This window comes from Marmota monax, unplaced genomic scaffold, assembly GCF_021218885.2.
Source record: "Marmota monax isolate L192 unplaced genomic scaffold, Marmota_monax_Labrador192_F-V1.1 WCK01_AAM20220418_F8-fsc00217, whole genome shotgun sequence".
In the NCBI taxonomy this organism is placed as follows: Eukaryota; Metazoa; Chordata; class Mammalia; order Rodentia; family Sciuridae; genus Marmota; species Marmota monax.
This window is the reverse complement of record NW_026692031.1, coordinates 1,238,805-1,310,893: the sequence shown is the minus strand read 5'-3', so window position 1 is coordinate 1,310,893 and position 72,089 is coordinate 1,238,805. Positions and strand designations below refer to the sequence as shown.

The 72,089-nt window shown below is 42.4% G+C and overlaps 1 protein-coding gene across 1 annotated transcript; it reads right to left on the bottom strand.

Moving 5' to 3' along the window:
* Window positions 1-20,024: 20,024 nt before the first annotated feature.
* Window positions 20,025-50,756, bottom strand: Diras2 (DIRAS family GTPase 2). The gene is made up of 2 exons (XM_046453979.2): window positions 50,578-50,756; window positions 20,025-23,996 (listed from the first exon to the last, which is right to left on the bottom strand). The coding sequence occupies exon 2, from the start codon at window positions 23,958-23,960 to the stop codon at window positions 23,361-23,363; it is 600 nt and encodes a 199-aa protein (XP_046309935.1). The 5' UTR covers window positions 23,961-23,996; window positions 50,578-50,756; the 3' UTR covers window positions 20,025-23,360.
* Between the last annotated feature and the right edge of the window lie 21,333 nt (window positions 50,757-72,089).

Genomic DNA, 72,089 nt, shown 5'->3' with positions numbered 1-72,089 from the left:
TAGAAGATAAGAGAGAGAGATGATGGATAGATGATAGATACATAGCTGAGAAAGAAAGAGAGATAAGGAAGGAAGGAAGGAAGGAAGGAAGGAAGGAAGGAAGGAAGGAAGGAAGGAAGGAAGGAAGGAAGAGTCATCCTGTTTTTTTTGTAATTTAAAAAATTTAAATTGATGGATAAGTGTGTATATATATATATATATTTTTTTTTTTCAGCATCTATTTGTGCTTAATAGAAATCTTAGGCCAGTCATGGTGGCACATGCCTGTAACCCCAGTGGCTCAGGAGGCTGAGGCAGAAGGATCACAAGTTCAAAGCCAGCCTCAGCAACTTAGCAAGGCCCTAAGCAACTTAGTGAGACCCTACCTCAAAATAAAATTATAAAAAGGGCTGGGATGTGGTTTAATGGTTCAAAACCTCTGGGTTCGATCCCCTGTAAAAAAAAAAAAAAGAGAGAGAGAAAGACAGAAAGAAATTTATGGAATCCTAGTGATTCTCTTTTATATTTTTTTACTGCTTTTCAAGATACCTTTTAGATTATCTTTTTATATGTTGAGTTAAAATTGTATTAGAAATGTTCAGGTGAGGGTCTTTTCTGTTTTTATTAACTTGTCTTTCTCAATAACATGTGAAACATTTTGCTTTATTGTATTTAACATTGCTATCTCTCACCGTTAGTCTCTGATGCTGTCCTTTTTCTTGTTTACTTGTTCTTCTTGTTGTTATTTCTCCTTCTAGAACCTTCTATCAGAGGCCCGCCAGTCACACTGCATTCCTGAAGGAAGGCAACTATGTCTCTAAACTCTTCTTCTTCATTGTTTTGTTCTTTCTTTTTCCTTTAACAACTCTGGGGAGCTTTGCAACATTTTCCAGATCCTTGATTCTATCTCTGGCTGTTTTCTTTTAATAGCTCAGCACTTTTACTAACATTATCTGTTGGACAACATTTTAATTTCTAAAAGTACTTCATTACTCTACAGTTTTGTTTTTTTTTTTGTAGTAGTCTCTTTTCATTTTAGTGATACAACCAGACCTTTCACATCTCTCTGAAGATGCTAACTCAAATTAGGTTAACGTCTCTCCCTTTTTCCAGCTAAATGTCTCTTTCTTTCTTTTAGCAAAACTTTTTTTGTATGTTTTTTTATGTATGTGTGTTTTTAAATTAAATTAAATCATAGTCAGATTTCTCTTTCCTTTAATGCTTGGTGACTCTTGGTTTATGCTGGTAAATAAGAAGCTACTTTGATTGCTATGTTGTTGTGTTGTTTTTTTTTTTTTTTGATATTAAGAGTTTGATACTTTTTTCTAAGAGTTTTTTCTAATGTGAACATTTTCATAATATTTTCTATTAGAAACTTAAAAAATGAAACAATGTTTACTGAATGTCATTTCTCTTTATCATCAGTTTTCTATATTCTAATTCCACTACTGTTGATTTCTCTACTGACATTATTTGTTGACCAGTAGAACACTAAACAGAATAAATTATTGACTGATACAGTTAATGGAACTTACATGATTTACATGTCTCCTTATACTCATTTTTTTTCTCTTATTTGTAAGCTCGGTTCCATATTTTGAACAGTATTTTCATGCCATAAATTTCAAGACAAACCTCATTTCTGTTTCTTTATAGAAAAGAAACAGAATAAAAATATACGTAAACATTTTTCTTCTTCGTGTATATTTTTACTCATGAAAAAATCCATTAGAGATATTATAAGTGTTCATTCACAGTTTATTGATTTTGCCTAGAATTTAGTCAACTTTCAGATCTATAGTTTCAACTCTTTCTGTGTAATTTATTTAGAGCTGGTTTTACTACAAACTGTCTATTCTCCTAGTCAGAGATTCCTATCCCAATATAGACGACACCATGGGGCACATTTCACATTCTCTCCTCCTCCTCGGTTTTATGCATGGCCCCTGTGCACCATCATCTGGAATAACCAGAAGGAGGGAGGAAGTACACCCTGAGGACATTTCTTGCTCTGTTTTTAGATGTGTTCCTGCTCTCCTGGGTTAACTGCATTGTTTATGCTCACTTTAGAGTTGATCAATCTCTGGCTATGAGTTGAGTCTGTGCAACCTGCAAACTACTCTTTCCCCAAGTTCAGCCCTTAGATAATAGTTGAAGTGAAAAAATCACAGGAGAAACCGGAATGGGGTCTGTTTAGGGACGCAGCCACCGAGGTTGAGTGAAATAGCAGAAATCCCTGGAAATGCTCCATCCTCACCCACGCACCCGGGTGCCCTGCCGTGGTCACCTGCATTTCCATACTTCTCTAAAAACAGAACTGCCCCTGAGGGATACTTGTGCATTTCCTAGGCAATTTTTCTCTTTCAGACAGTTGTGTACCATTTTTTCACACTAATGTCTGAGCAGTTGGGAGTGATTTTCATTTCAATTAAAAATGAATTATAAAGGGAAGGTAGATCACCCAGATGGACATAAACAGAACGAGGCATAGACATCAGTGCACCCTCAGGCCCTGACTGCATGCTCAAAGGATAGCACCCCCTTGACTTCTTGACACCAATAATCCTGTGCGTTTGGACCTCAATCTACCTGTTGATCAGATACCAAGCACCAAGCTAAAAATGAAGTGAAGCGTCGAAACACCACTCAATTAAAAAAATACCTCAGTGAGTATTAGGTCTGGTTATCAAAAGGAGAGTGGGAAAGACATAGGAAAGCAGAAGGAGCCAAAGAGAGCTTAGACACCGGGAGTCAAAGGGTGACATTACTGGTATTACACTCTGGCTCTTAATGGCTGTGTTACCCTAAGATGGTTGCAAACCACCAACCAAAATGTGCTTGACCTGAAAAGCATACATTTCAGTGAAACATTGAAGCGTTGACACAACAAACTTGACCATATTTCAATGATTCTGTATGTTTTAGATCTTATCTTTTTTAACTCAAAATGGAAAGGTTTGGCAAACGTCTTATATTTCCATCAAAAGGCCACACATCCTATGAGACAAGGGGTGGGAGTGCAAAGGTAGCCTTGGGGTGGCGAGGCTGTAGAAGCAATATGGCGGCTGCCCTTCCTCACTAGATGGATGATTATTCTTCAATCAGAACGTACATTTTGTACTCCCTGAGGGAAGGTACACGCTGTAGGAACCAACTGGATGGTGGGTAATAAGCTATGATTTTGAGTGACAGTTGGTGGTAGCCCACTGCATGCCTTGGACACGATGCTTAGATTGCTTACAGTCTTCACTGTAGAGCCCTCGAGAGGTGCAGAGGATATGTGCCACATACAAGGCAAGGTTACTAAAGCTTTTTAGAACATTCTCAAATGATGTGGCCTTTTGTTTGTAATGGGGCTTTTGCTATCGGTAGCAAATGGATGTTCAAGCAAAGAGGCTCATAGAGCAGTTGGCCATGGATTGGTAAGTTCAAAACCCCAACACAGAGTCTGGTCACTGCACCCAGACACACAGCTGCGTTGAGTCCCCTGAACAGTGGCCAAGCCTGAGGCAGTCTGGAAGAGAAATCAGCGTTCTTTAGAGTCCATTTTCTTCCCTTAACTCTTCTTTCCCTCTTTTCTGTTTCTTTTCTAGAATCTTAGTGTATCCATGGACTCTTCTTGTACCAAATGAGACTCACCAACTCTCCACTATAGATCGTGTGTAGATTGAAATCGTTTAAATGACCTATTCTGGGAATATTTGTCTTAGGTCCCATTTTTAAATCCAGTGGACAGAGGGTCTTTTCTGCCACCCTTCAGGACATTCCATGTGGAATCTAACTCCATCAACCAGAACCAACATAATAAGCAAGACAAAATGTTCTCTGAATTATAGACGTAAGTCACAGACCTGTCTTTCCAAGGCTAATAATTTTATACTCTTCAATAAGGCTGTGAAACACAAAGAGATATTTTTGCAGTTGTATTATTTTCCACGCTGTGAAAATACCATCGTACCCAAGTAAGACTTCCCTTTTCAGACAGGGAAAAAGGACTATTGTTTGGAGAAAATGCACATAAGCTAAAAACGAATTTATTGATGGTAGAATCTGCAATCAGTTAACAATTAGCCAGTATTTGGTTATCCATTGCTGCAGAACCAAGAACTACAAAATCAAGAAGATCAAAACAACATGTATCATCTCACAGTTTCTGTGGATCAGGAACTCAGCCATGATTCAGCTTTGGGTCAAGGTTGTTCACAAAGCTCTGATTGAGGTTGCCTCAAGTTCGGCTTCTGTGCTGACCGTCAGGGTTGTGGGTTGGATTATTTCTCACAGGCTGTTGGACTGAGGGCCTACATTGCTCACCTACTCTTGGGGTGAGGCGGCCCTCAGTTCCTTACATTTGTGTCTCCATAGAGCAGTCACACGTGGCAGCCTGGGTGCATCAGGATGAGCAAGAGCCGTAGAGAGAGTATGAGCAAGATGGAATTGGAATCTTCTGTAACTATTCTCAGAGGTGACACCCATCACTTTTCCCATACTGTGTGCAAGTCACTGGGTCCAAGTCTCACTCACAGGGAAAGGAATACATAAGGTGCAAATACCAGGAGGTTGAGATCATCGGGAGCCATTTTAGAAGCTGCCAGCTTTTGCTTAGCAGAAAGGAAAAAATGCACATTAAGAGGAAATGAAATTCTCAAATTGAATGTCTTAGTCTGTTTGTGCTGCTATAACATAATGCCTGAGACTGGGTAACTTATAATGAATAGAAATGTATTGGCTCACAGTTCTGGAGACTGGGAGGTCCACCTGAGTTTAGCATCTGGTAAGGGCTATCTGGTCATATAATCACATGAGGAAAGACAGAAAGGCAAGAGAGAGCTAAATCTGAGCTTTTAAAATAGCACAGACCTTGCCTATGAGGGTGGATCCTCCATGGTTGAATCACCTCTTCAGTGTCTATACTTCTTATTTTTATGCTGGCAATAAAATTTCAACATGAGTTTGGACAGGGAAAAAATGTTCAAATCATAGCCTTATGAGTAAACACTCCTGTGAGCTCTTTCCGTCAATATCTTCCTTCCATACCATCATTATCTTCAGACTTGAGAGCAATCATGGCAAAGTCAACATTTCTTGCTTTTTGTATTGCTACTGGGTGCTAACATTAAAGTGTTTTTTTTTTTAAAAAAAAAGTCATTCAATAACCAAAAGCAGTCGTAGAGCCAAATAAAGCATCTTAGTAATATAGCACAAATTAATAACATATGATTGATAAAAATACTAGCTGGCCAAAGATCTCTTCTTTGGTCCTGAGCTTGGTGTACTTCGCGCAATGAGCACTGTTCAGCACTTACCTAAAATGGGTCTCGACAGGATGTGAGCGTCAAATGTAAGAAGTCTTATTGGCCACACATTTGGTCATCAGTGACGAGCAGAGTTCACCGGTGGCCATCAGACAGCCCTAGGAGCAGGGTGCTGAGCAGCACTGTATCTCTCCAGAACAGGCATATCCTGTCTCCTCTGAGGGCGAATGTCATGCTCCAAAACGGTCATGCAACTGTAGTCGATGTCATCGGTGATTCATGCAAAATATTGTCTCAATTCTTCTCACACTTTCTATTTCTGATGCCCACAAATTTTTTCTTTTTTATTCTAAGCAGGAAGTCCCCACTGTGATGTGCTTTCACTCAAAGTTTTTTACAAAGCCACAAAAAACAGCCTCATAAAAACAGCCAAGTAAAAGCACAGATGGGCAAGGGTTGAGAGGACTCTGAAGCTCAGTCGCCCTGCTTGACGCAGCACCGGTTCCTGACAGATGCGCGTGTGTAATCCCAGCAGGGCAGCAGAACACCACAGTGCCCTGTCCCTCTCGGACCTTGGCTGCCTACAGAGGCCCAGGCCTGCCCCCTACTAATGAAGGATGCAAGGAGTTGCTTGCTACTCATAAAAGCAACCGCTTACCTGTTCTGGTCCTCAGACACTTTCAGGTCAAAGCTATTTTCTTGTCCTTATGCTAAACACATATAGCACAAAGACATTTACCACTTTTGAGCTAAACAATACTGAAACCAGGCAAAAGCCATTAGTAAAATAGCTTCTCAAGACCAACACCTTAGACCGTCAGTGCTTTCTTTAGGACCCTGACCTCACTATACACACCCACCTAGGTCATTGGCAGAGCCTGCCCTCAGCCCCCACCAGTTCTGCTTTTGAAATGCTACCTTTAATCCACCCATCCTGGTTCCTAAGACCCTGTAGGTCCCTTCTTTCTGACCCTGTCACCATTTTGGTGGCTTACCCCTGTGCTACAATGCAGTTCACAAAGTCAGCCTTGCTTGGTCAACAGGAATGGTATTAGTGATCTCTTTTGGGGAAACTGACAGATGACGCTTGGGATCTGTGAACCTACAGCAAAGCCCTACCATTAACATGACATTACAAAAACGTGGTGAGGCACTTTGGTTTAATTAATTAGTATGCTAAAATGATCTTGAAATTGGTCAGCCATATGACCTTAGAAATATATTCCCTAGGTCTTTCAAGGCCTTTCTGAGATTGACTTTTATTACGTAGCACCATTTCTTTAAGGTGCATCCCATTTACTGTGTGGAATGATCACCTGTCCCTTTTTACTGCTGAGTCATATTCCATGAGACGAGGGCACGATGGTTCGAATAACCAGTAGCCCACTGAAGAACATTCGGATGAGTTTTAGTTTGGAGCTGTAACGGTTATTTTGTATGTTTATGGACAAGTTTCTTCATGAAAATAACTTCATTTGTCTAGGATAAGTGCCAAAAAGTGCAATTTCTAGGTCTAGGTCTTTCGAATCTAAAACATGTTCCTTATTTAATTGCTGACGTCAAGTCTTCATGGAGTAATTTCTTTGTGAAGCCATTGAAAGTCCGATAGATGTCAATGAAAGGATGTATTTGGTTGGCGCCCATGCAGGAAGCATGGGGTCTCCAACTCTGTCCACCATCTCTCCTGAAGGGTCTTTCCCTCCTTTTTAACGGGGTCTCTGCCGTATCAGGGAGGTAGGAAAGATTACAAAGAGAAAAAAGACTTTTCTCCTTCCACAACAGGGATGGTTCAGAAATGAGGCTGAGAGGCCACCAGTCCCAGACCAACTTGGCACAAATAAGACCCCATGTTGCTGAGGCCATCCATGTTTCCCTCTGTAGGTGGCCACCCACCTGGGGAAGGCCCCATTACTTCACGGATCCTGGGTCCAAGGACAAGTCCAACCTGGCGGGGGTTCTTCTTGGGAAGTGAAGGAGAATTGCCATTGGCTCCTGTTTTTTAGATGGTTGAACACAAAACCTTAATTTAAGACACCTGTCATTTTGATATGGGGTTGTTTGGGAATTCTTGTTCCTGGATGTGTGTTTGGGAATTCTTGTTCCTGGTTGTTCCCCGGGGCCACAGTCCCTCACGAAGACTCTCTCCACCCTCTGATCATAGGATCACAGACTCCCTCTTCTGGTGTTTCCGTCATAACACACACATCATCTGCTGTGAACCTCGAGGGTCCTCCACCAAACCCAGTGTCCAATGGCATAGAGGTCCATGGGTTCCCCATCTCTTACCTAGAGCCAGATCATTTGGTCCACATTCCTTATTATTTACTATTAACTGTGAAATATAAAGCATGAGCCAGTTACAGTGCCGCACATCATACACACCTGTAATCCCAGCCTCTCTGAATGATAGAGGCAGGAGGACTGCAGGTTCAAAGCCAGCCTCAGCAACTTGGTGAGGACCTAGTTGACTTAGTGACACCCTGTCTCAAAATAAAAAAAATAAAAAAACAGAAGGAAAAAAGCTCACTCCTCTTCCTCCTCCTCCTCTTCCTCCTCCTCCTCCTCCTCCTCCTCCTCCTCCTCCTCCTCCTCCTTCTCCTCCTCCTCCCCCCCTTCTTCCTTCTTCCTGAGTGCGGTATGTTTCTCTTGAACATCAGAATCGAGATTCTTCAGCTCTTTGGACTCTGGTTTTATACCCATAGACCCACGGAGAGACTAAATAGTTCAATCAGGACATACTGAAGGTTGTATTTTTGGTCACCCTGATCCCAAGGTGACTCTTTTCAACCTCTGTGACAGGGATTGGACCCAGCAGCACTAAACCATTGACCCATATCCTGAGGTTTCTTTTTAATATTTTATTTTGAGGCTGGCTTTGAACTCGTGATCCTCCTGCCTCAGCCTCCCTAACTGCTGGGATTACAGGTGTGCATCACTGCACCCAGCTTGAGTCAATTTCTTAATCAATCTCTTTCTCTCTCTCCCTGTCTGTCTGTCTGTCTGTCTATCTATCTGTCTCAGAATCCAGTGGTTCTGTTCTCGGGAGAAAGCGGACTCACTGACTTCACAGTGCTGTGTAGTTTTTGCAGCCTGCTGGTCCCTTGCTCCAGCTAGAATGCTGGATTTATGAACTATTTTTAGCACATTCCTTCCTCACTATCTGTCTCCCTCTGGGAATATGTGAGACCTATATTTCTTGACTCCTTTGAGCTTGAGGGAACACCGATGACTAATTCTAGCCAACGTGTTGTAGGCAGAAATAATGTGTCCCTTTCGTTCCAGAGGGAAATAGCTATATTAATGTCCTTACTCCTGCTGGACAGAGAACCCTAACTTGGGCACAGAGGACTAGTAGCAGGATGGGAAATAAAATTTTGCTGTTTTAGGTTACTTAGATCCGGGTGCTATTTGTTATCACCACATAATATAGCCGATCCTCACTAATACAAGTGAGAAGTGTGCTTTCTGCCTTATTTCCAGGATTATTTCTGATGCTAAGCCAAGAGCTGACTTGGTTCAATGAACAGAGGAGTAGCCAGAAGAGGAAATTCATCCAAGAGGTATCTACGGACAAGAGCAACTCTACACCACAGGTAAACGAGATGAATGTGGACAATCCATGTCTTATGGCCAGGGGTACTCAGGGATGCAGTAAGTGTCCCTTAGCCAGGGGCCTGTTTCTTTCTGGTGGGTGAGAGAAGGTCCTATCAGAATCAGTGCAGTAAACATGCAATTTTTCCAAAACACAAGCAAATACAAGTGATTTCAAAATACCCCCGTAACATTTCTTTGTCTTTCCTCTCTTACTTTTTAGCAGAAACCCTCAGCACATACAGGATGCCGGGATGATGTGTGGCAATAAGTTTCTCAGGAAATTTGAGTTGAGAGATTCTGGGGTCAGATTATATGGCAAAATAATAAGAATGTACTAAGAGACCTTTCAATTCATTGCTACCTGATGTAACAAGGTCAGGTACTCAGGTGAGCTATGCTCTCCTAAACTGTCCTGAGACTTGGCTCTAGAGAAGAGAGAATCAGATTTTTCCTTTCTCCTTTCCTTTATTTGAATGCTCTGCAAATACTTTCTACTCAGTAAAGGTGATCAACCAATGCTCAAGGCCAAACACAGGGTCACAGCCCGATTGAGCTGTTCTGTTACCTTAATAGCATGAGAGACATTTTTATGCTACCGAAAGGACTCACCTCCCACTCTCACCTGCCCTTTGCTGATTATAGGGTGTCCCTGAGATTCTTAAACCAACGCAGGCAAAAGTTGTGTTTCTAAGTTTCCAGGAACTTTGGAAGTTTCTTATTTCAGGTGGCACCTAAAAGTAAAATTTGGTGGGAAGGTAGAGGGGAAACAGAGGAGTTAAGCATTATGGGGAACAACGGGAAGGTCACCTGACATGGATGACATCTTGCCTTGAAGCTGCCCTTGTATCTATGTTACCACTGGTACCAAAATCAACTTTATTTCTCATTAAGGGAGAAAGAAATAGAGGCCAAGTGGCATCCTCTGTACTGTGAAGTAATGAGAGAGATGGAATGACAGATTGAGCCGGCGCATAGCATCGTCTTCCACAGACACCACACAATTGCAGACTCTGAGCCATCAGGGTTACATTCAACTGAGAGCAGCTATAGAGGAAAAAAAAATACCTGCTTCCCATTAAACTTATTATGCTAATTTGATATTAATGGATAGTGCAATGGCTTTTTTAAAATTACTGTGGAATTTGGCTTTTAAGTTGCAGAAAAGTCATGAGCTTACGAAGTCAAGCAAGCTCTGTACGAGTATACAGTAGGCAACATTAAATTGTAAACAGGACCAAACTCCAATCAGTGTTCCCAGTCTCTTTCTTTTCAAAGTTATGCATTCATTCATTACTTGTGGTAGAGAAGTACTGTTTGGAGGGAGTTGTGGAGTTTTGGGTAACTGCTATGGGTAAGAGAAGAAGGGGGTAGAGTTCAGAAGTAAAGCCCCTTTTGTGCGTAGGGGTGGGGCTTCTTGAAGAATTGATGGGACCATTTAAACAGCTAGCAACGGGGCAGTGTAAGAGGTGAGACATCTTCTATGATGCCATCTTCTTTAGTTGCCCCAGCTCTTCAGTTTTATTTGGTAAGTAATTAAAAGACAGTTATCCTTTGGTATCTGTGGGCTCCAGGACCCCGGCAGGCACCAAGCTCCATGGATATTCCAGTCTCTTCTATGAAATGGTACGGTATTTGCTTGTAACCTACACCTGCCCCTATACTTTAAATCATCTCTGGATAATTTATACCTAATACAACACACATGCTAGGTAAATGGTTCTTATACTGTATTCTTAAGGGAATCATGATGAAAAATAGTCTGTTCATGTTGGGTACAGATGTAATTTTTTTTTAACAAGTTTGATCCCGAAATGCAGAGCCTGTGGGTATGGAGAATGCACATTTTGCATCAGGACAATGTGGGTAACAAAGAGACCACGCCCACGTCCCCTTTTTCCTGTCCTTCCAGAATACTGGTGCATTGAGGACAGCAGTGTTTCCAGTTCTACAAGAGCTGTTGCCACTTCTGTGCATTTGCCGTAGAGGGGATGTCCTGTCTCGTGCAGCCAGGGAGTGAAACATAAATGAAGTTCTTAGGCAGGGCATCTAGAAGGCTTCTGTAAAGGACTAATGGAGCTCGGGTGCTCTCTCTCCCCCTGCTGCGGCTCAGCTGCCAGTGCTACAGCAGCCATCTTTGCAAGTGACCAAGGTGGAAAGGTCCAGAGAAATCCCCCAAATCCCTGGCATGTTTCCCAGAGACTTCCTAATAACCCCTGTGGGAGACCAACCTCGCACGTGACTGAGTCACACTCCCCGGCTCGGTGCTGAGGCGCTCAGTCGCAGACATGTGGCAGAGCTCTCCCCACCCTTCTTGGGTGCGAGGGTCCGTGTCTCAGGCACGGTGTCTTGCTACAGCCCCATGGGTGGAGCTACGCTCACCTGTCCCTTTGTATAGGATAGAATCTTCCATGGAAGTGCCCTGTGTGTGTCCCCTTCTCTTACTGTGTTCTTGGGTGTGGCCTGCCCAGGTGTCAGTCAACCTGCTGACAGTGGACATCATGAAGATAGACTCAGCCCCTGAAACCTGACCCCGTGCCTCTCTTGCGCGCTCTCTCTTCCTGCGGACCCTTAAGGTCAGAGGAGCCGTCACAGCGACCCCAAAGAAAAAGGTCTTTGTGTCTCTTGTGGGGTTATTTTGCGCAGCCCAGTCATCCCAGTTCAACTGGAGTGACCCCTGAGCCTTTTAGTTGCGAGAACAGAAACCCGGCACCCCCATAGAAAACCTTGCTGAAGCCCTTGGCATGCGGGTTTCTGTCATAGGCCGATGAGCACAGGTTTCAGGAGGTGGGTGCCCAATGCCCATCACTGTCATGATGCTTCTTGGAGGGGGTCCTACCTTTCATGGAGACCCTGGCCCCCAGCAAGATGGCCAATAGCCCCAGCCAGCCTGGCAGTCCTCCTGATTTCATAAGGAATCACGAGATCTGCCTCAGGAAGAGGGAGCAGGAGCCCACTGCAAACCCCCTCTCAAAGAACTCAGAATGTAAAAAAAAAATCTTTAAAAGGAAGGGTAAAAATGGCTATTTTGAACTGCCTATATTTAGCAGTTCCTGAAAGCAGCTATTCTGAGTTGTGCGTGAATGAAAGCGACAGTGGACTTTGAAAGAGTGTGGAAGGAAACAGTGAAAAATGTAACCGAAAAAAGAATGTTTATAGCACAGCAATCCTAAACTCCATATTTTACTTCAATCCTCCTTAATTAGTAGAAAGCGTGGCCTTACAATTAGAAAAGAAAGAAAGAGTGGGGGTTTGCAGGAGGTAGGGTACTAAAGGCGCTCTCCCATATCCTGCCTGGGCCCCCGCTCTCCTTGAATGGATATAATCACTGCTGCAGAACAGTGTTTACTACAAGCCAACACCGTGCCAGATCTGTTACCTATTTGCAGTCTCATTTAATCTTAGTGACATGATCATCACTCCCAGTTAAGCAGGGAAACTGGCATTGCAATCTGCTGTCAATCATAGCTCTTGATGGCTTTGACATCATTCTCTCTACCTACAGCAGAGGCCAACAGCCCTATTCTAAAGACACTACAAAGCTTTCTGTTTTAAATGTGACTGGAAAAAAAATCTCAATTAAGAGGAGTCTTCAATTAATTGAGTGTTCCAGGTAATTTAATTTCCTGACTTCATTTGAGCTCTACCCAGAGAAACTTTTCCATTAAAATGCATCCTCTATAGAACACACTTTCTTGACTTTGTGAACCCAATTTAAGTTTTCTTTGATAATTAAGTCACTGACAGAGCCTCGGGATGGCTCTTGCAAAAATCACTTATGGTTCAGTGGCACACAGTGCTCTGTGCTGTGTCAGACTTTTAAATTTTTACCAATCTTCTACTAATTAAGGCTGCAAAGGGTACCTCTAGGCATGAGATTGTTTCTCTTGTATTCCACGTTTGTTTTCTATGTTGAAAGGGCAATATTGGGCCATCTGGGTTAAACAATATTTTATGTGTCTTTTAAATACTTCTAAGAATATTTCCAAAATGCCCATGAATATTCATCATGTGGTTACTGGCTCTCAAAATTACAGTCCTGTGTCCTTTAAAAAAAAAAAAAGGGGGATAACTTCTGGGAAGGGCTTTGCTAAATGATCTCGTCATCCTTCTTTGCACATCACCGCGCATGCTTAAACAAGCCCAAAGCCTGTAGTCCTCATATAAAGTATGCACCGTCTGTAATCACGTGCTGTACTTAATATAACTGGCTTCTCAGTAAGACTGGTTACACCAGAATCACCACAAGCAATGAGAAATGTGTTGTGCTATGATGTTATGACAGCTACCCTGTCACTGTGAAATAGGAAGTTTTCAGTTCTGTTTTACCATCTAGGGGTGCCGGGTTTATTGCATCTGTTCAGCAAAAAGTTAAAGAATAGGACACAGAGTGTTAGGGTTTGGGTGTGAGGTGCCCCCAAAAGCTCACATGTGAGACTATGCAAGAAGGTTCAGAAGAGAAATGACTGGGTTGTGAGAGCCTGGACCCAATCAGTGGATTAATCCCCGATAGGGATTAACTGAGTGGTAACTGAAGTGGTGGGTGTGGCTGCAGGGGGTGGGAATTGGGGCGTGGCTTGTAGGTATATATTTTTGTATCTGGAGAGTGGAGTCTCTCTGCTTTCTGATCATCTGTGAGCTGCTTCCCTCTGCCATACTCTCTGGCCTTGAAGTTCAGCCTCACCTGGAACCCTGAGCAATGGAGCCTGCCTTCTATGAACTAAGACCTCTGAAACTGTGAGTCCCCAGATAAACTTTTCCTCCTCTACAGTTGTGCTGGGCAGGTCTTGTAATCACAGCAGCAAAAATAAAAGGCTGACTGAAACACAGAGTTAGCAAGCAAGCAGCGGGGTTTCTGCAAAAGCAACAGAGACAGACTTCTCCAAAGAGATGGGGCCCTAGAGCTGGGAATCCAGTGGGGGAGTTTGCCTGCTCTTTTTATGGTTTCTGGAATTTCCTCCTTTCCTTGTGTCCTCCATTCTTGATCAGTGTCCCCTCTGTCCGTGAGCCTGTTTTAGTTTTTCTTCTGAATTCCCCACTTACGAGCACCAGCGTGTCTGTCTGATTGGATCCCCTGCTTGTGTCCATGAGCAATTTCACCAATCAGGAAGTTGACCTCATCAGAAGACTCTCTCCATGCTCCTTTGTTCTGGTCCCACCCCAGTATCCCCACTGGCCATTTTTCCCTGACTGCCCCAGCCCTTCTATATCTCCCTATCATAATCATGAGATAATGATCATACATGTGGTCTGCTACTGACTAGGATGTCATTATATGGCTTGCAAATGCATAATTTCCTAATGATGAGTTTAACACCACGGTGGTGACAGATGCCTGGGGAGACCAGGGAAGAAGATTCTGGGTGACAGGAGAATGAAGGTGGATCACGATGAACCAGAAAAGGAAGGATGCAGAGAAGGACACAGAGAGAAGGAGAAATAACACTCTGCACCCACTGCGAGCAGTAGTGTGTGATGCATGTTTACAAAATACAGCTCCCAGAATGAGAGAGAAGACCCAGGTGTAGAGTCTTTTTCAAGATGGAAATATTCTGGCCAAGGCCCATTTCAAGTTACTGATTGAGAACTTGGGAAACAAATCAGTTCTTATGACCCAGTGGGAACTGGCCCCTGACCGCAAGGGACCAAGGGAGTGAGTAGAAGTGAGGATGAGCATCTCTGGGTTTGGGAATGCCTCCACCCTCCTTCACACTGGACAGCCAATAGTCTGCACGCTTAAAGACCCCCTGCACGGAGGACTGGGACCCCTGGATGCACTGTGATCAAGAAAAGCATGGTCCAACTGTCCTGTGTGTGGAGGACACAGTGTATTCTAGGAACCATGGAGTCTCCTGATCAGTCTCGAGGGTACTGGATTTCATTGCATGGTCAGGGTCTCTTACTGGTCCTCCATTTCTACCAATCAGAAAACTCTAACTCAGAGGAATAAGCGCCAACTGTGAACAACTGTCAGAGGTTGATTATTCTGGCGCAGTTCAGGACACTAAGATGGTGGATGGGGCTTCTCAGTGGACTCTGTTTTCATGTTTCCGGTGATGCTGGCCAAAGAGCCTGAGACTCAAAAGGGACTCAAGACATAGTCATTTATTTCATTCAAATTTATGTATTTATTTTGATGCCAGGAATTAAACCCAGGGGTTCTTAACCCTGAGCCACATCCCCAGCATTTTTTTTTTATATTTTATTTAGAAACAGGGTCTCGCTGAGTTGCTTAGGGCCTCACTAAGTTGCTGAGGCTGGTTTTGAACTCCCGATCCTCCTGCCTCAGCCTTCCAAGCAGCTGGGATTACAGACATGTGCCACTGTGTGCAGCTTCGTTCAACTTTAGAAGGTGTTTCCCAGCCCCTGTGTTTATCAGCGTTTGCCTGCAATTTTGCATTATTTATGCTATGACCTTCCTTTATTTCTCCAACAAGTTTGGGAAATTGTAACATGTTGGGGAAATGATGATTGAGCCACTCCACCCTCTCATGACACATTGCCATCCTGGGCATGGGAGAGATCCACAGTCTATAAATTATGCCTTTCTATTTCCTGCATTTCAGGAGTCTTGACACCTGGGATTTTGCTAATTTGGAGGGATGCCCCTCTCAGGATTAGCCAGTTACTAGGAACAGTTAAGGACATCCCTAAAAGCACACCTTTCATATGCAAACTGAGCAGTCCAAAACCTACCCATCTCCCGTCTAGCCCACCCACCTCCTCCACCAGATTCTCCCTGCCCCCATCATCTGAGGGCCAGCTGACAGACAACAGTAGGGACAGCCCTCAAATCTCAGAGCCCACTGGAATTACCCCAAACTGTCTGCCCCGCCCTGCCTTGTTCCATCACAATAAAAGAAAAAGAGAATGTTGCTCCGTGGTAGGACATTTGCCTATCATGTGCAAGGCTGTGGATCCCTAGCACTGCGAATAAAGAAATAAAGTTGAATTAAAATGGAAAATATTTTTTAAAAATATGCCTGTCAAACAGGAGTAAAAAAAAAACACTACAAGTGTTTGATAAGTTCATCCTTTACAATACTTCATTTATTTATATCGTAAAGATTTTCTTTATTCATTTCTTATTCGAATTTTAAAAGGTGAAAGTTGACAAGAAGAGAAATACCAGTCTTTGAGAATATGAACCAGAGGTGTGGAGGCCCATCTCCCAGCCCGCTCTGAGTTCCTGATGTGTATCCTAACATTGTAATGGGAGTGAAGAGGGTATTCTGTAGTACCCGACTTTGGGGCTGTTTTCTTGTTGTGCTGGAGCATGTGTGCACAGCGAGAACACACTAAGTCATGAAGAGCACTTTGAAAGGAACTTCTTAAATGCCAATGTGTATTTGTTATTAACAAGACTGCAGGGGCTGGGGATATAGCTCGATTGGAAGTGTCCTTGCCTTGCATGCACAGGGCTGTCTAGAACTTTTGCTAGAATTAAGAAGAGATTTCACTTCTACTTTATTTCTCTTTTATCTTAAAATCATTAAGAATGGTGCTGCTGGGCACAGTGGCCCATGCCTATAATCCTAGCAGGTTGGGAGGCTGAGACAGGAGGATCGCAGGAGTTCAAAGCTAGCCTCAGCTATGGCGAAGCACTAAGCAACTCAAAAAAGAGACCTTGCCTCCAAATACAATGCAAAAAAGGGCTGGGGAAGTGGCTCGGTGGTTGAGTGCCCCTGAGTTCAATCCCCAGGACCAAAAAAAAAAAAAAAAAAAAAAGAATGGTGCCTACAGATGTTCAGTGGGGAAAATGTTGGTTTCCTTTCTTCTTATTGCATTGTTTAATCATACATGACAAGAGAATCCATTTGGACGTAATCACACCAGCATGGAGTACACATTATTCTTTTTCTGACATCAGTACCTGTCCATCTCCTTCCCTTTTCTCATCCTCTGCTTCCTTCCCTCTATTGATCTTTCTGCCATTTACCCAGAGGTATTTTTTAAGTTCATTTCTTGTGGATGCCCATGAGGGTGAGATTCACTCTGGGGTCTTCATACATGAACATAGGAAAGTCACGACAGATTCATTCCACTGTCTTTCCTTTTCTTGTTCCTCCTCCCTTCCCTTCATTCCCCTTTATCTAAGGCACTGAACTTCTATTCTCCACACAAACACCCTTTGTGGGTTAGCTTCTGTCTAACAGAAAACAGTCCACCTTTGGTTTTGTGGGATTGGTTTATTTCACTTAGTGTGATAGTCTCCAGATCCATCCATTTATGGCTGAGTAATAGTACACTGTGACCTAAACTAACCCCTTCCATGTTGCTTGCGGCAAAGAGACTAAGGAGTTATAAAGGGAAACCAATAATGAACGCAGTCTTATGATAACTAGGGTACTCTGGCAATGGAAGTGGTATTAAAATGTCAGACAGATGCCTGCCTCTTTGGGTCCATGAAGACTTGGGATAGATCAGGATGGATAAAAACCTCTTTTACTTAAGAAAAAGTCAATGAAGATGGAAAGTAAGTGAGAATAATCCAGAAATGGGAAAATATAAAGGCATGAGCGTTCATGGCCCAGTGTGAGGAAGCACATTGGCTGGGCAGAGCTAGTACCTTGAGTCAAAGGAACCGTGCAAACATAGTCCCCAGCTGCAAGGTAGCACTGCAGCTGGGTCTTCTGTATTCCCAGGAGCCAAAGGAACTTGAGTCCCTGCCAAGAATGGGGCACGCGCCATACTGAGACTAGGTCAGGGTGAGGGTTGGACACTCTAGACAGCTGTGACAGCTCCGATCCAAGACAAATAACATCACCTCACACCTGGCACTGATGTAGTTCCTCCCAGGTAGCACAGGTGGGTGCCAACTCTATGCCTGAGTTACAATTTTCTCTCAGTGACATTGGGAGATACTGTAATAGAAGAGACCAACAGCCTCATACAGATACCACCAATGTGCTACCTGGAAAATATTCACTGAGAGGGAACTTGGTTTGCAAGCAACCCCTCCCTCACACTACCCCGGGAGGTTTAGGGAGTTGGCCAGCATTTGCAATTAACTTTGGCTAATAGCAGCTGTTCTTAAACTTGATTCCATAATTACCTGGGGCCTTGTAAATACCCTGAGAGGATGCCACATTTCTGAGCTGCTAAATCATAATTTCTGGAGAGAGATTTGAGAATCAGGAGTCAGCCAAACTTCTCCAGGTGATTTCAAAGTGCAGCAAAATTGGAAAACAAGTAGATTATAGCCTTGCTCCTAGAGAGAGGTCTATGCCCAGCAAAAATAAACTCAGTATTTATACTAAAGAGTTTAAAGGCATCACACTAAAGCAACCCAAGCATACCCCTGTTTAGAGTAACACAATTCCCAATAGCTGAACTATAGGACCAGCCTAGGGGTCCATCAACAGATGTATGGTTGAAGAAAAGGTGGTAAGATACTCCATGGAGTTTTATTCAGCCATAAAGAAAAATAAAATTATATCATTTGCAGGGAAATAGATGAACTTGAGAAGATAAAGTGAAATAAGCCAAACCTGAAGGTCAAGGGGTTTACATTGTCTCTCTCATGTGGAAGCTAGGGAGGAATCCTTGGAAATCTGGGAATGGAACCACCATTTGACCCAGCTATCCCTCTCTGTGGTCTATACCCAGAGGACTTAAAAACAGCACACTACAGGGACACAGCCACATCAATGGTTATAGCAGCACAATTCACAATAGCTAAACTGTGGAGCCAACCTAGATGCCCTTCAGTGGATGAATGGATTAAAAAAAAAATGTGGCATATATACACAACCAGATTTTACTCAGCAATAAAAGAGAATAAAATCATGTTATTTACAGGTAAATGGATGGCACTGGAGAAGATAATGCTAAGTGAAGTCAGCCAATCCCCCCAAAAAACAAATGCTGAATGTTTTCTCTGATATAAGGAGGCTGACTCATAGGAGGGTAGGGAAGGGAAACATGGGAGGAACAGATGAATTCTAGATGGGGTAAAGGGGTGGGAGGGGAAGGGAAGGGGCAGGGGGTTAGCAAGGATGGTGGAATGTGATGGACATCATCATCCAAAGTACATGTATGGAGACACGGATTGGTATCAACATACTTTATATACAAGCAGAGATATGAAAAATTGTGCTGTACACATGTAATAAGAATTGTAATGCATTCCGCTGTGGTTTATTTTTTTTAAATCAATGAAAAAAAAAAAAAGAAAGATGCGTGCATGTGTGGCAGGGGGCGATCTCCCTAAAAATTCAAAGATCAGCAGAGGAAAGAAAGGGAGAAGGGAAGGGAAGAGAAAGAGAAATGATATTGGCCAAATTCTTTTGTTGTATGGAGTGTGTGTGCGAATATGTAACAACAAATTTCACCATCATGTTCAACATGATGATAATACACCAATAAGAACAGGGAAAACAGTTTCTCATTTGGGAAAAGGAAAAGGAGCAGTCTGTGGGCCTCTAGTAGAGCCTGCCAGAAATGCAGAATCCCAGGTCCCACCCCACCTTCTCAGAGGTTTCTGAATCCCAGCCCTGAGTGCTTCATTTGCACATTAAAGTTTAATAAGTACCAGAATGTCCTTTAATGGGGCCTAATGGGACCTGCTAATTGTAATTATCTGCATAAACGGGAAACTCTGAATAATGTAGCGACACTGATGGGGGATAAGAATTGAAAGGAGACAGAGACTGGAGTAGGGAGTGGCTGGCAGAAAACAGGACAGAGAGGCTTCAAGAAATGGGAAGTTGCTGGTGGTTTCTTTACTTGCATAGATTGATTTTCACACTGCAGTGAACTTTCCAGGTAGAGTCCTGTGGGCTGCTGGTTTCATTTGTCACCACTGAAAGCTCACTATGTGACACGACACCTTCAAACGCTTTATGATCATTAAGCTCCTCTTGATTGAGTCTCACCCACCTTGCAGAAGGTACGTAGGTTTTCTATCACAAACTCATTTCATAGCCTGGAGTGGGGAAGGGTGCAGAGTTGAAAGAACAGTTTTTTTCTCCCCTCCTATTTTGAGCCAAGTGGGCCCCTCTACCCTTTCCCTTTCATTTGTCCCTGTGTGAAACATCAACTTCATTTCCACCCAGTGACAGGGATCAGCAGGACTTCCCCATTCCCAAGGTCTCCCAAGACATCCCATCATAAGCTGGCCAGCATACACATCTGCAGCCAGTGAAGACCATCACACATCCACCACACACTTACGGACAAGAGACATCAGCACCTCCCAGCCAGGGTGTCATTATCTGAAACTTTATTGTAATATGTTCCTTGATTTTCAGAACATCACTGCAACTAGAAACTTGTATGCAAGGGTGATTTTTAGACCTGCAGAGTAAATAAAATATAAGAGAATGGAATTGTAACAATAGATACACCTTAATATAAATATACATATTGATATCCCACACATATAAAAGTCATGCTCTGCAAATACTTTGTCTACAGACGATCTGTGGGCTACTGAATTCCAAGATATCTTCAGGGATTTACACGTGTCCCATTCGTTATGGATATTTCCAGAGAGCTTATGTAGGTGCAACACATTACAAATTTGGGGGAGAAAAAAAGTATCACAGAGCAATTTTTTAAAATATTGAGTACATCTTTTGTTCTACAAAGAATGAGCCTTTCTTAAATATTACAAACAGTGAAACAAATATACTAGCTTACAGATATGTACAGTTTACTACTTTAATATTTCAAAAACACAGGAAGATAAACTATATAATATATATAATTTTAGATAGAGTGAACAATTCAATATTGCTCTTGCGTTGGTCTTGCTGCATTGTATGCATGCCAATGGCTTGTCACTGGATGGAGAGGGGACCAGTGGGGACAGAAGGGAACTCATGGAGCCCCATGCGTAATCCCACAGTGCCATCTTCAAAGCAATATTTTGAGTTTTATAACTTTCTAGGACTGGGTTAAAAAACATCTGTACCCATGTGCAGTATAGGACATATTCTCAGGAATCACCACTCCATATTTGAGGATGGGAACAAGCACATGTTGAAATCCACCTGCTTAGTGCTACTAACCCCTCAAGTCCTAAGTCAGTTGGGGAGCTCCTGAAAGACGAGGATGATATAACCATCCTCAGCTGGGTTCACAAAAAATGATGGCAGAATGGAGCCCCAGGATGAAGGCTTCCTTTCTTCCTACTCTATAAACCCTCAGGCAAAGAACAAAGGAATGGAGTGTATCCTGAGTGAGCTCAGATTGTCAAGAATTATAAGCTCCTCAAATTGATGAAGCCCCAAGCACTCAAACATGGAGAAATTGGCTTCCAAGGAAAGAAATCCTGACTCATTTTGGGTGGGAATTGGAAATGGGACACTTGGCAGGAAGCATTCACAATAAACGCCTTATTAACATGACAGCTGGTGGCAAAGATCATAGTTTACTGTTAGAAAGAACACACCCAACTCTGGACAATCCCCGTTCGCCATAAAGTTCTGTAACTTCTTCCATTTCCTTCACATTCGAGTGACAAACTAATAATCTCTGAGAATAGGAAAAACTATGTAGGGACATGTTGAAAAACATGTTCCAGAATATCCAACAACGAGATCTCATTGGGAATGTTATGGAATACCATGGAATGGCCTTTGGAAGGCACCTGTATGAAGAATTTAAAGAGGGCCTAGAAATGCCCCAATTATCTGAGCTCCCTGCTGGCTCCCTTTCTCGGCATGATCATTTCCCCAGGTAAAGACAAGGGAATTTTTTTCTAGAATCCCAAAGAGATGGTAAGACCTTGAAGCCAAGAGATTCTCGAAGGCACCTCCTACACACTAAATACATCACCAGGGAGAGTCACTGGTAGAGCCCCGGGATAAGACCAGATAAGGGAATTGAATAAGAAAGGACTAAAGGAAACTAGGAAATACTGAGAGCACAAGTATGCTTTGGAGGATGAAGGTGTCTATGTGGCTGTGACAGGAAACCCTGCATAGGAAGGGTCATCAAAATAGCAGGTGCAGAAGGCAGTTTGTGTAACATCTCCAGCTGGGAAGCCCTGCCTGGGGTTGGCACTGATGCCCAACATCCAGAAGACCCTGTCTGCAAGAAGCGTGGTACTGCTGCCTGCCCAGATGGCCAAGAGGATGATCCACCAGTTGGGGCAGGCATGCATTCTGCCGACTAAAACAGGAAAACTCAGGCTTTGTGGGAATTTCTCAAGAAGCAGAGCCCAACCACCATGGCAGAATGGTTAAGCTGAGTAGGCTCTGCCCAGGACAGAACAGCCAGCCTGTCTACAGACACCATCACCTCCCATGCCTCCTGCAGGAACCAGTGGCTGGAATTTGGTTTGAAGTATTAAGGATGCACACACAATCATTAAGAGAAGAGGACCATGGTTTCTAGGGTGGACACTGCATTGAACAGCTCTTTAAGGATGTGTGTAATAGAACATGCAAGAGTTTGCTATTGATTAAATGCATTGTCCAGGAATACAGTCCTGATTTGGATAGGTCATCAAAAACACAGTGAACAACTTCTGTTGCAAAATATTTCATGAAGGTGCAAAGTGTAGCATATACATGTTCACGTCAGTTAGAAAAATGATGTGCTTCTGGTCACTGGATGGCCTTTGTTGGCTATTACCCAGCTGGGTACAGATCAAGTTATTAAAGAGGAAAACAAAAATCTTGGAGGGGAGGGGGAATTTTTTTATTCTAAAAATAGCTACTTTATTTGCTTGAATTTAAAATCTGAGGGGTAGAAGTTATAGCCCTCACGGGCGAAAGGAAAGAAACTTCACATTCTAAAACCCTCAAAGTATAACACAGGAACATTATTGCGATGTTTGAATAACAATGTCACAATACCTTTACTCAAAAATCGAAGAACTTCTGACACAGCAGTGTGCTATTAGTGAACTCATCCTTGTATGTGAAAATAAATAATAAGTAGTAAGTTAACATGACACTTGCTCACTAGGTCTGTAGGAGGTGAATACATCCCTTTAGGGTAGGGTCAGGTGGGAATTAACTGAGAATGCACATCCTTTGAGGAAGGCTGTCTTACTTTATCTTTAATACAGTTAAAAATCTATGGAAGGGAGCCACCGTGGTTCACTTTGGACCAACTGGTTTTCCCACGAACTCTGCCTGATCGTTCCCTCCTCCCCCCAAAGATGTAACTGACTTCTGAGCAGAGAGAAATGGCTGGTTTGGAGTTGGTGCCAGTAGCTCTGGCTCTCTTTCGTGCCGGTAGATGACATTCAGCCCTCCCAGCTCCTCCTGCTTGGAAGGGTATGGGTCTTCCTACCTCCTCATGGCAGAAGCCGCCCTCATAGATGACTGTCACCTCCCTCAGTTCCCTGGGATGCTGAGCGTGCTGGCTTTCCTGGTCACCGCCTGGCAGCTCCACGGAAGGGTGGCTTGTCATCATTATTGGTGGGGGTGTGGGATGCCTTCTTCAGGACGCTAGGGCGGGCCTCGGTCAGGTGCAATGTTCAACACGTGGGCATCGGACATGCTGCCCGGACGACGGTTCACGTGGGGTGGGGAAGGGGCGAGGCCGGGGGGACAGCAGAGGCTCCTCGGGGAAAGGCGTTCACATGACCACGCACTTGCCCTTGAGCTTCTCTCGCCTCTTCTGCTGCTTGCTCTTTTTGCCGTCGATCTGGAGGCTCACGGTCCTGCGCTTCTCCAGGTTGAGCAGCTCCTGGAAGAGCTCCTTGACGTTGTGGTTGAGCTTGGCCGAGGTCTCCATGAAGGCGCACTTCCAGGAGCGCGCCAGGGCCTCCGCCTCGCTGCTGGGCACCTCGCGGCTGGGGCTCTCGTCGCACTTGTTGCCCACCAGCATGATGGGAATGCTCTCCACGTCCCCTTTGATCTCGCAGATCTGCTCGTAGATGGGTTTGAGCTCCTCCAGGGACTGGCGGCTGGTGATGGAGTACACCAGGATGAAGGCGTGCCCTTTGGAGATGGACAGGCGCTGCATGGCCGGGAACTGGTGGCTCCCGGTGGTGTCGGTGATCTGCAGGGTACATATGCTCTTGTCGCAGCTGATCACCTGCCGGTAGGTGTCTTCCACCGTCGGGATGTAGCTCTCCCGGAAGGTGCCCTTCACAAACCGCAGGACGAGGGAGCTCTTGCCAACGCCCCCTGCCCCAAACACGGCCACCCGGTAGTCATTGCTCTGCTCAGGCATGTTGCTGGGGGGCTCCGACCGTCCACCCGGAGACACCTAGCAAAGGAACCAGGTGTGGGAGAGAGTTAATTTATAAAAGACCAACTTTGAACAGTGTGCCTTTGCTTTCTTTCTGACTCTGCTTTCGCTCTCCCAGCCTAAGAGGAGATCTCATTCAGAAACATCCACGATTCTAGATTCGATAAATCTGGCCAGTCCTCAGCTTCCCACAGGGCAGCTCATCTGCGCAGGAGCTAACTGGAACCAGTCTCTTTCTCCTTCTTGGATCTCGACTCTGAGCAACTTTCGTCACACACAGACCCTCTGCTCAGGGAGAAGATGCAGAGTCTTCAAGATAGGGAATAGGGGTGGGAGGGAAAGGAAGGGAGAAGGGGAATAGCATGGATGGTGGAAGGAGACCCTCATCATTATACAAGATACATGCATGAAGATGTGAGTTTGGTGTCAACATACCTTATGTACAATCAGAGATATGGTGAATTGTGGTATAAAGGTGTATTAAGAATTGTAATGCAAAACAATAATAATAATAATAATAATAATAATAATAAAGAGCTCATGTATAATGGCATAATTTGGAGTGAACATACTTTATATACAGAGTTACAAAAAATGGCGTTGTGAATGGATAATTATGATTGTGATGCACTCCACTATTGTCATATATGTAAGAAATTTAAAAAAAAAAAAAAGGAGATGCAGAGTCAGCCCAAGAGGGACAGAATCAAGAATAGGCAATGGGGGGAGATGAGAAATTCACCAATGCCCTGAAGACACACACACACACACACACACACACACACAGCATGTGTGATTTTTTTTTTTTTTATACTGGGAGGGAGGAATGAGGAAGCTTTTAATATTTATTGAGAGTTCATGTTAACTCATGAAATCCCACCACCTCGAAGAAGCTGGTGTCACTATTTCTGATGTTCAATGCTGAAACTGGAAACACAGAAGGGCTCAGGACTACAGTGTTATTCAGCCAGTGAGGAACAAGACTGGGCCACCAACCAAGGTACTATGGATGCCAGGCCAGCCACAGGCTGTCTGTAGAAAGGGCTGGTCATGGTTTCCTGGACATTACTCAAGCATAGATTATCACCACCATGTAGAAAGACTTAAAAATTAACCAAGAAGCTTGGATAGTCGTTTTATTCATCAAACCTAAAATGATGTGTTTTATTTTTAAGAATCACAAGGAATGGAATATCACCAGGCTCGCTGTCATTAAAATTATTAGCAGTCATTAAAACTAAGTAGAATGGAAGTTCCCTCCATTACAAACCTGAACCCTGGTCCATGGGAATTGTGCATGTGTTTTTTTCATTTATAAACCATCAAATATCTTTTATCCTGTCTCCTCTTTGGCAAGGAAGGACATAACATGCAGAAAACAGAGAAATAAGCAATCTTCACATTTTTTAAACTAAGACCGAGAGGTAAATCTGATTCGAATCCTGGAATCCATTCATTTCTGCAGACAAGCATTGTACTCATTTTCCCCTTTCTATTCCTAGAGTAATTATGGAATAATAATAAGCATTGCTGAGCAAAATCATTTTCAGAGTCCAGTAAAAATTATTAAACATAATTAACAATGGGAGGAAATGGGTTTAGGCAATGAATATATATATAATCTCCTGGCAGACAGAATGTCAGATCAAAGTCCAGACTGCAACCTCCCGTCTTCTGCTTTCAACACGCACATCTGCCTACAAATTAGCTCCATCAAATCCTCAGTTGTTCTTGTGCATACTTTGGAATCCTAGAACTACAAAGAAACTGCAGAAGCATCTATGATAAAAGAAGAAATAGAAAAGTGTCAGGAAGTTCATTAACAAGAAAAGACTAAAAGAGAGCCTGATGAAGAGTTTGATGTATTCAATGCTCATGAAATAATCAAGATCAACCCAAGAGTGTAGGGTTGGGACAAATTAAATAAATTGTCATATAAGTTAAATCTAAAAAAAAAAAAAAACAAGTAGTGGCATTTGGAATCTGATTGGAAGGTCCTCTCTGCATTCTCTAAGTGAGGCTTGGAATCTGGTTTTCTCACTCAGACTTGTTTAGTATTATGGTTATTTAACTCCAGAACTGAGTCCAAGAATCTAGCTGGAAGAAAACCCGTCCTAACAAGCCCCATATCCCAATATCACCCAAAGATCTCTAGGTCCACGGGATTTGCTTTTTTTATGAGTTTGCTGAATATGTGAGCATTTCTCTTTGGTGCTAAGGCATCTCCATAATAAAACTAGCAACCAAAATAGAGATAGCAACTACCAAACATAAAAAGAATCATGGTGACTGTTTTTCATTTGTCCAGATAAATATCAATTGAGCTTTGGCTACAGGCCAGGCTCTGGATGAAGGAACAGGAGACAACTGTGCAGAAGTGAGACCTACGCAGTGTCTACTCATAGAGTTCAGAATCAAGTGGAGCAGACGGAATAAAAAATATAACTTCACAAATATTTAAAAATGTACATCACAGGCTGGGGGTATAGCTCAGTTGGTAGAGTGCTTGCCTTGTATGCATAAAGCCCTGGGTTCAATCCCGAGCACCACAATCCTGAGTGAGATGATATATATATATATATATATATATATATATATATATATATATATATATATATCTCACTACTAGTTCTGCAAAAGAGAGATCTAAAGGAACCACCTGATCAGACCTGGGATATCAGGAATAATGTCCCTGGTGGGACTAATGTTTAATGTGCATTTGTGAGGGAGATCTGGGGCAATAACTCTGCAATGACCTCTCTCTCAAACAAGTCTTATTCCAGCTGTAAATAATATTCCCTCACCTTAGAACTATTCATTTATTTCACAAGCTTTATGCAATACCTTCTACACACTATGCAACCTCAATGCTCACCTTCTAGCAGTAGATAGCAGAAAACCTCAAGAATGGAGACATTACACCCCATGTGGAGGATGCTATCATGAAATTACACACAAGGACTCAAGAAGAACTTAGTGGGACATCGAATTCTGCCTGGAGCCCGGGAGGCAACTCACCAGATGGCTGGGGAATGAGAAGCATGTCCGTCAGAAGAAAGGATTTTATGGAAAGGAACAAATACAGGAAATAACACTAACATTCATCCCAGGGCAGGAAGTTGGTGTAAACTGGCATCTGGGAGTCAGTCTGAAGGAGCCAGCGTTATTACCCAAAGGGCAGACACGGGAAGGAGGTTTGGAGACAAGGTAGTGGCCAGGAAGGAGCTGCAGAGGGGTCCGGCCTGCAGGGCAGGGGGGGAGACATCTGGTAGGTGACGGGGCTTTCGTTTAGAAGCTCAGCAGAGATCTACAAGCTAATGATAGATACAGGGATGTCATCCATACAAAAATAGCACTAAATCCTACAGAACTCCCCCAGGGAGAGAGTGGAAGGAGAAGAGCAAATGCCGAATCTGATTTATACTATTAAAAGAACTCGACGAGTTACTTAAACTTTCTGCATTTGAGGTGCATGAGTGATAAAGTGGAGGTGATAAGCCCCCCTTCTTCACAGGGGCTGCTGTGGAGGGAGGGTGTGCGAGACGGTACCACTAGGCACTCAGCACAAGCCCCAGCCACGGGTTGTCTGGCTTCTTTCAGGAAGGATCAAGCAGAGAAGGGTCACCAAGGAGCAGGAAGATGGAAAGGGAGGAAAATGAGCAAGAAGGTGACAAGAAGTCAAGGGAGCGGGAGGTAGGAACACCATCCAGAGGGGAATTGTAGCTACCAGCATCTTATGGAGAAAGAACACAGCCCTCAAGTCAGAATCCTGACGCTCCACCTTAAAACTGTAAGGAGGAAAGAGCAAACCAAATCCAAGGAACACTTAGGTTACAGTCAGAATTAATAAAGAATAGAGAAAAAATCAACAAAACCAAAAGTTTTGTGTTGGAGACAAATGAAAGAAAAATGCTAGAGAATTTGTGCTTTGAATTCACTACAAGGCTAAAATAGTCAACACAGCGTGGTACTGGCACAGTATTGATATAGAGAGGCCTAGAATAGAATCCAGAGTCCAGAAATAATCAATTGATTTTGATAAAGCTCCCAAGGAAACTCAATGGAGAAAGAATAGCCCTTTCAACAAATGTGCTGGATGTCCGCACGCAGAATAATGACGATGGAGCCCTCCCTCACACCATATAACGGAGTGACACCAAACAGATCAAATACCTAAGCTAAAAAACTCTCGGAAGAAAACATAGGCATAAACCTTCACGATGTTGGATTAAATAATGTTTTTTTCTTCTTTGTGCTAAACTTAAACTACCATTAATATTTCTGCCCCATAAAACTAATCAGCTTCTTACATGCTTCCCAAGTGAACTTTCCAAATATAATAGTATTAACAATAGTGATTTTTATTGAGCACACACTATGTTCCAGGAATAATGGTTCACTGTGCCTTGCACTTATCTTTTAACACTAACAACAGTCCTACAGATAGACACACGGATGCTCCTTTACAAACATGAGGAAATGGGAAAAGGATGAAGTAACTTTTCCGGTGGTACTGAATCAAGCCCATAACTGTGAACGCTAAATATCATACTATGATAACAACTCTCATACTGTCTTTTTAAAAAAGTATTTTATACATGTGACACTACATTGGTGAGCAATAAGATTAAAACCGGGCAAATTTGACTTTGGCAGAATTAAACGACACTATCCAGAGGATGGGAGAACGTTTTTTAAATCATGTATCTGAAATGGGATTAATTTCAGTACAATTTCTGTAATTCAACAACCAAGGAACCCAATTAAGAAGTGGGGGGAAAGAGTTGAATAGTCATTTCTTCAGAAAAAAAAAATATATGAAGGCATATGGCAACATTCTCAACATCACTAGTCATTAGGAAAATGCAAAATAAACAAATTTAAAGCTTATCAAAATACGACCTCATACACACTCAAATGGCTGCAATATACAATAACAAAAACAGACACCATCAAATGTTAGTAGGGATGTGGAGAAACTGGAACCCTGGGGCATTGCTAGTCAAGATGCAAATGGTCATGGTTCTTTGGAAGACATTCTATCAGTACCTTAAAAAGGTCAACATAAAATTATCATGTGACTCAGAAATCCCCCTCCTAGATACATACCCATAAGAAATGAAAACATATGGTTATGCAAGAACTTATACATGAATGCTCACAGCAATGTTATTCACAGTAGCCAAAAAGTAGAAACAATACAAATATCCATCAACTTGGTGGATAAGTGAAATACAATATAACAAGGAAATATTACTCCAAATAAAAAAGGAATGAAGTACTGATTCAGGCTACAATGTGAATAAACCTTGAAAACATTAGTGCAAATGAAAGAAATGTTAACCAAAACACTCACACATATTTGAACCCTCTTATATGAAATATGCACAATTGTAAATTTATAGAGTCTGCTGTGCCTTAAATCTAAGTATTCTCCAAAGATCCATGTTGGAGAGGCTTATTTCCCAGAGGGGTGCCATTGGGAGGCGGTAGAACCTGATGGGAGATCTTTGGGTCATTGGGAGTGCTTCCTCAAAGGAGACCCTGGTCTCTTTCTTTTTTTCTTTCACTCCACAGCCATGAGCTGAGATTTTGCTACTCCTGCCATGAGATGCCACCAAAGGCCCAAAGCAAAGGGGTCAATCCTGGACTGAAAACCTCTAAAACTGTGAGTCAAAATAAACCTTTTCTCATGATAAGTGAAGTATCTCAGGTATTTTGTTATAGTGACAGAAAGCTGGCTAACACAGAAAATAGAGGTATATTTGTGGCTGCCTAGACACACAGTATACAGGCATTGGGGAGAAATGGAAAGTGATCATTAGTGGGTACAGGGTTTCTTTGGCAGTGAAGATGTCTCAACATTAATTGTGGCAATAATGTCAAAACTGTATGAATATGCTAAAAACTACTGAGGTGTACATTTTAATTGGGAGAGTTATATTGCCGTAAAGCTGTTAATTTAAAAGAGAAGCTAGAGTTGATTGCATGTAATAACAGGTCATGGATCTCTATGTGAAAAAATAACATATTAAAAGTAAGAGGCTTAGCTTTATTCCTAATAGCCAGATATTGGGAACATCCCAGATATTCACAATAGAAAGCATCGGCTCCATCACATCCATGCTATGAGAAATAATAACCCTGAATGAAAACCTCCACAGATACCCAAGGGCAATGTAAAAGACACCGCCTCAACAACCTGATTGAACCTGACCTTCTGGGCACTAGATGTGCTGAGCACCTCCACGCAGGTGAGAGGTAAACAGATGCCACTACTGGGCTGTTATATAAGGTCATTACCTTGATGATTGTGAATGATGTGATTCATTTAAAATGATCACAGAAACAAAATCTCAAAATTTGAAAGAAAAAAATCATAAAAAAAACTGGGGAGTCCAATAGGATTTGTTCTCCGTCTCCCACAATTTGAGGAAAATGAGGTCAGGGATCAAAAATGAAAGAAATAGGAAGCAAAGTTTTGGGTTGGAAACACAGGAGATAAAGGAAGATGAGCAAGGTTTCCTATAAATGATACAGTGGGGTCGTGAAGAGGTAAATCCTGTTGCTCAGGGTGTGGCAATGTCGAAAATTGAAGAGATTGCCAGAAACTAAGTAAGAAATGTAGATTTCTCTTTTTTGAGACCTGGAGATTAAGGAAAGGGGGAAGGACAATTAATTGGTGAAGGGTCAGGTAGAGACCAGAGGAGCAGGAAAGTTCTATATAGAGTTGGTGGTGGGTGATCATGAAGCACATCCGGAAGGTAGCAGGTCACTGGGGTCCAGGGTGTGCGTGGCAGGCCTGTCCTCAAAGACAGCAGGAAGGAGAGCGTGGCGGCGGCATCCCAGGATGCTCAGTTTAAACCTTCCCAGACCCACCCAAACCACTGAGCTTACCAGTAGGGCAGGAGAAAGCCGCAGTGATCTATGTTTAATAACCACCGACAAATGGTAAACTTCAAAACAAGCAAGAAATAACAGTGCGTGCACTTGACTAACAATATGTAAGGAAAGTATAAAATGTTCTTTTGTCGAAACCCAGGCCCTTTCTTTAGACGACCCCACTCTGTCTTCTCAGAAACAACCACTGTTAAAAAGATTGAAAACCATTCTCCTTTTCTGGCATCTGACCTTATAATTTTAAATCATGCCCTCATGACTTGAATAGATCTTAATGTCCTGACTTAATGATTTGAGACCATATCTATGAAATTAACAAATTACATTCTCTCATGTCTTATTCTGTTTTCAGTGGCTATAACTGAATATCAGAGACAGGATAATTTATAAAGAATAAAAGTTAACTGGGGTCAGTAGAATAAATCTGACACAACTTTTCTATGTACACATATAAATATACCAAAGTGAATCTTACCAATTGTGTACATCCACAAGACAGGGGTCCTAGTTAAAATAAGATATATTCCATGATAGTATGATTATATAAAAATAGATTCTACTGCCATGAATAATTTTAAAAAGCCAATAAAATTTAAAAAAATTTTTTTTAAAGTTATCCAGGCATGATGGTGCATGCCTATAATCCCAGTGGTTTGGGAGGCTGAGGTAGGAGGATTTAGAGTTTAAAGCCAGCCTCAGCAAACTAGTGAGGCCCTAAGCAACTCAGCAAGACCCTGACTCTAAGCAAAATATAAAAAAAAAAAAAGGCTGGGGATATGGCTCAGTGGTTAAGCAACCATGAGTTCAATCCCTAATACAAAAAAAAAAAGAAAAAAGAAGAGAGAGAGAGAGAGAGAGAGAGAGAGAGAGAGAGAGAGAGAGAGAGAGAGAGAGAGAGAGAGAGAGAGAGAAAGTTAGTTAACTGGGGAGGGCCTTCATGCTGGTGAGGGTTCTGCATCACTCTGAGGGAGCTCAGAGCATCATGTAGCCACACAGTAAGTGTGCTGGCTTAGACTCTCTTCTCCTTATAAAGCCACCAATGGTATCATGGGGGCCTCATCCTCCTGACCTAATCTAACCCTAACCACCTCCCAATGTCACCTCCACATACCATTAACATACGACCTTAGGGATCAAACCTCTACCACAGGAGTTCTAGGAGATACACCCAAACTATTTTGTAGCCCATTATCTGATGTTTTGGTAGTTATGCTATATTTTAAAGTGTACACCAATAATTAAGTTTTGAGAGACAATATTGCAATTTATTCTAAATTTCATATTTATTTATGGTACTAGGGATCGAATCCAGGATCACTTAACCACTGAACCGCATCCCCCAACCCATTTTTATTTTTCATTTTGAGACAGGGTCTGGCTAAGCTGCTTAGGGCCTCCTTGAATTGCTGAGGCTGCCTTTTGAAAGTGCAGTCCTCCTGCCTCAGCCTCCCTGAGTGACTGGGAGTACAGGTGTGTGCCACTGTGCCCAGCTGTTCCAAAGTATAAAATCAGCCTCCTGTGCTTTGTCTGCAGGTTGTTTCTGAATCCTGTCGACAGTAGCATTCATAGAATCTTAGAAAACATTTTCCACTACCAAAGTGGACAGCAGATTGGAGCCCTCAGGAGAGAAAAGGTCAACTTCTTCCATCAAGCTTTCATAATTGAAGGGCAATTTTCTGTCTGTAACACTTTATTTTACACTTTTTATGGATCATCTTTTCCCTAAATAACTCTCTGTTGGCAACTTTGAAAATCTCAATTTGCCTGCTTCCTTGAATCCATTGAATGTTTCGGTATAAACATTACTGACAGATTATTGTAGACGTTCTATGATTTGAGTATGATTTCAGTGTCCCTCAAGGCTTCACATACTGAAATTCAAACCCTAATCGGAGTCATTAAGAGAGGAGAAACCTAATCTGATTACAGTGTTGTTTTTTTTTCTATTTTTAAGAAATTGGTTAGTATTAGATAAAGTCATTAAGGTGGAACCCCAGGAGACAGACTTGAACACACACCCGATCACCCGCTCCCTGTCTCTTGCCATGTTCGCCCTGTGCCACCTTAGGACACTGACCAGATACAGCCCCCCTCGACCATGCTCCTCAAGAACCATGAGCCGAAATAAACTTCTTTTTTCTTGATAAAGTAGTCTGCCTCAGGCATTACACTATTGTAATGAATAATGAGCTAATACAGATGTTATTAAAATATATGAGTGTAGGCCCTCTCACTGGATTGATAAAATTCAGAAATACAGCCAAACTGAATTCAAATTCTTTCTTCTTCAGATTTTAAGGGTTATTTTATTTTTGACTTTAGCATCCAGCGTTTTGATAATGAAATCCAGAGTCAGTATGATTCTCTTTCCTTTGCAAGAAATTATGGAATTTTTTTTTCCTTCTCTTTTCAAAAGAGTTAGGGTCCTCACTCATCTCACCTTGAAGTCATGACAGTTAATCATGATGTATCTAGAATTGCTTTTGAACTTTGTTTTGAGGGGAGTGGGGAGAAAGGGCCAAAAACCTGGTTTTCGTCTGCATCTCAGGGAGATCTTCTTCTGTCTCTCAACATGACATCATTCCCACCCGTTTCTTTTCTTTCTATAGCTTCTGTTAGATGATAGGTTGGTGGATTCTATTCTTGAGTCCTCTAGAAGCTTCTCCCTTATGTTTCCAGTAACCTTTCTTGTGCTGTTTTTTTTTTTTTTGCTTTTTCATAGAAGCACTTTCTTATCTTAGGAACTGTGACAGCACACTGAATTTGAATGAGAATGCTCACTGAAATTGGTGGCTCCTGTTCTCCTCCCGTATCTAAGATCTCTCTGGCTCTGTTTGTCCATTTGGATTCTTCTCCATCACACTGTTGGTTTCCCCAAATGCCTGTTGGTCTCTGGTTTTCATCTGGACCTAGGGAAACACCGTCATAGCTACGGAGGTGTTACAATCAATTCTCTTAGATGCACCGGTCTGCTGACCACAGCCATCCCCTTCATAGGAAAGCTGTCTGGACAACTTTAGATGCACAGATTCATTTCTCTCTTCTTAACACTTGGTTGGACTGAACTGTCTCTGCAATCCCTTACACCTCTAAAAAGCGTACGCAGACAGGGAGAGGAACAAGGAAAGGAAATAGTCTACCCATCCCCACTATCAACTGATATAAAAAAGCATGTCAATAAAGAATTCAGAAATTTTTAATAATGAAAATCAGGTGAGGGACTATCCTGGACACTAAGGATTCAGATCCTAGGGAAAATAGATCTTGATTTTCTGGGTCACAAAAGGTTCTCACTCAAACATCCTTTGGAAGAAACTTAGGTCCATGTGAATAAAATACAAGGAAGACCTCAGGTGAAACACACCCACAGTCTTTCTCTGTATTATACCCAGCATTAGACTTGTTTAAGAAAAAGCAGATATAGTCATTCGTCTGTATCTGTGCATTCCACACCCACAGATTAAACCAACCACAATCAAAATTATTCGGAAAAAGAAATGCTGTCGATATTGAACACGTAAAGACATTTCTTGTCAGTATTCCCTAAATGATGCTTGATAATGTTCATATTATATGAGGCATTGTAAGAAGTCTAGTGATTATTTAAAGAATTTTAAGTTCTATGCAAAACTATTCCTTATCCCAGACTTGAGCATCTTTAAGATTTGTTCTGCTGGTGTTGGGAGGTTGTGTTTCCTGGAACCCCATAGATGTCAACGATGACTATAGTTGAAAGCAGAGAAAAATTAAAGAGCAGAAGAATTCACCCCTTTAAAAGTAAACATTTGGAAATGCCTGAAAATTTGGTGTACTTTCCTGCCCCAAACACCCCTCTGTATCCTGAGCTCAGAGGTGCATGTTTTCATGGGTATATAGATAATCCCTGATCAGCTATTACCCTGGTTGCCCATAATACTTTCTCCAGATCATAACACTGAATCATTATTAACTTGAAACAAATTCCACAGGTAGAGTTAAACTAGCTAAACTATTTAATAGTTTGAAAGCTCATTTAAACTATTAATAATACAAAGTGAATGAGTCAGTTAAGTCAAAGAAAGGACTATTTCTGATATTACAACACGAAACAGGATATCTTTCAAAGAAATTAAGAAATAATTTTCAACAGGGTTTAAATTCTCTAGTAAGATATACTTCTCTAGGTAAGGCATATACTTTTGTATATTTTTAGAAGCTCAGTTTAAATAAAAGTTTGTTTCATCTACTTTCTTAGCTGAACCTAAACATGAAAGATTTGTCTGATAGTGGGAGATCTCTTTCTGATAGTAAAAGATATGTAATAGTAAAAGCCAACACCTATGGTTCATCTTTCTCCAGAAATGCAAAATCCTCTCTCAGGAATCTTGTTTTATGATATTTGGAGACAGCCCATCCCCTGACCCCCAGGTACAGAAGTGGTGGACATAGCCAGGGGATCTCAGGTGCTCGTTATAAGATGCATAATACTGGAAAGAATGACCAAGTGGAAAGAAACAGGTTACTTCTTGGAATAGAAGAAGTGGAATAAATGATTTTTAGGAGCTTAATTTCCAAGAGACCAATAAGCTCACAGCTTAAGATTCGCTGCTGTTTGTTTGAAACAATTTCATTTAGGATGAAATTAGGTCCCTGGATGGCCAGGGACCACAGAAATTGTTCTTAGAGATATTTTTAAGACTGTCCTGAGCCTGATTATGTTGGGATGATTTCTGTTTTATTGCTTTTATTTCCATGTGGGTATGGGGAATGAAAATCATGTACATAATAAATATCATGGTCGCTCTGGTTAAGGACAAATACCAGTGCAGCATGCTAATCCCTGGAGAGAAATGAATACCAAAGAGTAAAGTCTCCCTGGGCACCAGCCTCTGCACCTGTGAGGAGGTACACAGCCTAGTCACGGTGACTGGGAGGACACTGTACCCAGCTCAGGTGCCCCCTTCACGGCCAGCAGATTGGAACACAGGGCTACCGGTGTGTGTGCTTGGGTAGGTTGATTTCTAGTGTCAGCAAAATACAAGCCTTACAAAATGGGCAACTGACTAAAAACAATTTTTTAAAAAAACATCCTGAATAAGATATTTTAAGATATTTCTTAATACCATGTTAAGAATAAATTTCCAAATCCCAGGTTGTGAAGATTCACAACTGTTTCTTCTAAGAGTTTTACGGTTTTAGTTTCTATATGTAGGGCACTGATCCACCTTGAGTTATTCTTGTGTGAATAACTTCATTCTTAACTGTGGAAACCCAGGTTTTCATTTGTTCTCCGAGAGACAATTCTTTCCCCATTAAATGGTCTAGGACCCTTGCTAAAAATCAATCAACTGTAAATAGGAAGGTTTGCTTTCAGATTCTTAATTCTGTCCCACTGGTCTACATTTCTACATATATGCCAAAATATACTTTTTGTTTGTTTGGTTTTGTTTCTAATTGTAGCTTTGCAGTAGGTTTTTGAAATTTGGAAGTAAAAGTTCTCCAACTTTGTCCTTTTTTTGAGATTGTTTTAGCTATTCAAGACCCCTTGCAATTCTATATGAGTAGATAAATTCAACCTTCTTCAAATTAAAAACATTTGTGCAACAAAGAATATTATCAAAAAAGTTAAATAAGCCAGATGCAGTGGTGCATACTTGTAATCCCAGCAGCTCAGGGGGCTGAGGCAGGAGGATCATGAGTTCTAAACCTGCCTCAGCAAAAGCAAGATGCTAAGCAACTCAGTGAGACCCTGACTCTAAATAAAATAGAAAATAGAGCTGAGGATGTGGCTCAGTGGTTGAGTGCCCCCGAGTTCAATCCCCAGAACTGCCACCCGCCCCACAAAAAAGTTAAAAGAGAATCTACAGGAGAAAATATCATATATCTCAAAAGGATCTAGTATCCAGAATATATAAAGGCACTTGCAAATGAATCATAGAAAGACAAACTAAATAAAACAGGTTCAAATAACTTGCATAGGCTTTTTCTAAAGAAGATACATAAATGGCCAACAAGCACATGAAAAGATATTCAACACCATTAATCATTAAGGAAATGCAAATTAAAATCATAATGAAATATGCTTCATACCCACTCAGAATGACTATTAAGAATAAAAAGAAAATCACAAATGTTAGCAAAAGTATGGGGAAATCAAAACCCTCTTGCATGGATGGTGGAACTCAAAAATGGCACAACCTCTGTGGGAAATTTTAACATATAATTACTATAGGCTCTAGCAATTCCACTTCTGGGTATAACCCAACATTACTGAAAATAGGGACTCTTAGTGAACAATGTACACAGCTGCATTGTTCACAATAGCCTGGAGGTTGACGAAGCCCAAATATCTATCGACACATGAATGGGTGAATAAAATTCAGCACATACATATTCAGCCTTGGAAAGAAATTCTGACATGTAGTTACACAATGAATGGATCCTAAAATCAATGTCAAGTGACAGAAGCCAGTCGCCATAAGACATGTACTATATGAGTCCACATATAGGAGGTAGTGATCAAATTCAAAGAGACAGAAAGTAGAATGAGGTGGCCGGGGACTAGGAGAAGGGGGAGGGTAGTTGTTACTTATTGAATATGGAGTCTGCATTTCAGAGGATGAGGAATTCTGGATGATGGTGATGGCCGCCCAACTTTGTGAAGATACTTAATGCCACCGGACTGTGCACTTGAAAGTGGTTAAAATGGGAAATTCTCTGTGTGAACATTTTTTAGCAATGACAGAACTAGGGATGACAGAGGACACTCAGTGTCAGCACAGTTGGCAGTAACAGCAAACAGTAACAGTTGGCAGATGGCTCCTCCTCTTTATCCACAGCACCCAGAAAAACAATGAAGATCTAATCAGATCTGACAAGCCCCCACCTCCACCACCAAAATCTAGTTACTAAAGAAGACCAATTAAAATGCACACTTTCATCTTGGCATGAATTTTCTGTTTTGATCGTGTGAATGATCACGTGAAGCCATTACCCGTCGAAATGATAATACAGCATATGTCTCATTGAAATATATAAATTAATTCACCTGTGTCTTTTTACTCATTTAAATTGTGATTTTGCTAGAAAACATAAAACTACTAGCTTGCTCATATTTTATGCCTCTTGGTGTGCACTGTTCAAGACCATGAATACAAAGCCCTGTACGCCTTTCAACAAGGTTTAGTAACACACAACACTTAATCCAAAGTGCCACAAAATTTAAACTAACCTAGGTTTCTAAAGAATGCCCAGAATCTTCTTTTTTGATTTTTGTTATCGATAAGGAAAAACCAAAAGCCACGAACCACTGGGGGAAAAAAATATTTTCCTGCTACTGTGAAATATATAAAATAACACACCAGAATGTATTGTGACAAGCTCAAATTCATTCCTTTCTTAAAATGCTACAGGAAAAATGTATAGGGAAAAAAAATACCAAAATGCTGAAGGTACAAAGAAACCAAAATAAGGGAGAGAATTGCTTGACAGTTGGGTATACGTACAAATGTTTTATACGTATCTCAGCTCATCTGCTATTTACTAGAATGATTCTCTTTCAATAACCGATATTCTGGTTTATAAAACCTTCTCTCAGCACTTACTTGTGTACAGACTTCTGCAGTCTCTCTGCAGGGACTGATGGCCTCCCTCATCAGCACATCACTGCCTTCCAACCCAAAGCCGGACTCGTGAAAAACATTTGGCACATATGATTCACTGCAAAAAATACACTTGTGTGTGTGTGTGTGTGTGCACGCGTGCGCACGTTCGCTAACAGAGGAGAGTTGTGCCAGAAAGAGTAAATGAACTCTTTAAAGAAGCAAAATACCAGCAGCTCAGGAGGCTGAGGCAGGAGGATAGTGAATTCAAAGCCAGCCTCAGCAAAAGCAAGGCCCTAAGCAACTCAGTGAGACCCTAAATAAAATACAAAATAGGGCTGGGGATGTGGTTCAGTGATCAAGTGCCCCTGAGTTCAATCCCCAGTACCCCTCCCCTTCCAAAAAAAGAAGCAAAATAAAAACACAGTCTTTTGAGAAACTATGTGAGAATAAATATTCCCAGTATGGCAACATCAATTGAAATTTAAAAATTACACAAAGATGTCTATTAACATGATAGGCACAGAATCAAGGTAAATACTTGGCTGCATCACTCAGCAAAGTGTGTATATTGTTGCAGCAAAGAAACTGAAGCCAAAGTAGGCAGGAGCAACTAGATATCAAGCATTTGCATATTTTATTTTTGATATAAAAAAATAAGAACTTTAAGGTAGAATAGAAATAATTGCTACCCTAGGAGGTTCACTAGTTATTTTGCAGCAAAGAAATGAAAGTTGTAGAACAGATATCAAGTTCTACATTTTGCTTTTATGGAAAGAACAACTGTTCTAAAATTATTAGCATTTTCCATTTGACAGGAGGCTTTTAGTAGCATGCCACAGAGCAGATATTTTGCAAAAATAAGCATACTTCCTCCATCCTTATAATGGTAACATTTTAAACATGACAGGCACAGTACCTGCTTTAGAAAATCAATCATCCTATAGAGCATTTTTGAAGAGAGATGCCTAATATGATTCCACCGCTACAGTTGGCTCTATGTCCATGAGTTCTATATGCATGGAGTCAACCAATCTTGGATTAAAAATCTTTAGAAAAGGGTGAACATGGTGGTGCATGCCTATAATCCCAGGGGCTCAGGAAGCCTCAGCAAAAACAAGGTGCTAAGGAACCCGGTGAGACCCTGTCTCTAAATGAAATACAAAGTAGGGCTGGGGATGTGGCTCAGTGGTCGAGTGCCCCTGAGTTCAATCCCCAGTACCCTCCCGAAAATAAATCTTTAGAAGAAAAATTATCTGTTCTGAACAAGTTTATTTTCTTGTCATTATTTCATAGACAATATAACAACTATTACGCAGCATTTATGTTGTACTAGGTATTATAAGTAATCTAGAGATGATTTAAAGCAGAAGAGGATATGCACAGGTTATATGCAAATACTAAATTTTATATAAGGAATTTGAAAATCTGCAGATTTGCTATTTGTGGGGCATCTTGGAACAACTCCTCTCAGATACCAAGGGAGCAATTTTACATGATTTTGCCCAAAATAATTCAAATGTATTCTTAAGAAACTTTCCTATAGCACAATTAAAAGCTTGAAAATCAAACATTTTAATCATCATAAAGGTCTTCTAAATGCAAGATTTCTCAGTGGATCCACCTGGTTAAAACACATGAATGCAATATCTTTCCATTCCATTTCAAGAATATAATTGTGAGCTTCCAAGGCATTGAGAAGTCAGGGAAGGATTCCCTGAGAAGGTGATATTTCAGCAAAGATTTTAGAAAGGTGACGTGTGAGCCCTGTGGGGATCTGTGAGGTAGCTCCTCTGGCAGAGGAAACATCAAATGCAAACACAGGTGCTGTCCCAGACACTGAGTCATGTGGTGACATTCTCCAATGGAAGCAAAGCAGATGAGGTCAGCCATGTGGTGGAGCAGGGATGAGCACGGACAGGTGGACCCTGCAGAGCTTTGAACATGAGCCAGAAGTCAGCTTTCCCTCTGAGAACGATGGGAAGGTGAGAGAGGATTTCAGGCAGGGAAATGATGGATTTTGACCTCCATTGTGAAATGACAGTTTGAGGACCCAGCAGCGAGTTCTGACGTGTACCTAGACTGACTTGTGCCAGGATGGCGGCCAGAGAGGGAGCTCCACACCATCACTCATAACCAGATAGTCTTGCATCTCCATCCTGGTTACTCCTCCCTTCTCTACTGTCCAGTTGGTCAGTGGTGCCATCTGGTTCCATTACTTTAAATGTCAACCATATGCCAACAACTCCCAACCTGACACCTATGGCCATGTCCTCTTCCCTAAACTGCAGACCCTGGACCACCTTCTCTCTCCTTGACATCTCTGGGTGCTGAAGAGATATTCCAAATGTAACCTTGCAAAACTGAGCTCTTCACATCACCGCCAACCTCTTCCATGATCCACAGACTTTCCAAACTCTTCATCTCTTACCTGCAGCAGCCGCCCAAGCCCTGAGCAGCTCCATCAACTCTCACCCTAGGTTTCAGAACATCCATTCATACGCTCAAATCTTCCCCCCAGCTGTCCTGTCTTCCTGGGAATAACAGCTAAAGGGTTTTGCCCACTCTCTAAACACCCCCAAATTCCCACTCTTTGGTCTCTAGCTCACTTCTTTCCAGCCACCCTTCTCTTGCCTCCTGGACACACCTAACACACTCCTGTCTCAGGATCTTTGCACGCACTGCTCCTTCTCACTAGTCCCACAGAGGTCCACAGGTCAGTGTTGGAACACCCACCTTCTCTGTGAGAATGACCCTGACCAGCCTGTCTCCATTTCCAACCCCAACTCCACGTGTGGTTGTTTATAGCATCTTCACTTTATTTTCTCCTGAACACAATCCCCTTTCTGACCTACCACTTGAAAATTTACTTAAAAAATAAAAATAAAAAAGGTTTGTATTTCCTTCCACTATGTAAAAGCTCCACATAGGTTTCTTACCCATTCCATTGATTGCTATTGCCGTCTCCCCCCACCCCCACCCAGGCTTACCTGGCCCATAGGAAGTATGCAAAATAATTGTTCAGTGTCTGACTGAATCTCTATTTTATTTCTAATGCACTTGCCTTGGACAAAAACTATGGGGAGTGGGGTTGATGAGATTGTCATGTGTCACTCTGGCTTTGTCTCTTCTTTGCTGTGACATCCTTCACGCACCTGTGGGAGTTAGGGATGCCTGGTGGGCGGGGAGAGAGCGCTCACCTATCACCGCAGAGTACTAGTGCAGACCCTGCTGCCATTTCCACAGTAGGACAGAGCCACCCCTGCTGATGTCCCTTCATGCCTCTGGTGGGGAAGGATTAACAAAGCCAGACCATGCCCTGGGCAGGCGCCGTGGAGGGAGATGGTTTGGAACCTTCCAGACACTGGAAGGAGAGGAAAGTGACCGTAGTGGTCAGAGAAAGGGTAGCAACCCAAGGTGGGGCTGCAAAAGAATCCTAGCTAATGTCACATGGGGCTTCAGAGGACAGTGAGCCGCCATGGGTGGGGGTGGGTTCTGGCCACCACCCAACTTAGACATCAACGGCAACTGGATGGAGAAGAAGGATCAAGGAAAGGGAATGTTTCCATCGTTTAGAGCTGAATAAGTTGGATGAGATTGTCATGCGTCACTTAACAAGGGGGATACAGTTTAGAAGCCATCCTTGGGGCAGTTTCCTCATGTGAATGTCATACAGCGTGTTACGCAAACCAGGATGGCAGGGGGCCCATCATGCAACTTGGCCTCTTGATAAATCCAAAGAAGACGTAAACAAGGGGCATGCACGAGGGCACTGCTGGCATGACATGGGGTACTGTGTACGGCAGTTTTTCTAAGGAGTAGGACTATAATCTAAAATAATGATAAAAAATAACAGTATAGTAAATAACTACACCAGTGACACTGTTACTGGTCATTGTTCATTGGTGGGAAACAGTGAGTGACCAGTTGACCCAACTAGAGGTATTTGGACCACACCACTGGGCAGGAAGCCGAACTGTCCTCAAGGGGTAGAGAAGAAAATCCAAGAAGGAGCCTGGTGGAATGAGAGAATATTTCTGTCCACTCTGTGGTTATTATGCAGCTTTGTAATATGTGCTGCAAAATGGCAAAGCTACCAATATGTCTAGACCACTGACCAACAGCATCTTGCAGCCCTTGGTCCCCGAGTAGCCTTCCTCTGCAGCCCCCTAGGGGAGGCCCAGACATCTGGAAACTTTACAGAGATGAACAGCTCAAGGTTAGAAAGACAAAAATATCAAGTGAGGCCTAGGCTTTCCTGTTCAAGATGATAATCAGGACCCACCACGGAGAGAGAGACACTCAAAGAACAGAGCAAGGGCGTTGGCAAGAAAAGGAACAAGGGGTTAACCAGATGGATAACGGAGTCCATGTGGGTCCAACTAAAAGAGAGAGTGTAAGGGGGGAAAAATCAATATGTTCAGATTAATTTGCGAGTGTGAGCACTAGGCAGGTTAAGAGGGGCCCAGGCTAGAGGCCAGAATTCCCTGAAGATGCAGAGTACACCTATTAGACGCTGGGATTCCTGCCAGGTCATAGAGGAGAAGGATAAATCTCAGATTCAGAAAGGAGCCACTGAAATGCTGACCAGACAGCAAACACCCAAACAGCCAAGAATCTTCCCTGAGTAGCAAAAACCTGAGTTTCAAGATAAGCATATCTTGGAAATGCCTTTTGACCTAGGGACTGGTAGCCCCACTCTACGAATGAGCAAGCAGATCCTGGATGGTTAAAGCAGCTGCCAGTCTGTGAGGGAACCCTCGCTTCAGCTCAAGTTAAAGTCCAAACACGGATGGCCGACGAGGAGGAGAAAGACAGAAAAGCTCAGGAGAATAGAAAAACAAGGCCGGTTTGGACGGAAACAGGAAAACCATTGGAGGAACGCTACGTGTCATGCAGGGTATTTGCAGAAAAATCTTCAATAACATATAATTACACTGAGGCACGGTAGATCCCAGAAGGGCCACATGCCACTCCAAACAAGCAGCCCTGGGTGGGTTCTAGATGCTGAGAAAGTTTTCATACTAACCTATCCTTTTGCCACTTTCAAGTCTACCTCCTATTCATTTGAAAACTGCAATGATGATTTTAGGCAGCTTCTCATGGATAGCTGTGGATTTTTTCTGACTCCTCCAAAAAATATTTTAGATGCTTCATAAAAGGGCCACACCCAAAGCCAAACTCCAAATGATCACAGCAAATGTAGTAACACGTTTGGAGGAAAACATGAGTTATGCTAAATCATTATTTTAATGTAGCCCTAACACCAGAGGCAAAAGTGTCCTGATAAGTCTTACAAAGGCCAGACCACAGGAGACTGAGATCGAAGTCGGACTGATGTTTAATATTCTTGCCAGGTAGATGACAGAGGAAGGAGAGCTTTGGCCTCCAAGGGCTCCTTCGTCTGAGCGGATGAGTATTCGAGCATTTTCTAAGGAAGGTAGGTATGTAGGTGTATGTGTGTATATTATAAAAATGAGCCAAGAATTCTCCTAAATAGGATGGTTTCTGTTAGTACAAGTCACAATTAAGAGGTTTGGGTCACACTGGCTGTCCTGGGGTTGTAACATAAGAAGCCTTAGCCCTAAACATGGTTTGTTTCCAGAATAGAATGGCTTCCATGAAATCTGGAATTGTCCTAAAGGACAGAGATGGAACTCTCATGAAAGATCTCAGAATGTCACTGTAAGAAAGAAAATATCACAAAATGGTAGCCAATGCAAAAACCAATACTACTTCACGTTTGGAAATGTAAAAAGTTAAAAGGAAATAAAAAAGTGTTTTTCTAATGTTAACATAATGGGCTCATGGCTTCACATTAATCCAAAGTAGCAACTTAAAGTGATTTTTTTTTCTCGATCTCCAGTAATAGTCACCGGCCATAAAACAGATAGAAAAGGGAAAGCTGAGGTCAAACAGGTCCTGTGTGAATAACAAATTGAGCGGCCACTGGAAGGGACCAGCACTGTGATCAGGCATTAACACAAAGGCATACGGTCAAAATGACATCTATTGACAACCATTTAGTCAGAGAGAGAGAGAGAGAGAGAGACACCCACCAATGGGAGTATCTCACCTACAGTGTTGCATGCATATAGATTTCTCCCTGAGTACATTTAGACCATATTGTGCTTTGTGTCAGCTGCACTGGGACTCCTTGAGGGACATCTTTGGCTCAACCAACAGCCTTATCACAAGTATCTCATCAAGTGTTGGAGTCTGCAGGAAGAATTCCTATGAGTGGACCTGCATTTTAAATCTAATATGGATTGCCCTTTGCACTCCAAAAATGACCACTGATTTCTCCACCACCTGTCCCTCCATAGTACATGCGTGCTGTCTGTCTCCTCACACCTGACCTGGCACACATCAAACTCTTTGATCCTTTCTCATGTGACAAGATGTCTGTTTCTCATTACTGATTTAATTGCACTTACTATGAGGACATGAAGCATCTTTCCATATGTTCAAAGTAGCCGTGTCTTTGAAACCTGCATGTTCCTGTCCCCTGCTCACTTGTCTATTATTCTGCAAGGATGATATTCATCTGACATGGTATTAAAGACTGTGGCTCACCCAGTATGCTCGGCAGCCCAGCATTATTACCATCATCGGGAACCTCGTTGGACATGCTGGGCCCCACTGAATTAGACCTGCCAAATCAGAGTCTCGGGGGTTGGTATGGTTTTCCACAGTGCTGGGGATCAAACCCAGGACCTCAAGCATGCCAGGCAAGAGCTCTACCACTGAGCCTCAGCCCAGCCCCTAGTCTCAGGGGCTGGAATCCAGCAACCCCATCAGGTGACTCCAAGGACCACAAAATTTGAGATCCATCAGACCTCATCTCAAATATGTTACAATTATCTGTACTTTTATGTTAGTTGTTATTTTCTTCCAATTTAACACATTTGCCCTTTTGTAGTATCCTAGTTTAGGATCCTCCTCAGAAAATTCTTCCCAACCCTGAGATCACTAAAGTTTCTTCCATATTTACATAATTTTTATGCATTATGTTAAATATTTCTTCAACAACCTGATTTATTTTTGCGTCTTGAAATTGTGGTACAGGTCCATTTAAACAAACATTTGTAAGAATGGAAGAACAAAGAAGAGATTCACAGGGTGTCCTCTGTAAGTTAATCTCGAAAAATTAAAACAAAAAGCAACACTCGAGTGTCATGATATTCTGGGAAATTTGGGTTCTTTTCAAATCTAGGTCACTGAGTCATTTCTATCAACCAACAGTTTCAACTTTCTCTTTACTTGCAAACATTCATAAAGACCTCACTAAATGCTGGTAATATTTTACACTTTGTCTTCTCCTCCCATTCATTCTGTTTCCGATTTTAATAAATTTTTTATCTGATACAAAGATTAAAATTATTCATATTAACGGGGTAATGTGATGCTCTGCTAAATCATCTAATGTTTAGATCAGGTTATACATCCCTCTCTCCTCAATATTTATCATTTCTCTAGGGTAAAAACTTTCAAAATACTTTCTGCTACTTTTTGAAACGTGCAGTTCATGACTCTTATCATTAGTCAAGAAAACTGTGCACCGGCACACCATAGCCAAGCCTTCTTGCTCCTGTCTAACTGTAACCTCATACCTATTGATCAACCTTTGCCCATCCCCCGCCTCTAAGTCGGCTGTAACCACCATTCATTGTCCATGAAGAACCCAGTGAAGTCCTCAGAGGCCCCAATAGGTACAGGTAAAGAGCATTCTAGAAGTCCCAAGGGATTCTTCCATTGACACCTCTAAGTCTCAGGAACTATTTTGTAGGCAGGAAGGAACGAGACAACCCATGGATCTGTGTGTGCATACTGAGGTGGTGGGCGGATGGGGTGAGCCTAGAGAGATGAGTTCAAGTTTACTCAGAACAGCAAAATGGCATTGAGCTGGACTTGTAATGAGGGTAGGTTTTCAATGCAATAGAGAGTTGATTGAATTCCACCTGGATTTGTCCTGGATGCAGAGACTCGGAATGGGATCATTTTCCCTCTTTGCTCAGTACATAATTTAGATAAATCCCCAGACTCCAAAGTCACAGAAGTGCTCCAATAAAACAATTGAAATCTAAGAGTTACTGAGGAAGAAAAGCTTCCCTTCCAAGAGCTCCTTCATCTGAACATTGATGAGGCTTGGATCCTTCTAGAGAACTTAGGTTTTATATGTGTGCATGTGGGTCTGTAGTACATGTGGGTGTATGTGGTGTGTAATGTGTATGTGGTGTGTGTGATGTGTAGTGTGTAGTGTTTGTGTGATAGGTAGTGTGTGTGTGGTATGTAGTGTGCATGGGGTATGTAGTGTGCATGTGTATCTATGTGTGTGTTTACTGTAGAAAGACCTATTAGAAAGTTCTTGCATTCTCTTATTTCCTCAAAAAATAAGATCACTTTCCTGACATTAATTAACTTTAGAAAAATTCTGACCAAGATTCTTTTGCACAAAATGCTGCTCTCTATTAATTTCCTATCATGATTTCTTAGACAGAGAGCCCTGTAATGGAAACAGTGTCTCCCCTCCAGCACTCATTGATCATGGAGGCTATCCAGAGAAGGGAGAAGAAATTGACATCTTTCCATGAAGGTTATTAGTTTCTGTGTTTCAAGAATGCAGTATTCATGGCTCGATCATAAACCATTACATTTCACTAGTCTTTATTCCATGGTGTCAAAATAAATAGATGCAAGCACTGAAAATACTCATGCCAGTAAGGATGTTACTAAAAGATCTGTGAAGGGGATCTAATCACAAGGTCCATGATAGCACACCAGTTTTTTATTAGCTTTACGACAGGTTTGCTGCTACTTCCCCAATAAAAGAATTTAAATTGAAAATTGAGTGATCCCTAATGGGACTGGGGCTTGGTTGCTGAACTCTGTCACCAGAGATGGCCGGAGCTAACGGGGGGAACACGTGGTGAAAATTGGCAATGATCAGGAGCACCTGTCCCCTCTGTGTCTGTAACACAGCCCTCTAGTCTTTAGGCACAAATCTGTCCACTGGATATTTTTCATAGAATCTAAGTGTTTGACCTTGCCCTCTTGTTTTACGGGTAAAGAATTAAAATAAGAGGCTCAAGTTTGTGCAAAGGAAAGGACACAAGTCTCTCATTAGTTGAACACCATCTGTATATTTGATGGTGTTTAATTGACAATGGCCCTAACATTTTAGCTTTTCAATTGCTTTGTCAACTGGTTAACAGTCTGTAGCTGTGCTGGTCAGCAGAGCAGCCACAACCACACAGGCTATTGAGGACTTGAAGCAAGTCTGGCTAAGCCAAACTGAGACTTCCTAAGTAATGAGACTGAGCATGGAGGAAGGAAAAAAAAGGTAATATCTTACAGGTATTTTGTATTGACTACATCTTTTTGTTTTTTTTTTTTTTTTTTTTTTTAAGGGCAAAGGGGTAGGTGGAAACAATATCTTTATTTCATTTTTATGTGGAATTGAGGATCAAACCCAGTGCCTCATGCGTGCTAGGCAAGCGCTCTACCACTGAGCCCCAGCCCCAGCCTTTGACTACATCTTTAAATGGTTATTTTTGATGTACTGGGTTAAAGGAGATATATTATTTAAATTAATTTCCCCTGATTCTTTTTACTTTTCTAATGTAACTAACAGGACTCATTCAATTATTCATGTGGCTCACACATTTTCTATTGGACAGCACTGGTTTATAGGAAAACACTTCACTGCACTGAGAAAAGGGCTACAAGAAATCTATTTCCAGAATTTGCTAGTGGCAAGAGCAAACAAGAGAATGAGAGTGTATTTGTTCTGACAGTTTTTTTAAAGACCTCTTCTTACCTGATCAATGAGGAGACTTGCAAGCTACACAATAAAAACTAAAGCATTATTTGAAAGCAGTTAAATAATTTTAAGATTATGCTCAAATATATATGCACTTGTTAATAAACTTAAGTTTTTAAAGGAACATCAACAATTTGGACAACATGAAAACCATCATCTTCTCTCTTAGAGCAGCTGTTTCCTGCAAAAAAAAAAAAAAAAAAAAAAAAACATAACCCAAACCAAGTAATGTCATGTAAATCAGTTCATGCCTGAAAGAGACATCTGTCCATAGTTAATACTCATACCAGAAAGATAGATGATCAATAGAAAGATCCATCCACCTTGTGAAGGAAAATAGACAACAATGATTATATGAATTCTAAGTTACAGGCCAACATGAGCAAAATTTTCTCTTAAAATCTCTGGCTGGCAACCTTCTCACCCGAGACAACCAAATGCTCTCCTTGGTCTCAAAGAAATTCTTTGGTGCAAATGTACTGCATTCATCTTGGGGAAATGATGATTTTTGCCTAAATCAATAGATTAATTTCTAATAGATCAATCATGGCCCCCAAATTAGAAGAATGAACAATATAGTCTTATCATAACCAGTACAATTTCTTCTTAATAACTTGTATGATTTTTCAAAGGTTTTAATTGCTCATTGAGATGGGTGTCATTTACTGCTGAAATAATATATTTCTCACGAAGCAATAAGCGATGTGTGGATGGGGAAAACAGCAGTCTCTCAGGGTGAAATGGCTTTGCTGAGATGCTGGGTCTCTAGCCAGTTGCTAAAGAGTACTCCTTGAGCTTAGTGTTCACTGTGGTTGCATCTCTTCTTAGGAAAAACTCTATTAAAAAAAGTAATGAGGAAAGATTCTGAAGGCTTCTGTATGAACCATGAACACATAACTCCCATCTGCAGGACAGTAGGGCTGAGCAGCAATTCTGTGCTTGCTTTGGTACAGAGAAAGCAAACTCCCTTCTCCTCCCCACCTCCTTCCCGGTGTTCACCAGGGAACATCACCCCCATTACCAAATTAAATGTCATCTTTTAAATAGGATGGAAAGATTTCCTGGTCCTTGTATCTTCTATTTCTCTAAGATGAACTGAAAGTCTTCCTTTAGCTCACAGGGCCGCCTGCATATCCAGAGATAGAATAGACAGCATTGTGGACAATTTGCAATTTCAGGCAACAACCAGGGGGAAAAAATAGTATGATTTCCCTACAAATTCATTACATTTATTCTAATTTTATCTTTCGCTTTTCTCTCCCTCCCACTCCACCTCTTCAAATCCAAATGCCGCTAGAAACCAAGTACATTTGGACTGATTTGGAATGTAAAACGCTCCAACCTTTTATTGCTATCTAGAAAATATCCTTTAAAGTGATATTTTTAAAAGTTGGGCTTTTTTGGAGGGTGGGGGGTGTTTTGTTTTTAATGTCAAACCAGGAAAGTTCTGATATGCTAGACTAGCTTCTCACAAGCACAGGGGGCTGTTTAAAAGATAACAGGGGTCAGTATGCAAAACAAATTCCTAAGGAAGACCAGCTGTGTCACTGCCCCTTAAGCCCTGAATTCCACCATTCAAGGATGGAGCAGATGATTCCAAAGCTTCTAGCTCAAAAAGTCTCTCAAACCTCCACAGTATGCGAATTGGAGTTTTTAAAGGAGCAAAGGGACACTGTATTCCCAAGCGGATGATGTGTGGAGATGCCCACGCTGGGAAAAGCCAGCAATACTTGCAGGGGAGCCTGGAGCTGTGGGCAGTCACCATCATCTGAGGGGAAATCACAGTCTTACAACTAAGGACTAGATGCAGCGCCTTGCCTGTCCTCAGCTCTTACCAGTAGATACCTTGGAGCATCTTCTTTTAAAAGACACATGATCAAATATTTAGACAGGTCCCAGCCAGGGACACGAAGTGGTCCAGAATGAAAACATGCTCAATCCAACGCCCCGCCTTTTGCATTTTTCTCACTTGGGATCGCATCTTTGGATGACTTTCTGTAAATGCATTAAAATCAACTTCCAACAACAGAAACACACCTGCAACCACAGAATTTTCAAAAAAAACAAACAAACAAAAAAAAAAAAGCCACGGTAACTCCTGTTTTGCAAGGAATCCCCAACAATGTGCAAGATGCAGAGTTTCCTTTTCCTTTTGCAGAAACGCAGCTTGCTTTCCCCACTACCCAACTTCAGTATTTAAAGACTGATTCGCCCACCCAGAGAGTGGTGATCCCGCGTCAGGGGCTAATGCCCCAGCCGCGGTAGCCCCGCGAGGGTGCAGGGAGAAATCGGTTACCTGGGGAGGAACACAACTCCGCTCAGAGCTTCCTCGGGCTCAGCTCGCGCAGGACAGGCAGCGCCTGGTGAGCGGATGCGGCTCCTTCCGAGGCTGGAGCAGTGCGCTCCCGCCCGCAGCCGTGACGACGCTGTCAGCTGCTCTCCCGCCCTGCGCCCTGCGCCCTGCGCCCTGCGCCGCTCCAGCAGCCCCGCACCTGCGCTGGCCCGAGCCTGCCGCCTCGCGCGTCACCACCCTTGCACCGTCCTCCTCCCGGCCTCCCTGCCTCCTTCTCCCTCCTCAATCTCTTGAGTGGTGCCAAGGCTGCAGCGGCAGCTGCTCCTGCGTCAATGGCGCCTGCTCGCCTCCAAAAGAGCTTGTAGGTGCCACCTACTGCATGCTCCTGGAATCGACGGCGAGGACTGGAATTTTCTGAAAATTCAATGAATTAAAATAATTTCATTGAAAGGACACCCTATTCTTTTGTTTCAGATTGCTTGCATTCCCAGCTAGAATCACTGCTAACCACATAAGACTTTCTTTCAGTTTGCAGATACTAAATTAAAAACCTCCTCATTTCCGAGCCAGACGAAATACCCTGCCCCATAGCCAACCAGACAGCACAGATTAATAGACTCTAATTTAATAGGATCCTATGTCCAAAACCGCCATTGGCAATCTTGGGTTAGAATTGCTTTTTCGCTGAGGGGTTTTTACATGAACGTTTCAGGGAAATAAGCACATTTATTTTTCCGACATTGAAAAACAATTTTGTCAAAGAACCACTGATCAAAAAGGTGAATCAGCAAAAAATAAAAATAAAAAAAGATGTATGGTTAACAATTCTGTACAGGCATCTTTAAAAATGTTTGACAATAAATTCGATCCATATTAAATTTAAGACTCAAGGATGAAGATTTCTTCTCCCACTTACATTGTTCGTTCTTTTAAATATCAAATGCACTAGGAGAATTGAGCAAAATCCACATTTTCTTGTTCTTTCAATTCGGTTTAGCTTACCTGTTCTGACACCCTTTTGACTTCCTTTGTAATTTCCAACAGCATTAGTCTTTGAAGTGCATTTCCAAAGTAAATTTCTGCCCTGCTATCCATAAGAAAGGTATGATTTTTTTAAAATCTTGCTGAAGAATTGTGCATTTTACTATTTATCATTCAAAAAAGATTTATCTTGTGCACTAGGTTAGCATAATTCTGGCCTTGGGTTTATGGCCACTGGAATATGTAAGTAAAGATACACCATTTTTTACCAAAGTCATTTAAGACTATTGTCAACACATCTACCCCTATTTTAATGATGCCTGAAAACAGGGTCCCCCCCCCCCGGCCATGTGCCCTCTCTTCAGGAAAGCCCTCCCAGGGGACGGTCTGCATATGCTGACCATTGGTCTGGACACTGCCTGCTACTGTTTCTGAGATCTGAAACAACATCCAAGCTAACAAGGCAGGATGTTGTCTTTCCATGACCACCAAAATGTAGGTTATTGGGTTAAATGATAAAAATGGAATTTGAAGACCAAACAGAGGAGGGTGAAAAGATTAAAGAGATGAAAATATTGAAGGCAAGAAGGCCTTTCCAGCATCGAATTGGAGAACAAAGCCCTGGAGCTGAAGGGAGCCCTTCTATTCTGCAAATCCCATAAGCAAAAGAATCCAGCCATTTGCCGTACAGCATCATAATTTGTTCTGAGAATGTGAAACAAGGGCCCCCAGAGACCCTTTAAACAAGAAACAGCTCACTTGAAATGATGTCCCTGGCCTCTCTGTCATTTGCTGGGAGCCCTAAGCTTTCATCAGCCAGAGGAGCAGATTGTTCCCAAATTCCTCCTTTCTCTTCCCCTTAACTTATGTCCTCCTAAGAGCCTGCCCCATTTGCTTCTAGACTAGGAGCTCCTAACATCTGGCTGCACATTAGGATCAGCAGGGGAGCTGTAAATGAATTTTAAAGCCAGGATTAATTTCCAGCCCAGTCCATGACACAATTGGATCAGAACCCCTGTGGGTGGGACCCAAGCATCCAGATATAAAATCATGATTATAGGTGAGGTTGCTATGGTCTGAATTCATACACTGAAAGTCAGACCCTGGAAAATCTAATGACCAATGAAATGGTATGGAAAGCAGGAAGGCCTTTGGGAGGGTACGGATTAGTGCCCTCCTAAAAGAGGGCCCAGGGAACCGCCTCTGTCTTGCCCCACATGAGGGCACAACAGTCAGGCGCTATCTTTGAACTGGGAAATAAGCCTTCACCAAGCATGGAATCTCAGATCCTCAGCTCTTGTGTGTCCCAGCCTGTGGAACTGTGAGCAATGAATTTCTGTTGTTTATAAGCTACCCAGTCTATGGTATTTTGTTAGAGCAGCCTGGAGGAAGACAGAAGTCAAGGCCCAGAAGCATTGCACTAATGTAGAACCTTATACTCAAAGCAGAGCTGTGGGTCTGCAGCATCACCTTACCCAAAACTCATTAAGACAACAGACTTTTAAACTCCACCACGGAAATGGATCTTGGAATCTGACTTTAACAACACTCTCAGGAGATTTCTAGGCCTGTGAGATGGGGAAGAGCTCCGTACTAATATCTTTCAAATGTTAGCCTCAACTGAGTCACCTGGGTTGGAAGGGGGGCTAGGCCACACCTCCAGATTCTCGGATTCACTAGGCCTGGAGCACAGTGCCAGGCAATGTTGCTGAGAGCAGGATCCAGGTGAGCTAGGCCCCGGTGAAATGATGCATAACCTGGTAGCAAATAGTAACGGGATTCTCACTGCCCAAATGGAAGAAGCGTAACTACTCCATTTTCTAAGGCAAATAAAAACTGGCTCAGCCAGTCAATCCAGTGTCACTGGTTTTGAAGCAGGCCTGTCCTTCGCAGACTTACACCTGCCCTAGGGCCTTTGGGTGGTTGTGAGAAGAGCCTCCTTCAGCCAGGTTCCCACTTTGCTCTTAGAACCATGCCAGCTTACACTTGGCTTTTGATCAAATTAAAAGAAGTCCCCTCTCTGGATGGAGGCTATCCCTCACCACACCAGACAGGGCATGCTTTGAGGGGCAGAGGGCCCTTGGTGCAAATAACTTTCTTGGGCAGGTGCAACCCACTCTAGGTGCCCAGTTTTAGGGGCAGGGGTATGGGTTGAGTCCCAGTCCCAGCCCTGCCCTCTGCTAGACATCTTTGTGCATGGCACAAACTGCCCAACCCCCAACCTTACATATCATCCCCGCTTCCCCATCAGTCTATGTCAGGGATGGCGGTTCCATTTATGTCCTGGGGCCACAGAGTACCAGTCAGAACCGAATGCTGACGTCAGGGGCCCAAACTGAGGGAGAAAGTGGGAGCCCCACCCATTGGCCTCTGAGCAAGTGAACATGTAATGGATGAAAAGATACCTTGTGTTCGCCAGGGATGTTGCTGCCTTTTTTCCACTAAGACAATGAATGGTTGTGGGGACCAGCAGTATCAGAACTGGAGAGAGTTGGCAGAAATGCACATTTCACCTCTACCCTGGACCTACTGACTTAGAAATTCTGAAGGTGGAGCCCAGCGTTCTGCAATATTTTGTAAATAATTGTGATTCTAATGCACAGTACAGTTTTGAAATCCATTGCCCAAGATGTGTCTTTGTATGATTTATATTTTTGACAAATGCCATGTTAACATATTTCCTTTAAAGTTGTCAAAAAGATACCATCTTGATAGAGTTTGCTCAGGGGAGTAATTCAGGCCACCCCCGGTGGTGTTTCGGGTAGTAAAGATGTGGCAGATTCTTCCAGTATCACAATCATTGTCTATGCAGCCATCCCTTCTAAGATGCTACCATGTAAGGGTGGAGCTCAGGATTCTGCTCCCCTGGGAACACCCCATTTCCAGCAATCCAGATGTTCCCTTCCCTGGGGTGGCCCAGGTCTCTCTTTGCCTTGAACTCCCGTTCCCATATTCTGCCCCGTAAGATCATTCTGGCTTAATCCCCAGAGGATCCAGACCCTGCAAACCAAGATCTCAGCCTTCAATGGCAAAAAGCTTTGCAGAGTTTGGAGAGAGGAAACCCAGGCCTAAAACCATAAAGCCTTCCTCCAAAAAGTAGGAAGAAAACGAAGCTTTGCTAAGACTTTTGTCCATGAATTCACTGGCCCTCAAATAAGAGCTCTCTTTGGATACAGCTTGGGAGCACCCCTGGAATTTCTCACTGTAGGTGTTTGCAATCAGGGATAGTATCTTCAGCAAAGGACAATGCCCAGGGAAGAAGTTGGTGAAAGATTCATGTAGAAGTACTCCTCCAGCAGTGAGCTCAGTCCTGACTGATGGCCGAGGGGTGGGCGACAGCAGTCTAGATTGACATCAGTTTGTTGCAAATGAAGAACCTCAGAGCTAGGTCTCTTTGCAAAGAAGAGAAGGTTCTTTGTTATTCACTGATTTTCATCTTGATTCTGTATTTCTAATTACCCTTTGAGGCTCTCTACATACACTAACTGCTTTTAAGTCTATTGAGCTTCTCGGTTGTCTTCTTCCTCTCCTCCTTTGGTGCCTTGTGTACCCCATTAAGGAGGAGGCCCCATGTGCTAGTATCTGTTCTTAATCTCTGCAGCTTACCCAAGCTCCACAGATGCTAAAGCTGACATCTGTTCTCTGTAATCTCAGAGTTTCTCGTTGCAGCCTTATGTAAGGTTGACCTAGTTCTCATGGTCCACTCAAAATATTAGCAAACACACTGATGATTATACACATGAAATGCAACTCTGTGTACCTACAAGGCCCTACACGCCCCTGGGTCCAGCTCAACACACCCCTCTTGTTTACTCCCCCAAGTCATCCGCTGTACCCTCTGCAATGTTTTACCTTATTCATCAAATCCCTCTGACATTTGAGCTTCCTGATGGAAGGGTCCACCAACCACTTTCCCTAATCAGAAGCTGCCTGTTCTCCAGGTCCCTGCCTGTCCTGCAGCATCTCCAGCAGAGATCTCCTTCACCCCAATGAATGGTCTCTTCTGGGTCATGTCCTCCCCTCCCAGCAGGAAAGTGCTACCTCTTCTTTGTCTTGCCATCATCTGCCCATCCTTGGGTCTGGTGGTCTTCTTCTCCACCGGATCCAGGGCCACCTGAACAATGCACCCAACTTCTCTTATTCCCATGGTCTCCTCGTCCCTGGTGACCCTTTGCTGCATCACACCGTCAGCCACATCACGAAGGCATGCTGGCTTCAGGGGTCCTATTCTCCTGCCACTCCCACATAGACACCTCTCCTTGTCAAGAGGCCAGTGTGGCTGCTTCTTTCTAAGTGTCTGTGTCTCTTCAGCGTCATCTCCTCTTCCTGTCTGTCAGATCACTTCCAACTGCATTACCCGTAACAAAAATAAAAAAAAAAAAAATAAAGGTTTTCTCTCCTTTTCATTTGTTTCCCCCGAAGAATCAAAAAGACTGGAGGTTATCACCGGATCAGCCTGAGTGGTCTCCCTTCAGCCACTGATCTCCAGCCTCTTCCCCAAGCAGCCAGGAAAAAGCAGAGCACAGTGACATCCCAGAATTTTCAGAATCAGGCCCACACCTTTATCTCGCTTCCACGGCTCTCCTAGTCCATCTGCTGGCCATGTCTCCTCGTTCATCTCATGTCCTCTGGCTTCCTTTCACATCTGCAGACTTACCCAGCCCTTCCCACAGGGGCTGCCGAACATGCTGCTCCTTGGCTCTGTGCGTTTACCTGGCCACGGTGGCTCCACTGAGTTCTTTCCCCTCTAGTCTAGACCTCAAAGCACCAGGTCTGCAGAGAGGCCTTCCGTGACTGTCTTGTGTCAGGTATTTCTTGCTGCTTCTGCTTGAATTGTTGTTATCCAGAAGAGACAGGTGAAGTGCAAGCTCTTAGAAACTTAAAATGTGACTTTATTTGGGAACAGGATTGTTTGGGGCTTTGTTTGGTTATTTGTTTGGGTACCAGGCATTGAACCCAGGGGTGACTGACCACTGAGCCGCATCTCCAGACCCCCTTTTTTATTTTTTTTTATTTTGAGATAGGGTCTCTCTAAGTTGCTGAGGCTGGCTTTGAACTTGTAATTCTCCTGCCTCAGCCTCCCAAGCCTCTGGGTTAACAGGTGTGCGCCATTGTGCCCGATTGTGATAATATTTCTTAAAGCTCCATGGTTTGTGCTGCTTTGTTGTGGTATGGCATCCCTAGAAATGGATACATCTCCTGGGATGGACTGAGTATTTCCACCCACCCCTCAAATTCATAAGTTGAAGCCTGGATCCCCCATGTGATGGTATTTGGACAAGGGGCCTTTGGGAAGGGGATAAATAGGTCATAGGGATGGAACCCCCATGATAAGATTAGTGCCCAAGAATGAAGAGAAAGAGACAACAGAGGTCTCTCCCCCAACCATCTGAGGCCACATAGGAAGACAGCCATCTACTAACCAGGAAGAGATCTCTCACCGGAGCCTTACTTTTGGAATTCCCAGCTTCTAGGACTGTGAGAATTAAATTGCTATTGTTGAGGTCACACAGCCTACGGAATTCCAGTATCTCAACCTGGACTCTCTAAGACACCACCCATTGCCCAGTTACTAGCTTCCGCTTCCTTTGTGGTCCAGATCACAGTTAGACCTCTATTCTGTTTACCAGCCATTGCTGTTTATCTTTGTCTCCACCTGTATCCTGTAAGCTGTATGAAAGTAGGCATCATGACTGCCTCATTCACCAGCAGATCAGGTTTTTAAAAATTAAGGGGGGGGGGGTGAGCGCATGAATATCACCCTCCTACCTGCCCAACTCCTAAACCAATTAAGAATCTACTTAAAATTTTGTAAGTTTCAAAAGACATGAGCAAGTTAGCAAATGAGAAAGGCCAGGTCCTCACTTTTCTACAGAAACATTCAGCAAACAACACCTGATTGAAATAGCTCTGTGGGAGCTCCAGAAAACAGTCGAGGATCTGAAGCAACCAAGGGAAAGGTCCATCAAGAGAAAAAAATTGCATGTTTCTGCTTATTTTTCCCCTCCTCTCCCCCATACAGTCTACAGAAAGCCAGTCAACTCTGAGCACCTCCACTGGGACAGAAGAAAAGAATGGAACTTCTTTGCAAGATTCTGCCTAGTCTAGCAGCTACCCAAAATACAGATTTCTGTCTTGACTGACAGGGATGACATAGGAATGGTGGCAAGTTTGAATAGTAAGTCAGGGGATGCTCAAAGGAGTGTTGTGTGCTTCAATACCTGGAAATTGCAGGAGAACATCAGACCCATGGGTATTGGTAGCCTGAAATTGTAGGCAAAGGACCACAGTAGTACATGTAAGGTTAGGAAAGAGGCACAAGAGAGACTCTGGGGAAATGAAGACACTTACAAGCAGTCACATATATGAGGGGATTGAGGGAAAGCACACACGGACAGTCCTGAGGAAAACGCATGCCCAGAAGCACTGGAGAAGACCTTCAGCCTTCCTACCAGGCTAATTATTGAGGATATTCCCTGTACAGAGACAGTCTGCAAAAATTGAGAAAGATGGCTAGTTTTGTTTTTTATCGTTGTTTTCAAATCACCAATTTTTAACAACAACAACAAAAATCACGAAGCACACCATGAAACAGAAAAACAAACCCATTCGGTGGAACACGCTGTCTCCAGAAACAGACACTAAAGAAACATAGGCTTAGGATTTATTGTACAAAAATTTTAACTATACGGTCTCAAGCACACTCAAAGAGTCAAAGCAAAACATGGTCACAGAACTAAAGGAAATCAAGAAAGTGGCTTGTGGACAAAATTGTGACTCCAATCAGGAGAGAGTAATTATAACCACACAGAAATTCTGGAACTAAAAAATACAATAACTAAAGTGGAAAATTTACTGGAAGGACTTAACAGAATGGAAGAGGCGGAAGAAAGATCCAACAAACCTGAAGACGGGTCACTGGTCATTTGAAGTTATAAAATCTTGGGAACATAAAGGAAAACAAATAATGAAAACTAAACAGAGCCTAAGAGACTGATGGATCATCCCCAAGCAGAAAAATCTATGCATTTAGGAGTTACAGAAAGAAGAGAGAGAGTGTTAATCCTCTGATAGGGATTAAGTGGTGGGCAACTCTAGGCAGGCAGGGTGTGGCTGGAGGAGGGTGGTCACTGGGGACATGCCTTTGGGGTATGTACTTTGTGCCAGCCAGAGTCTCTCTCTGCTTCCTGATTGCCATGTCCTGAGCTGCTTTCCTGTGCCAAGCCCTTCCACCATGATGTTCTGACACAGAGGAATGGAGTCTGCCATCTGTGGACTGAGACCTCTGAAACCGTGAGCCTCAAATGAACTTTTCATGCTCTACGTGTTCTTGCCATGTCTTTTGGTCACAGCAAAATTGACTGAAACACGGCCCTACGAGAAACCCTAAGCAATTTAGGGAGAATCCAAATAAAAAAATAAAAAGCTAGCCAGGCATGGTGGTGCACATCTGTAATCTCAGCAGTTTGGGAGGCTGAAGAAGGAAGATGGCCTCAGCAACTTAGAGAAGCCCTAAGCAACTCAGTGAAACCCCGTCTCTAAATAAAATACAAACTAAAGCTAAGGATGTGGCTCAGTGGTCAAGTGCCCCTGAGTTCAATCCCTGGTACCTGTCCCCCCAAATATTTAAAAAATAATAATAAAAATAAACAGGCTGGGGATGTGACTCAGTGGTTAAGTGCTTCCAGGTTCAATTCCTGATGCCCCGGGGCGGGGAGGGGGGCACAACTAATGGTAATTCTTCAAACTTAAATGAAAGGATGGTGGACAATAATCTGAAGATGATATACAAAAATATAAAAATACCCAATAAGATAAATACCTGAGAAGACTAAATATATATAATTGTAATTTTGATTCTTAATTCCACATCTTATTTTTCATAGCATTTAAAAGACAAGGGCATGAAATTAAACTATAAATCTATATTAATAGGTATAATATGCAGTGGGTAAAACATGAAAGTTGTAATTGATGACATCAATAACAAAGGGAGCAAAAGAGAGTTTTCTTTGTATACAGCTGGAATTGTTATCAGTTTGAAAGAGATTAGTGTAACTTTAGGATATTAAATGTAATCCTTATGGTAAGCACAAAGAAAATATTTTCAAATTATGCACAAATGGAAATGAGAAGAAAATTAGTGGCAACTTTTGTCACTAAAAAAAAAAAAACAAAAAAAACCAAAAACAACAACAACTAAAAAGCAGAGGCTGGGGTTGTGGCTCAGTGGCAGAGGGGCACACATTTAGAAAAATGAAAACAAATAACATAAAGGTATGTGTCCATCTACAACTAAATTTAAAAAAAATCAACTAAAAGCAAAAGATGGCAACAGGAAGAAAATGAATGGTGGGGGGGAGGGGGACTATAATATAAATAGGAAAAAAATAACACAATGGTATGGGCAAGTGCTGTCTCATCAGCAATTTTACTTTTAAACTCCCCAAACCAAACAAAAATAAAACATAAATTTCCAGAATGAACAAAAACACAGCACTCAATTTATATGTTTCTTCAAAATATTCACTTCAGGTTTAATGACAAATGAACATTCAAAGTGAAATAAACTCCATGAAAATAGTAGCCAAGAGAGCAGGAGAGGCTTCACTATTGTAAGGAAAGTAAATTTTGGATCGAAAACTGTTACAAGAGATCAAGAAGGACATAATATGATGATAAAAGTCAATTCACAAGAAAAAATATAATTTATATAAGTTTATACACACACACACACACACACACACACACATATATATGCTACCAATATCAGAGCTCCAAATATGGTCATGTGTCACCTATTCACATCCTGAGACTTGATTATTCTTCACATCCTGAACAATACAGCCTGAGAACGGCTTTGTCAGGTGATTGTGTCATTGTGAGAATGTCACAGAGTCACTCACACAAACCTACATGGTATAGGTCAATGGCTCAACATGGCCTCTTGATGCAAAATCAAGAGACCTGGGAAACAGGAGGTGTCTGAGGCTGCTGCCAGCTTCATGAGACATGCTATTTTACAGCAAACAGTTTTTATAAAAAGAGAGTAGATTGTTTTATGTAAGTATGAGAACACTTTAACAATAAAAAGTGTATTATTAATATGCAATCCAGTATTAGTCATTTATTGTCATTATCTAGTATTATGTGCTGGACATTTTGGATGTGCTAAGCTTCCACGTGGACTGGCAGCACCAGCATTGCCACAATCAGAAGCCACGCACTGTGCTACAATGTCATTAGGTGATAAGGAGGTTTTTAGCTCTGATATAATGTCATGGACCCAACATTGTACATGTGGTCCATTGTCAACTGAAACGTTATTATGTCGTACATGACTTGACTTGTTTAAGGCTACTTGGATGAAGTAAAAAGTGTATTAGGTCAGATTAATTTTCCTACAAAATGCTATGCATGCATTTTTCTTGAATAACCTTCTGGAGATTGTGATGAGGTATCTGCTGTAGTGACAACGTTTACAGAGATTGTGTATTTAATTCAGCATGAAGTTTTAAGAATAATTTTCCTCTAGTCAAACCTACAAAATACAAAGTCTACTCTTTTAAACGTTGCAAACATACAATTAAGTAGAATTAAATACATTCACATTGCTATGAAAACATCACTACTATCTTTCTCTAGAATCTTTTCATTATCCCAAATTGAAACCATACCCACTAAATATTTTGTGATTATGATTGGAATTGCTTCTCCAAAGTTGTCCAGGAGAGAAAAATAGAGGGCCCCCCTTTTGTTCTCTTCTGAATTACAGGGGTGTAAGGATACAGAGGGCTGCCCTGGGAGACACAGAAGGGAGGGCCCAGCCCTGGAGGATCAGGTCTCCCTTTACCTGACACCTTCTCCTTCTAAATTCAGCACTGACAGCTCTCCTCTGGACCACCCTAGAGCAAGATACAAGGAATAAAAGCCACTGGGCGAGAAGACAAGGGAGGGAGGCACAGGGAGAGAAGACACACCATGAATGGAATTTGGAAGAATTCAGAGAACTTTTTGAGTCACATGTGTGATTGCACTTAGTCATTTTTCCATTGGTTTTATTTTTCCTGCCACTAAAAGCATGCCCGCCAACCTAAAGAAAAAAATCATAAATCTGGAAGATAAGACCATGGAACACTAACATAGAGGTAAATAAGTGTTTCTAGAAAAATAGAACAGAAAACAACAGCTATTAAAAATAGAATGGAAAAAAATCCTTCTCTGAAACAATCAAAATCTCTATCTACAAAGGACACAAGAAGTTCAAGAAGTTCAAGGAAAGGTAGATCCAGAATAATTAACCTGGAACAGGCACTGTTAATGGTGAGACCCCTTTAGCTATGAAAAGCCTGATTACCTGATCTGCCTGCTCCTGCAAAGATAATACCACCTGGAATGTAAACACTCGGGGCCACAGACTGGCTCCACTTGCAGCATTTAACAAAGGAAATGGGAACACATGGTACAGGAGCTTTAGGAAAAGAAAAATCAAACCCAGAATATTATCCCCACATTACATGCCCTAAACCCCCACAAAGGAAATAACACAAATCAAACTTTTATGCAAGAAAGACTCAAATACTAGCTAGCATGGATCCTTCTTGAAGGGGGCTGGGAGAAAAAGAGGAACTTCAAAGAACTAGGGTATAAACAGGAAAACTGTGGTTCATACTGGGCACCAGAGATGGAGATAAAGGGTATGGGAACTGATATTACATAATAACATAAAAAGATGATAAAATAGCTCAAGTTACATAAAAATTCATAAATTAAGTAACATGCAGGCATGGTAGGGAGAAACAAATGATACAATTCTTGGAATTATTCATAATCTTTTTGTTTTTGTTTGTGGAATTGAATTCAGGGGCACTCGACCACTGAGCCACATCCCCAGCCCTATTTTGTATTTTATTTAGAGACAGGGTCTCACTGAGTTGCTTAGGACCTAGCTAAGTTACTGAGGCTGGCTTTGACCTTGCCATCCTCCTGCCTCAGCCTCCTGAACTGCTGGGATTACAGGCGTGTGCCACCGCACCCAGTTTATTCTTAATCTTAATAGTCAGAAACCATTGCCAGACATCTTGAGTTACAACTCAAGAAATTGAGGCTTGTGCTGATTTTGTAAAGAGAACCACTAATCAAGAGAAGTTAAAAGTACAGGTGACTTCCACATGTTCAGAAAGGACTTGGACATGGTCAAGCACGCTTATAAAACAAACAAACAGCAAAAAATATAAAAACAGACGATTTCCAACAAAAATCATAAATGGTAGAAGTTAAACGTAACATACTTGTTATTTCAATAAGTGTAAATAGGCTTAATGACCCATAAACTCTGATGATCAACTCATTCCCTTTCTCAAATTGCTCAAGCAAACCGGTCATTTGCTGTCGACAACCCCAGGGTGAAGACCACTAGGGTCAGTCGAGACGCACAGGGTCCAGAGATGCACGAGAGTGCAGGTGTGTGTTCAGGAGGCCACGCAAGGTGGTGGTCCAGGCAAGACAGATGGGAAAGGAGGATAAACCTCTCGGGGAATCTTTGTGCACCAAACACAGAGCATCACATTGATGCCACACACAAACGTCAAGGTACAGACGCTAGAGTCCCCTGTCTCAGATCACAGGAGAGCTGGACTGGAGCAGCTGGACCAGGTTGGAGGAAATCCAGGAGGTGGGCACAACAGGACTTGGGGTGGTACTGAGGTCAGAAGAACACTTCTCGCTCTTTTCCTGGGCTCTTATTTCTTCATGGAGGACGCCTGCCCATCTCACAGCTGCCAGCCCCTTCTGGTAGACTCCAGAGGGATTATTTGTCATAGGTTTTCTGAGAAACCTTGATTCTGCACCTTTGGATCTCCCCCTACCCCAGCCATGCAATCCTGAGGGCTCACATTGGGTCCCAGTGTACCCGGTCCACCTGCCTCATCCAGACCTGAGCATCATGGATGCGAGGGCTGCCCATCTAAGCCACATGTTTGAGTCAGCTTTTCCCAACATTGAGCTAATGGCTTATATGACCAAGGGTGTATGAGAACTGGATCCAAGATGCTGTGAGATCAACAGAGAGGCTGAAAGAGACAGGATTTGCACAGAGTGCAATGATTAAGGACTTACTGATAGAAGCATGGTCATCTTGGGTGGCAGCAAAAGTAGCGAATCCCTATTATTTGGGCAGAGGAAGGGGTCCTATAAAAAGATCAGGCCAAAAAATGACTTCATCTGAGCCAGAATGTACTGGTTTGTCTCAACAATCAGAGTCAGGCACATTCTTGGTGCTGACAGTACAAGGGTCCATAAGCCACTCCAATGGCTTGTCTATAGGATGCTGGGAAACTGTAGGCAAAACTGACTAGGGCTACTCAGGGACAGTCATGGTGGTTGCAACTCAAGATGGCTGCAGTCAGGTCAAGCTGAATCCATACACCATCTAACCCCATCCTTTAAGACATCTTAATCCAGTTGTTGAGCTAAGGACTTACTCTCTGATCCCCATGTGTTTCATTTGGTCCCCAAATCAGGAGGTGAAACAGGTGCTTTCTACAGCTTTTCTTAAGGCTCCAGGAGAAAGTTATGGTCACCAACGATCTTCCAGCTTGGTGGACAGCTGCAAGTCAGAGAAGAGACTCAACCCAGCAGGAGGCAAAGGGTTGGGCCTCTCCTTCTGATCTGCAAAGCCAAGAGTCCTGGGGGCCAAGGCACTAAGCACTCAGGGTCCCCAGTACATCTCTTTTAGAGTAGAAGGGATCAACTGACTGGATGAGCTCAGGAGCCTGTGCCTACACCTTTTCCAGGTAAGAAGCCTGCAGCACAGCACAGGGAGCTAGCCACTGCCATTTGTGGATCTGAGCCATTAAACAACATCACCCGGGCTCTATCTAGCCTTTGGGCACATTTGCTTCTGTTTATTAAAGCCTCGGTTCTAGAATAATTTGTTAAAATGTATGCACTGCAATTTCCACTCGGAGTAGGATTTTTTTTTCAGAAAGGAAATGTGTTAAAGCTATGATTTTGATAAAGAAATCCTTTACGATTGCAGGCAGGCTGTGAACCCTGCTGCCTGTGGGAATGAGTCTGGGTTTCTGCATGGCTGGGTGGGCAGACAGGACCTCCCCTACTGCACTGGCTCTGGGCCTCCCAAGGCCTTTGAATCCATCTAGTTCTTACTTTACCAATGAGAAAAGTGAGATCCAGGGAAGAGAAATATTTTGCCCTAAATCAAGATCATTACTGAGACAGGCTCTGGAGTCCAGGTTTGCAAGGACCTTTACACAGAAATTTCTAGTATAGAAAGGCAATTACACACACACACACACACACACACACACACAACTGCTAGGGCACATTAATGATTATGTGCAAATGTTCACAGTAGATTCCTTTTGCCTCGTTTATTATTAATGGCCCATGACACCCATACCCATTTCCTTCGTGATTTCTTTACAGAGAATACACACAGCAGTTGTATTGCTCTACAAGCCGATAATGCCACCTTCCAGTTACATAGCAATTTCCACAGAACACGCTAAAATAAATTTAAGTAATGTCTTGTGTGTCACAAGAAAACACATCTCGGGGGGATAAGCAGCAATTATGGTAATCTTTGTTGCTGCTTTATGATCAAAGATCAGAAGCCAAAGCTAGCCAATTGAAACAGAAGTGTCCATAGCTCTGGGCCCAGGCAGGGCAAAGTCTTGCTGGCAGCAAGCGTCTCGGGTATTTGAGCTGTGGGCTCCTTTTGGCATGTCTGTCCTGCCCCCACCTTCAGCCTGCTGGACCCCTTACACACATCTGCCCTGCGTCTCCTCCTTCCTGAGCCTCTTCCTGTAAAATTTTGTCAATGATTTTGCAAAAGTAGAGGTTTTAAAGAGCATTCCATCACCATCCTATTAATAGCCCACATTAAACACTTTTTTTTTTAAACTCTACTTTGAAAAACGGGAATCTTTGTAAAGCTAATTAGCATTCCAAATCCACATTAATGGAAATGACTGGAATGACAGAACCCGATCGCCATCTGCATACTTTCCAGTGGCAGGGGTATGCTGTGGGTCTGGTGGGTTGCTTGAGCAGAAAGAATGGAGTTGTTTATTAAACATCGTGAGCGGTACTAGGACCTGGAAACACGGCCCAGCACTGAGATTCTTTCAGATTGTTATTTTGATGTTGTGCACTTGTGAAGATGAGCCTTTGGCACTTCCTTCGGTGAATGTTCAGTTCTGAAGCATTTCTGTCCTCTCTGTCTCCTTTGTTATAGGTGGCTTTGAAAGGCTTAGCTGACTTTAGCAGCATGCAAAAATCCCAGGGTTACAAGAATGCCTTCAGCCAGCGTCCAGATGACAGAGTCGAGGATTTGGGAGACGAGCAGGCTGTCTCCTCCTCTCCAGCCCTGACTGGCATCTGTGTGCCTTGCTTTTGATTCCTACACAAGTTTTGGGCGTCGGTACAAGGCATTGTGGGCAGTTAATGAAGACCCCAGAGGGAGAGCTCACAGTATTGGTGGCTGCTTCAGAAAACCCTTCATGGAAATAGCTGAGTGCAATGAAAAGAGAAATAGCTCATCTTACTAACTCCTGCTTTGCACAGAAATTGTTCTGAGTACTTCCCTCCCCCTCCCCACAATGTCACAAAAGCTCTACAAGGAAGTTACCATTAGCAACTCATTTTACTTCTATGAAAATCAGGTACAGAGAAGTTAAGTAACTTGCCCAAAGCCACCCAGCTTCCAAGAGGTAGAGTTAACTCACTGCATGAAAACAACTCTCAGGTTACATTTGATCTTATTTTGGCAGAAATGATATTCAGAAACATCAATTTCTCTAAGCCCCTCTGCCACCCGATGAGCTATTATAGGTAGGTAGAGCTGGGTAATGTGTACAGCCAAAAGGATCTTGAGACAAAATTGAGGATATTATGGAGATTTCATGAGATTATTAAGAGACTCTGGAAGTATCCCGAAGACTCTAGAAATACAGGAATATGAGACCTACTTCTCCATTTCCATGACTATTCTTTTAGGACCACTTCCCTGAAGCAAGGGTTTCAAAAGAAACACTAGAACACTGACCTGTGTAAAGAATAAGCTATTTCTATTCATTAATTCTGTTCATTATTGGCTCTTTAAAAGAACGAATCTCCTTGACAGGGCATAAATAATGTTGAAATGCTGCTAACACTGAAAGTCTCAGGCCACCGTCCCCACTTCTGTGTCCCTAGCAAATTGAACTGCTAGGAAATAGAACCGTTTTCATTTTTGAATATGAAGATGTTAGTTGATGGAGAAGCCACATTTCAAAGGCACAGATTCCAAGATGGTGACAGCAAGTCTCTTCCAGGACTACATGGATACTTCTGTGAAGCCAGTCACACCTCAGGACCAGGACGGAAAAACCACCATCCTAATGCGGAGCACAGAGCACTTCCTGGGTTTTCCCATTACCCAACAATAAGCAAAATGCAACATGAAAAGAAAAGATTTTATGTATCATAAATGCTTCTGACTGAGAATTAAAGGAGACCAATGGTTTTAAACACTGTTGCAATGGAAACAGGCTATCAAATTCGGACTAGGCACGCAACCTGCTTAAGCTTAAGAAAACAAGGTTTTTTTTTTTTTTTCTGAGTTGAAAATGTTTGTCCTATTAAAAACCAAGAGTTTCTGCTTCAAGTCAAACCTAAGCTGTAATTTTTACCAGCTTCTAACAGTAAAATGGACCATTTTCATACCGAAACACGGTAATTTGGTAAAAGCAACAAAATTGAATAAATCAATTTATTTATGTAATCGGACTATTTTCATAGACAATGACAATGTTAAAAAATTAAAATTAGCAGTCACCTGGGGTGAGATTATCGCTTTCTATAGCTTTAGAGAGGTATAATTGACAAATGAATATTATATATATTTAAGGCATACAACATGATATTTTAATATACATATACATTGCAAAACAATTTTCACCATTAAAATAATCAGCATCTGTCACCTAATGTCATTACCTTTTGTGTGTGTTAAGAATACTGAAAATATACCCTCAAAAATTTCAATTTTTTAATAACCATAGTCACCATGCTATACCATAAATTGCCCCTAACATATGATAATCATTTTAAGAAATTTTATGCAGGGGTAGATTTCATTCTATTAGAATTGTACACCCTCATATAATGCAAGGTCTTTCTTCAAAAAACAACAAAACTTTTCATGTCTGATTTAAAGCTGGCATCATGGTGCACGCCTGTCATCCCAGCAGCTTAGGAGGCTGAGGCAGGAGGACCTCAAGCTCAAAGCAGCCTCAGCAATGTAGTGAGACCCTGTCACTAAATAAAAAAAGAAAGAAAGACGCTAGGGATGTGGTTTGGTGGTTAAGCACCCTGGGTTCAATCTCTGGTGGGGGAATATATATATATTTACATATTTACATATATGTGTATGTGTATATATGTATACATATGTGTATCAGTAAATTATTTTACCTGTGTGCTGTAAAATGCCTTTCTGAATCATAATTCATTCCCTTCAGTTATACAGCTATATTGTACCACTAAGAACTATGATCCAACTCACTTTAACTATTTTCATATTAAATCAATCAACTTATGGCTGCAGCTGGTAGATCTCCTTCCTCTGCTCAGGGTGCCATGGCAGGGTCAAACCTATATTGTCTGAACAGAGAAGTGTTTTCTGAAGTTTTGGTCCCATGGGTTTTCCAGAATAAGTAGATGCACCCACCCATCAGCGGGCGCTTTTGTGAAGACAGGAAAGTCAGTTAGCATCCAGGACACCGTCACGGGCTGGGATTTCAGAGACAGAAATCAGGAAGTGTTGAGAATCCCCTGGACTCTCTAGACCCACTTCCTGAACGACAGCACTGACAGGAAGGACAGCGGGAAAACTGGGCTCCTCCTCTCAGACACCTTGTGAAATGTCATAGCAGAGGTCACTCAAATGACACGAGTGTAGACTATGTGCCAAATGGCTGTGTGTGATGTACGTTTAGTGTCTGTGTGTCATGTGTATGTAGTATGTGTTATGTGTGTTATGTGGTGTCTGCGTGACATGTGTATGTGGCATGTGTGATGTGTACTATGTGGTGTATGTGTGTGGTATATAGAGAGTGTGTGCTCTGTGTGTGTTATTTGTGATGTGCACTGTGCGTGTTACATATGTGCTGTGTGTGTGGTTTGCATGTGGCCTGTGTGTATGTGGTGTATGTATGTGGTATACGTATGGTGTGCCTGGTGTGTGATGTGTATGTGATGTATGGCAGGTTTCTGAGTGTGCTGTGTGTGTGATATGTGTTTGGCATATGTGTGTATGTGGTCTTTATGTGATGTGTGTGCTCTGTGTATATGGGGTATATGTGACATGTGTGATTTGTGTTTGCATACGTGGTGTGTGGTGTGTGTGGTATGAGTCTGTGTTCTGTGTATATGTATGATGTAGTATGTGATTGTCTGGTGTGTACATGTGTCTGTATGTGTGAGGTCTTCACAATAGGTGTATGGTAACTGTAGTTATGATATGATCGGTGTGGGTGTGATGTGTGGTGTGCTTGTGTGTGATGTGCATGTGGTGTGTATATGGTATGTGTGGTGTATAATGAGTGTTGGCATGGTGTGTGTGTATGAGTTTGGATTCTGTGGTTCATGTATGGAAAGTCTGTGGTGTGTGTTTGGGGTCTGCATTTGATGTGTAAGTGCTGGGTGTGGTGTTTATGTGAGGTGTGTGGGGTATGTGTGTGTATATGTGGGTGGTATATCCAACTCTGTGTGTATGTATGTTATGAATATGACATATGTATGGTAAACTTGTGGTGAGTTTGAGGTGAGTGTGGAGGGCATGTATGGTGCACATTTTGTGTTGATGTGTACATGTGTGTGGTCTGTATAAGATGAGTGTGTGATATATGTATCTATGATTTGTGGTGTATAGTTGTTTATGATGTATGTGATGTGTGTGGTGTATGTGCATGGTATTATGACATATGCGTTGTGTATGTGTGTATAGTGCATGGCATGTGGTGTGTATCTGGTGCGTGGTTTATATACATATGTGTGGTTTGTGCGTGGAGTGTGTGGCATGTAGTGTGTGTGTGGTCTGTTTGTGACATGTGTAGTCTGTGTGGGTACGTGATGTTTCTGTGGTCTGTGTGTATTTATGAAGTATGAGGGGTTTGTGTGTAAAATGTGCATGTGATGTGTGTGGAGTATGTGTATGTGTAATTGTGCAGTTTGGGTATGTGACGTGTGTGGTGTGAATGTTATATGATATGTGTGGTGTATGTATATGATGTATATGTTCTATGCACTATGGACTATATATGGGTGTGATGTATGGTGTGTGTGTATGTGAATACTGTGTGTGGTATGTGACACATATCTGATGTTGTGTGGTTTGTATACATATATGTGGTTTGTATGTTGGGTGGGGTATATCATGTGTGTGTGGTCTGCATGTGACATATGTGTAGTCTCTGTGTGGGGATATATGTGATGTGTCTGTGGTCTATATGTATGTGTATAGTGTGTGAGAGGTGTGTGTAAATAGTGTGCATGTGATGTGTGTGAAGTGTGTGTGTATGTGTGGTTGTGTAGTATGGGTTATGTTTAGGGTTTGTATGTGATGTTGATGTGATGATATGCGATACATATCATGTGGATGTGGTGTGATGTATGTGGTATGCACACCATGGGCTCTATATGGGTGTGATGTATGGTATGTGTGTATGTGATGTGTATGACATATTGGTATGTAATGTATGTGTCACCTGTGTTGTGTGTACAGTCTGTATTGCAAGTGTGCAGTGTTTGCATAGATGTTATCTGCATGGTGTGTGTGTGTGTGTGATATGTGTTTGCTGTGTGTGTTTGCTGACAGTTTTATGGTATGTGTTGTGTGGTACGTGTCTTTATTGATGTGGGCCAGGTATCTGACTCTTAGTGCCTCTTTTTCCTCAATTGTAAAATGGAAATGCAGTATCTCCCTGATCTGCAGTTTTACTTTCTGAGATTTCATTTATCTGTGCTTGACGTTGACTGAAAATATTCAATGAAAAAAATCCAGAAATAAGCAATTTTTAAGTTTTAGATTGTGTGATTCATCCTGCTCCATCCTGCTTGGGACATGCATTCAGCGTATCCACACTGTATATGCTACCTTCCTGTTAATCACATAACCACCATTTAGGTTGTTATATCAACTATCGTGGTTCAAGTAACCTGTTGTCAAGTAACCCTCATTTTACTTAATAATGGCCCCAAAGCTCCATCTGATGAACATGGAAACCCTTCCTTGCCTTCTGATCATGCTACCTGCAGGCTCTGCCCTTTCCCTCCCTATAGCTAGTGGCTAATCACCTGCAGTGTGGTGCCCAGGAATGAGGCCAAGCACAACCACTAACCAGCTATGTGACCTTGGGGAACATTTCTTAATCTCACTGAGCCTCACTTTGGAAAGAGATAATAATCACAATCCCTAGGGATTTTGTAAGATTACATGACATAATCCAAGAAACCTGCCCCCTGGTAAAAATTCAGTGAATGAAAGCAAATATTATTGTTCCTCAGGCTTCACTTCTTGGCACTCTGTGCAGGAAACTGCTTCCCCAGAGTTCACCAGCCCTTCCTTCATGGTCCTGGCCTTTGCAAATGTGGTTCTGACTTTCTCATCTCCTTTTATCCCTTTTAGAACCTGACAGCTAATCCTCCTTCTCTTTCAGATTTCAACTTTGCAAGATGCCTATCGATTCTCCAATGTGAATCAGCACCGCTCCGCTAGCCCTGAGTTGCTGCCCCTCAGGTTTTGCCATTTCCCCTGTATGTTCATTATCTCAATTTCCATTTGCACATTCACTGGCTTTTAAAGAGGACATTGCACTTTTCAAAGATGCTGTGCATCTTCAGACGGCTCCACAGAGCCTCCTGCTACCTGGAGACCTGAGCACGAGCAAGCCTGGCAGCCTCTTATGCCCCTCGCCCTCCCGAGGGGAAGAAGCTATGGTGTGGGTCACAGGTGGCACAGCATGGCCCAACAGAGAGGAAAAGAAATCAAAGAAGCCACTTAAAAAGGCCAGAAATCATGGTTCAAGACCTTGTTTAAAGAGCCAGCAGCCACTGGTCCCTAAGCAATTTTCTGAAAGACAGAGTGAACCATCAGAAGGCATCAAAACCACACCCGTTTTACTTTCAACCAAGGAAAACATCCCAGTGTTGTCTTCTACAACAGTCAGGCTGTGACCCATTCATGGAGGTCACATCCTTCTCAGAGGAAGCTTGTGGGTCACCAGGAGTGACACTCATCAGGGAAAAGCACCTGGACAAGGGGGAAAATCCTCTCCCTAGGGTGTCTCCATTGCGCTGTGTGTTTGCTTTTCTTAAACATGCAGTGTGAGATGCATGGTCTCTGCATCGACCTGGAGCTAAGCAGCATGAAGACACAATGTCGGCAACTGTATGTTCCCTTAAGGATTGAATTTTCATGGAAGCAATATAATTTTCATTGCTACGAACTCATGAGAAAAATGCAGAGGACG

Coding starts and splice junctions, on each gene's coding strand:
- Diras2 (XM_046453979.2), bottom strand. CDS start 23,960: ATGCCTGAGCAGAGCAATGACTACCGGGTGGCCGTGTTTGGGGCAGGG.